Source organism: Phytophthora cinnamomi (assembly GCF_018691715.1).
Source record: "Phytophthora cinnamomi strain GKB4 chromosome Unknown Contig131, whole genome shotgun sequence".
NCBI lineage: Eukaryota > Oomycota > Peronosporomycetes > Peronosporales > Peronosporaceae > Phytophthora > Phytophthora cinnamomi.
The window spans coordinates 162,081-234,169 of NW_027151064.1; the positions used below are offsets into that span (position 1 = coordinate 162,081).

Below are 72,089 nucleotides of genomic sequence, written 5' to 3' on the forward strand. Positions count from 1 at the left end.
TTTGAAACCAACAAATATGCTGTTGTGAACGACGTGAAGCTCTCCACCCCGTTCACGATGTCAGAACTGATGGTGTTCTTGGGAATAATGTTCTACATGGCTGTCAATGATAAAGGCGAGTATGCCAACTACTGGGGTCAACAACCAGAGGACCTGATCTTTGGGGGGGGCACGACTTCGCTGGATGGGGTGATGGCATTGAGCCGCTTCAAGCTTTTTCGACGATGTTTGAGCTTTAACGCTGTTCCAACGACACTGCAGCAGGACGCAGCGGCGAGAATTCGCCCGCTTTTGAATTTGTTGAAAATTACTGGCGCACAGTACATCAACGTGGGGCGAGATGTCGCCGTTGATGAGGCAAGCGTCGCGTGTCGGGCGCGTCAAGGGCGCCATCTCATCGTGTACAATCCTATGAAACCCACAGGCAAGTATCATTTTCGCCTCTACATGCTTTGCTGCTCAACATCGTGGATAGCTTTAAACTATCAGCTTCACTGCAACCTGAGCGACATTGCTGATCGGATGCAAGGCGTTGTGGGGCAAGCAGAGGCGCAACAGCTACGCGAGGAACTGGACAAGGTGTCTAAGATTCGAAAGCATGTATTAGAAGTGGCGAGACCATTGTTTGGGTCTAACCGAGTGCTGAACATGGACAACTATTACACCAGTGTTCAACTACTACAAGAACTTCGTCTGAAGGGCCTCTACGGCCGAGGTACAATCCGGGGCAACAGTAAGCATTTTCCTACGCACACGATGCTGGACAAAAACGATGGTTGTGTACGCGGGGACCACCTCCAGGCAGTATCCCGAGACCACAGCATGCTGGCTGCTTCGTGGTGCGATGGCAATATCGTGAATATGGTGTCAAATGCTGATGCGTCAAAAACTACTACTGTCACGCGATTAATTGGAAAGGAATCCCGAGCATTCTCAGCGCCCGTGTGTGTTGCACAATACAATAAGAACATGCAAGGAGTGGACCGACTAGACCAGATCCGTGGGAGGTTTTCGATAGCAGATGGACACTCATTTAAACGTTGGCACAAGAAACTCGCATTGGCACTAATCGATGTTGCCAGATCTAATGCTTACTTGACTCGGCGATTAGCACGAACTCAGCCAACAGTTCGAGACCCCCACCGAGTGTTTATGATGGAGTTGATTGGAGAGCTCATCAGTGGGAAATGGGCCGACGCTCCCAGCAATGACCGCCTGTTGTATAGCGGTGCTGCTGAAGGGCGAGAGCAAAGCGTAACACCACATCATACACCGTCAAGCCAGCAATCGAACTTCAGTGAAGAACGGCGGTCAAATGCATGCTTTATGACGGCTTCAAAGCAGCTTTTTGCCGATAAGAACCGAAAGCGACGACGCTGCATCGTGTGCAGGTGGGAGGGTCGGTACCCGACGGAAGTGACAAATTACTGTTCAACGCATGCGGTGTGCCTGTGCAGCGTTGTGCATGTAGAAAACGCCAAGCCTTGGACGTGCCCGTATACGACTCTCACATGCTGGGAAAAATTTCATCAGTTTTACTTGCCCCAGGGACTTTTTACAGAGAAGGGTAACGTTAAAAGCCAGTCGGATATAGCAAAGCTGCGACCTAAGAAAAAAAAAGCTGTTGCCAGCAGTGCTCCTGCTAGGCCAGCCGTAGCTCGACAAATTACGCTGTAGGGGAACGTTTATGACGAAGTAGAGATGTCGCCCAGCCATGATGAACTTTCGCAGTGTTGCCATGGTATTGCTCGTGTTGTAGTCGGACTTGTGGATATTGAACGATGTCAGTCGAGCTCAGAATATGGTCCAGGAGCTGCTGGTGGGGCGGAGATGCTCGAGACGCGCGAAGGACGACGGGTCCCGGTCACGCAGCGACTTGCTTACGACGGCGAAGGACTCCGGCAGGTGGTGGATAAAGTGGAAGGTAAACTTCCAGGCGGCGTAGGCGTGCGCGATCTGCTGCGGGGTCAGCAGGCCGCCGGTGAGCATGGGCGTCAGCGACGTGCAAGGCAGCATGGCGTGCATGGACGCATCGTTCACGACGGCGGCGAGGCAGACCTCGAAGCTACCAGTGCCCTGCATCGGGGGTGTCCGGCATCTGTAAGTAGAAGCCGTAGATGACGTTGGGGACGAACTCGTCGTACTTGAAAAGCCCGTGCTGGTGGCACGCGCCGGCGATACTGGAGAAGTGCGAGTGTGTCGAGCTGCTGCGGTAGGCCATGGCCACACGGGCCATCTAGGAGCTGCCTGACTCGGTTCAGACCTCGGTGTGGAACGTGGGCGTCACCTGACTCATGGACTTGATGATGCACTCCTGGTAGATCTCTTTAAGGCGGCCGCCCGCGCTCGAGGAATACCTTGTTGGCGAACGTGTTGTTGTCGGTCTCGTTCTCGCTGGCCGTCGGGACGACGTAGTCGGGATCCTGCAGGAAGTACATGTGCATGGTAGGGCACGGTGACCGGGTCCAGAATGCCGCTGCTAAAGTAGCACTGCATGCAGTTGGTGCGCTTCTTGGCAGCTTCAATCTTCTCGAGGTTCTGGAAGTCCGTCGCCGATCACGCCGCTGGAGCCGTGGAGGTGGCGCTCGAGGGGGCGCTCCAGCATCTCGGTCTCGGTGATGCCGGCGTCGCCGCGCGCGGCTCAGCGGCTGGCCACGGTCGTGGCGCTGCCCATGACATTGCTGAGCACGGGCGGCCCTCGCCCTCCTGCTCGATCTTGACGTCCATGTGGTGGTTCTTGGCCTTGGACGTGAGCTTGGCGGCTAGCAGGCACATTTTTGATGGTAAAGTCGTTGAAGATGGTGGTGCACAGCGGCTTGTTGCGCGTCAATCGCTCAACTACTAAATGATTTGTCAAACGATTTTTGATGGTGCGTGAACGCTACATTGATGTGAATCTCAACTAATTTTGTTTTTGTAGTAAATGTAAACGGGATGCAGCGCTGATTTCCAACTAACGGCGCACTGCACGGCACGTACAAACTTCCAGCGAGAACAGAATGGCTTTGAGCACGATGAACGGTGCCTGAAACAAAACATTGATGTCGCAGCAATTATACGAGCCCTTGGTAAAGCGGTCAGCTCACGTGTCACAACCAGCTTTGCATCTTCCTCAAAAAGAAAAATATTGGCAAACACGATCGTGGCGTCGCGTGTTGGCGATTGAGATGCTATAGCGGCATCTCTTACATCTGTTGCCTTCACGAATACTTTCCTAAGCAGCGGAAGCTCCCGGACGTGCTGTTGGATGCGCGCCTCAGCATGCGCACAGAGATCAGCACGCATCTCGACACCCACACAGGCCCGCACGTCTGTTGTCAGTGCAATTTGCACGAGCACGTTGCCAATCCCAGCGCCAACATCGAGAAATACGTCGCTCGCATCAATCCGCCCCAACGCACGTATGAGGACTGATATACCTGGTGGTAGGACTTCGCCAGCATTGTCCTGCGCACGGCCAGCTGGTTGCCGCACATCAACCGCGCTGATGTCTCCAAAAATTAAATCAAGTGCTCTTGACGCTTCAGTTTGAGTCAGAAGACCAACAGGCGATTCATCCTGACGTGCTTCAACGGCTGCAGCAGGAGCAGCAGCAACAACTGCGACGCGTGCTGGGCGAGCAGCAGCAGCAGAAGTATCGACAGACGATCGAGGAGCTACAGCAGCTCCTCCTGCAGCAGCAACTGCGACGCGTGCGGGGAGAGCCACAGCAGTGACGGTCGGAGCAGCAGCAGCTTCGATTGGCGCTGGGTGAGCAGTAGTATGGACGGTTGTAGCAGCTTCAGCGGATCCTTGGTGAGCTTGAGTTGCGGTAGGTAGAGCTTGACGACCTCGAACGGGTAGTAGACCAGGTCCGTAGACTACAGTGTCTTCCCGGAAAAGGCGTCTCCCAAAAAAACACCGTGGAAAGTCCTTCAGACTCTTTCCATACGTCCTCTTGAGGCTGGCCAGGCGACACTTGAGCTGACGAACAGGGCGATTCGTCCTCATCTGGCGAGCAACATACTCCCAGGTAATACGAAGACCTTCACGCTCGAACAGGAATGCAATCTGTACTAGCGCCTTGTCCTCCGAATCCGAAAAGCTTGTACGCATTGGTGAGAAAGGTTGCGTGTATCAGGAAGTTTGTATTGACTAGCAGATATGCATGTGTCTTGCGTTTTCTATGGCATGAATGAGTGGTGGCAGCTTGCGCCAAGGAGGCCCCCCCCTCCGGTTTTTATCATCGACGTGACGACGTGGCAAGTCGAAAACCGTTGTTATGGGCAACTATTCAGTGATACCGGCGACGTGTCAAGATAAATTACGTACTTAGCGGCGATAAGCTTGAAATATAACAGCCGATCCTACAGCTGAATCGCTGCGATTGGTTGTAATTGGGAGTAACAAAACTAGGTGCTCTAGCAGTAAAAGGGCGCTCTACGCGCCCTTTTACTGGCAGTTTTCGCACCGTGTTCTGAAAACAGGCTTAAAAGGCGAAAAATGCACCCTTGAACCGCAAAAGGGTTAACGTTAACCAGAATGCAATTCATGACCATTTCATTTGCGAGGTACGGTATTGCGTTCTCGGACAGCCCGTGGGCATCGCCGATCGTCATTGCCCTCAAGCAAAATGGCCAGAACATTCGTTTTTGCAGCGATTACAAGACGGTCAACTCGGTAACAGCGATTCTGGAATACGCGATGCTACTCGTCAGCGACTTGTTCTCAGACCTGGCTGGATTCGTACCTGTGCTTCTGATCGCTCGATGCGGTCAGCGGATTCTGAGCCATCGTGATGACTCTACGAGCCCGCAATATTTCGGCGTTCGTGTGCCCCCTGGGGCACTTCGAGTGGCTACGTATGCTTTTCGGCCTCAAGAACGCGCCAATGATCTACCAGCGTATGGTCGACAACGCATTATGGGGATTTGTGTAGCCAGACGTCTAATGGAACGCCTTTGTAGCAAGATGAAAGCTGCCGAACGCACTGCGGAGTGTTGCCAACGACGTTTCGGAGAATGCTGGATTAGCGTCAGCTTTACCAAGCGTGTTTTCAAGCAAGAATGAGTCGACTTCATGCCCCATGAGGTGTCAAAAGACGTCGTTCGACCTCCCCCCCCCCACACGTCCCCAAGAAACGGATGCGATCACCAAGCTGTCATTTCTACGGACGAAGAAGTGTTTGCAGCCGTTCCTCAGTGCGCCACTTTATTACAGTCGCTTCAGCCAGAGCTCTGCACCTGCTTCTGCTTACACCTAGTACGCCAGCGTCGACGGCGAAGTGTGCTGCGACGGCCGCAGACCCAATGCGTTCAGCAACCACTCCGTGTCTTTCGCCACTTGTTCGATGGTCACAGTGCTTACGGGGCAAGCCAAACATGGCACAAGTCGGCTCAAACCGCTTGGCGGTTCAGTGTCGGCTCGAATAACTAGACCAAATCGCCCTTCATCATTTTGTCATAGATGCGACCGAGAACCTTATTCACCGCCGGCGTATCACCGTTGAATAGCGGTCTGATTGCTGGAGGTTTGCTCGGTCACTTGAGTCGTCAGGACCGGTGACCTTGAGTCGTCGGCAGCGTCTTCAAAGTCTTCCAAGTCATCGTACGCTGGCCCAGAGCCATCTACACCATCCGGTTCGTCCGCGAGGTTCCGCGTAACGGAGCGTGTGTCATCTTTAAGCGCAACCGCGAGGTTTCGTGACAACGAAAGCGTGCCCGCACTGCGTCCCGCAAACAGCGCTGCATCTTCCGGATTCTCGGGTGTCACTGCTGCTGGCGCAGGCACCTTCCCCTCCAGATAGTCGTCGTAGTCAGCCTCCATATCTTCTTCTTTGGCGTCGGATCCCGTCATCGAGTCGTCGAAGCTGACGGTCCGCTCAGCAATCGGGTCGAGGTGCGGCGTTGTGCTGTAGTGGGATCAGCAAAATCTGTGAGATGCTAGATCTAATTTTCCAACAGCGCCCGGACACCGACTAACGGAGGGAGTCCCACGATGATCCGTGATCTATGCTGAACTCCTCACCTTGTGTGCCCGTCGGTAGGACTGGATCTTACTCCTCTGGTAGTGCAAGTGTTGACGTAGGTAAGTCTTGGCGAGATGCGCACTTAAATAAAGTATATGTAAATGAATGCAAACTTAAAGCTAATAGTCATTGCAAACATGAAGTCTGTTCGTCAACCTACAAGACTGATCCGGACAGGGCCTAGTAGGAGATCTCAAAATCGGTTCGAACCCGTATGGAGAACTCACGATACCGTACCAGGTACGATGCCGGTGTGCCTTTCGCATATGTGCCCCCCCCCCCAGGTAACATTGTAGCGTCAGTTGATGTCTTCTTTCAAGTCCGAATGGTGTGACCCCTTTTTGCTACTGCAAGAACAGACAATTGTCGAGTGGTTGGATGTATTTTGTTTCCTCGGCTGCGTACCCGTATTGTTTTTGGGGCGACCGGAGCTACGGTATGATTCAGGACCTTCTGTCGACTCATCACCTATTGCCGACGCGATAGCTATAGGGATCATCCAGTAGGCAAATATGGTTTGTAGGAATCCGTAGCAATAATACGGTGCAACTGAAGTGAACATCGACAAATGTATATTCTGGAGTGTAGAACAGCCATGCACGCATGGGTATTGATACTCCGCCCAAAGACCACAGGTGAAATGATTCGCATGCAAGTTAACTACCCGATTCAAGCCCTTCGTGCGTTGAACGGTAAACTCGTCCTTTCTCAGAGGCACCACCATTTGTTTCAACCTGTGTCTTGTTTTCAGCTTAATCATAACCGAGTGGATGATATCCATTGCACCATGCAGGTCGTATTTCTGCTGAAACTCGAATGATCTTCGCATCACTGTTTGGTTGATACCAGCAACGACTTTAAGGTGAGACCCGCTCCTAAATTCATCGATCCTGCGGTTGACCGACTCAGCTGAATTCGACTTCACGATTCCGTATCTTGAAACAGGAAAGTGGGCTGAAATCCAAAACGATTCGTCAATATCTATTAAGTATTCGGATGTGTCCGTACTGATAACCCCGATGTCTTCAAAAATTGCGTCTACTTAGTTTATCAGTGTCTCGAGCTAGTTTACGAATTAGATCACCAAATCGGGTTTGCTTTATCGATAACGCTGCGGATAATTGTTCACCGCATGCCGAATACAGACAATCCAGGAACGCACGATGCACCGATGGCGTGACGCCCTTCTCATGATCGCTCATAAAGAAAAGGTCACGTAAGTCTTTTTGACAAGGTAGTGCCTTCAACAGGTGCTTCAAAAACCAAGTCCAGTCCCCACCACACTCCGCCGCATTCAATATTGCTACTCCAATGACTGCAATGTCGTGCGCACTGGCCATCGAAGAAGCAATGTTGAGAGTTTTCTTCCTGCACCACGCAAATGACTTGCATCTAGATCAATAGCTGGTATAAACGTCGTAAATGAGACAGAAACGTCTGACCTTGGTGTTGATGTTTCGCTCGAAATTGAAATCGTTCCGGGGTCATTTACTACGAACATGTCCAAGTAACTTTTAAGGAAGTGAGAGCTACGTTGTAGACTTAGAACTGATCCCTCCCGGAAATGTTCTAAGGCACACCGAGCCGCATGGTTAGCCCATAAGCTCTGCGCACCCAGTTGGCAACCAGCTACGGCCTGTTCCCGTCGCGGTTGCACGCCATGCAATCTTGATCAACTTCAACCAAGAATACCTACCGCTGACGTAGATCTGTGTGCGCAACATGTGTGGCAGCATGAGTCTTGTCGAGAAAGGTTATACGCACGACTTCTGTTTTCGATGAAAGAGATCCGCACAGCTGATAGGAACACTCGGAATGTGACGAACTGACTACTTTTAAGATGTCGCGTCGATTTGAGGGTTTACTGTGCGCAAATCCGTGAACAAAGCAGTAAGGTGCAACACAGGCCTTCAACTCCTCGATGATGCTGGAGAATACGATGTCAACGGCTAGCTTGATATCATCACCTGCGTCCTCTATGACTAGGCCTTCTTGACTAGGAGCAGTAAGCGTACGGTTCCTTGTCGTTACAGTGCTTCCACGCCGGTCTGTTTCCGCGGCCGTCGGAACAGGTTCCGGTGGACAAGTCCACTAGCTGTCACTATTACACGCACCTAAACATGCATCACATGTACGACAGCTAGTCGACCACCGTGTGGGCACACTTCTACCGGGGCCATCGGGGTTCTGCAGGATACTTGTGGGCATGGGGCGGGCGGGCTATTATACCGCGGGGCTACAAATACCTCTCTTTGCTCTTCCACACCACACCTTACGAGAACTATCCACCGGGCTGCCGATACCGGAGCATCCACCTCCTCGCGGGCTGCTGATACCGCTCGAGCACTCCTCTCACGCCTGCTCTTCGGAACCGCGTACTCATCTTCATCGTCATGTATTTAGTAGCATCGTCGAACGCTGCTCGCCATACCGGCGGCGCGACATCGCTGGTGACTGCGTGTCACCTGGCGAATTCTAGACTGACTCTACTCTACAGGCACTCAGTATCTAGCGTTACCTCGCGCACGCTACCGTAACCTTCTACGGACCCAGATTGCGCCCGCCAGCTGCCGAGCTCATCCGAGCCGGCGGCTGTCTGGGTGATACTCGTAAGTTCTTCGTCCTCGCTCTCCGTTACACTACGGCCATTTGTATCTGGTCCTTGATCGTCTGCTGCGCCGCATCTGTCCTCTTGAGCGTCTTCTTGATCGTCCTCGCTGCCCGTCACTCCTCCGCAAAGGAGAATAGCTAAACTATTTTCCCTTTGCTTACTGAGCGAAAATATGTTATGGAGTGCTGGATAGACATCGGTTGCGTGGCTGCAGGTTAGCTATTCTAATTTCTGGAGTGCCCCAACTCCACGTTTCGAAAGTCCTGACTGATTAGCATACGCCTGACCGAATAGCAAACTCCCAGTAAAATAGCACAACAAAGTACAAATTCCCTTTCTTCAGATGCTTACAACAACTAGTCGCTGAGTTGGACAAGTATCCAACACTTCCAGGTTTTCACGATGGAGGCCTCTAAACCAAGAGTTGTTCAATGCAAAAGGGTCCTGATAGGTGGAGGAGCAAGATCTTTGCAAGAAGAATAACAGTGTGTCGACAGAGGTCTCCAAGTACAACCGGAAGTTTACCAATTTTCTGGAGGCACAGACACTATCACCCGTCAACCCGGAGAAGGCACGAATCGGACCGTTCGCAAATATGTGCCCGACTAGTTCAAATCAGACGTAATGTATGCAACTCTATCACAGAAGTAATATAAAGACGCCAAGAGGGAGAAGTAAGAGCGCCAAGACCACCGGCAGCTATGTCCACGACAGCAACGAAAAACTCAAACCGTCGTTGTGGTGAAACTGCAGCTGTGGAGAACCAGAAAAACCGCGAAACGTGTCAGACGCTAAGCTTGATGTTCATACAACCAAATCATTTTGTTATTTGTCTACATGCGTTAATCAATACGATCCTAAGAATCATCCAGTGTCGTTTTTCTGAAATTGCTCACGAAACTTTACTTTTAACTTTATTTCATTTGTAATCTAACAAAATCGACGCCACCATTGGTTCTGCAGCGCAAGATCACCAATATTTTGTTGAGTTTTCTGCACGTGGTATGCTGCAACGCGCTGTATCCACAAAGCACTATTGCTATATTTTGGTTTCGCGTACATTAATCTAGTCGCTATATGTGAGTGATGTTTTTGAATTAATTGCTGTGCTACAAACCGTTGCAATACATCCTATATATGCAACGTTAGTGCTGCTATCATAGCCCATCGATCTTGGTTACCGAATACGAATAAGATGGATGTCAAGTAAAAATCGATTGATTAAATGTATCTGTGGTTTCTCAGGGCAGATATAAATCGGCAAGAATAAAACGGTGGAATGTCCAAGCGGCGCAGCCTTTTTATCTGAAAACAACTATTGAATCGAATATACAATCTACTAGGTTCTTTCCCTTTCACTTCAAGATACCGCCGAAGGTTACCGCACTCGCTGCTTCTGAGGCAACCACGGCAAGGCCGCCGCTGCAGGCCCCGATTATTAGCCGCTCGGGGGAAGTGTTCACTATCTGCGGCATCCCAGTACACTCCCCGATAGCTACATCCATTCTTCAATCCTGGTCCAGCGACATGGAGGAGGTAGCAGCCACAGAAACGACGACTTCAGTCGATACAAGTACCAGACCACCTCGCAAGAGGCAACAGCTAGTCGTGGCATCGCTGAAAAACGCAAAAAAAAACTCGCCATGAAACCTGCCCAAGCCAAGAAGAAGACAGCCACAAAGAACACCAAACCGTCCTATATCTCCCAGTCAACGAAAGTCACTGCAACCCGTGGGAAGCCCGCATTAGAGACCAAAAGTATGCGGTGGACGGTGCCGCTGACAGGTTTGCGCTGGAAACGCGATTCAAGGACCCCAGGATCTTGGAAAAAAAATCGCCAAGAAGACGTCCGACACGAAGAGGAATCGTGCCACGTGGGAAGCAACCGTGATTTTTTTTTCGAGCGCGCGCTGATTGAAGAAGATTGGGGCGAAGGTGACTAGGGATGCGATATCTATCTCCGTTTCTCAGTTCAAGAACAAATTAAATGCTGTCCGTAAGGCATACAGAGCGGTGAGGGCGAGAATGTTGGCAACTGGGAATCGTGCAATGGCGATATCCAGTGGCGATGAAGACGACACTAACGACGGCTTGCATGGGGAACGAAAGTACCCTGAAACACCGCCAAACTATTTGCTCGATAATCACGAAACTGTTGATGACTCTGGGCGTTTCCAGCTTACAAGTGACCTGTTGAATGTACGGCAAACATACCGCAGATATAGGAAGAGATCGGGAATGTGCTAGCGGCGTTATGGCCTCTGCTGTGTGACATCTTCTCGAGCCATCCTAAGCTTATGGGAGAGGCAATCATTGAATCTGGCCTCAACGCAAGCGACGGTGATGATCACGTAGAGGGTGTTTCAAGCGACTCGGAGATCGACAGAGGATAAAATTCTGATACCCCCAGTGAAGCGCGCGAAGAGGCAAAAACGGCCGCCAAGAAACAGAAACAGCATCAGGCCCAGCAGCAGCAAATGCATGTTAATTCCAAGCGACCCATTGAATTGCTGAACGACACGCTTCGTGATGGTTTCACTACTTTTGGGCGTGTCTTTGAAAACTGACATTCCAACCAATGTGATACGAATATGGCGTTGCTGATTGAAAACCTAACATCGGTCGTCAACACATCAAATGTGCAGCACTAGGAGTTATATCAAGCACTTTGCCTGGGTATGGCCAAATTCCAGCAGACTACAGCAACCGTCTTCACGGAAATAATGACACAACTAAAGGGGCGAAACGAAGCGTAGCACCGCGTCAAATCTGCTCGCACTCCATCAATTTATTCTTTGGTATCGTATCGGTAGAAGTTACTTGAGTTGGAGTCTCTCTTGCGTTCGGCTAGTTCGACCTCAACCCGGGTTCGGTCCCAGTATTGATTGTACGCGTTCATCACTTCCTTTGCTTGTTCGCGCTCGTCATTATTCTGTGTATAGTCAAATTCTTCCTCGTCACCGATATCAATCGGCAAATTGTGTAGAACAACGGCTACGTAAATCGTACGAGCATTCCTTGTATGCGAACGTCGATCGGTGACACCATGAATAACTTTGAAGTGAGCTTTCAGCTTGCCGAATACATATTCGACGAGTATCCCAAGTAGAGGATGGATGGTAGTTGTAGCTTTAAAGTAACAAAACACACACACACACACACAAGACTTAGCAAAGAATCGACAGAAGTACACGAAATATAATGTTACAGACCATCGTTGCTTGCGAGTCAAGCGCTTACCGCTGTTGCTGCTGGAAAATAGACGATATCATCCATCATCCCGTAGAAACGTTCTTCAAGTCTCTGAATGTATCGAAGTGCTGGTGTTGTTGCCATCTCCAACTGGTTTGCAGCTCCACCGATACCATCCCCATCTTGCCCACAGCCATTCACTTAGTAAGTCAGCAGCACTGGAAACCCGTAAGCGAAGGTATACTGCGTGTTTTTACCGGGAAGCCCGTACATGCGGTAGTGCAGCGGTTCCAGTAACGTTTGAAGCTTGTCAAAGGACTTGGGCGAACGTCGATCGGTCCGACGATATGCTTTCAATGAGCGAGTAGCCTTTAGACGCGGGAAGAAATCCGAGCGACCAACGACAACTTCGCCGCGAGGGCGTCGAAATGACCGTCCGTCAAGCTGGCTTAGCACGACGACTACCGCTACCAGAAAACACACACAGCAGCAGTAGCAACCCCTCTTCACCTACACTATCCTCGCTCAAGTAAGATGCGACAGCACTAGTAGAACCATGAGCCTGGTGTGCTGTTCAAACAATTACAGAGCGCTCAGATTTGGGAAAAGCAATGCACACTCTCATACGTACATCGGCTGGCGTCTAGTGCCACTGCGGGCTCCGTTTCAGCGTCCGCAGGTTCATCCAGTGCAGCTGCACTGTGGCAGACTGTCGATACGCCTTCACCATTCCCCACAGCGACGCCTGGGTGGCTCCTTGCCATCCTGCGCGTTCTGGCTCATGTGCCTCAGAGGTGGAACAATCTAGTGGATCTTTGCAATAAATCCGCCCCACTATAAAATAAATTGGTGGCTGACCAGCAGCGCACTCAGCTGGACGTCGATATGCATCTCGTCGTGAACATTACTCCACGGGAAGCTCGCAGGCAGCATTGTGGAGTTTTCGCGGCTGTAGCATTTTGTCGTTTTGCCATCGACAGGTTTTTAAAGGCGATCACGTTTTACAGGAACGATATCACGTATTTCTGTGTCGAACTCACGAAACCACTTTACAAACCAGGCGTGATGTTGCCATTACGAACCCTGCCCTTATAGCGCTGACTAGTGACGTTAAGAAAATTAGCAAACTCGTTTCTACGAACTTGCCCAAATAGTTATGGAACTTTTTCTTGCTTCACCCCGCACAACGGTGTCCTTCCGCGTTGACAGCGCCGACATCACACAGATGCTGGACATCCGCTCCTAGCGATTCATCTCAGACAGATCCGACCAACGACTCGGTCTCACGCGACTTTTCTTCCAGGAGGAGGCGCTCGTACGCGTCCGCCCGGATTAACCCAGCAACCTTCTGCTGTAGATCGGTCTCAATTAAATTGATATTTATGTCCTCTTCGCCTTCGCTGGCGCTCTCCACACTCTCGACGACCAATTGTTCGTCTTTGGCGTCCTCCGCTAAGCTGCTCCTCACCCCAGTCCTCATCCCCGCTGTTGTCTAGTTCGCTGCTCTAGTCCATTCAGATTTCCTTTTCGAGTTCACTACTGCGACTTTGTTGGTGTGACGATGATGCATCGCCAGTCTGCCTACCAACTTGCAACAACCTGCATCCAGCAACCTGAAACCAACACTAGCAGCGTCCGTTTCCCAACGGACTGACAGGCACACGCAAGCTCCCTCTGGAGCCAGGTAACAGCCGTAGCCCAGAGCTCCTTTCATTTGCTTCATTCAATCTATCAGTCTTCAATTTTCCTACTCTATATCAAGTCCTCCGCAAGACTCCGTTCTACAGATCACGTGACAATTTCGAAATTAGGAGTGAAAACTCTGTACGACCGTATTCGAGGCACTACCGTGTATACCCGACTAAGTGCGATTTAACTGCATGCCAAGACCCAAGTCTCCCCGCGCTACTGAAGATACATCGCCGAACCTGAGACCGCGCCAGCAACCAAGGACCGACGACAACGACATGGATCAATCCCCGACGCCAGGGCAGCCTGCTACTAATTCAACTCGCACACCGGCGCCGCAAGGCCCGAGTGCATCATCTTCAACGTCACCACCCCCGCAATTTCCCGGTGCGGCCATGCCACAGCCCGGGGTGGGCGCTAGTGACGCATTTCTGGGTCAGCTGCTGCACATGATGACCATGCAGCAACAGGCCATGCAGCTGCAACAACAGCAATTTCAATCATTCATGGTGCAACAAAGCAACTTTCAGCGCGAGATGTTTGAGCAACAGTCTCGTGCTACTCGCCAGAAGCACAAAACCGACCCTCAGAAGTTCTACGGGCGAGCTGGCGAGGACCTAGAACTATGGCTCTTTTCTATCGAAGAACACCTGAGCAGCTTTGCTGTCGAGCGCGACAGCTGCGACTCGCGATTTGTCGACATGGTCGTCCCGTTTCTGGGACCGGATGCCATGTCCTGGTACCGGGAGTTCAAGAACATCCTCGGTGACCAGCCTCGGACTTGGTTCCTCTTTAAACAGCAGATTCGTGTTCGCTTTCGTGAAAGCGATTTCGAGTTCAAACTACTCTCAAAATTGCACGATCTCCAGGTGACGGGCACGCAGCACGAATATACATCCAAATTCATGCTGCTGCTGTCCCAATCATCGCTGGAACTGCCAGAAATGGTTAAGCGCTGGCTGTACCAAGAGAATCTGCGCCCAGATACCTCGAGCCACATCTCCCAGAACATCCCGTTGACACTGCAAGAAACTATCGACCACGCGCAGCGCTTTGAAGACGCGCGCAAGCCCTCGAAGTTCCGCCAGAATCAACCCCAGAATCAGAATCAGAAGGGTTCGGGGTCAACTTCAACTTCGGCTTCAACTCGACTTGACGCTGCCGGTTCGACTAAGCCCAATTTCCGGAAGAGCAAACCCGCCTCGGGGGCTAGTCAGCCTAAAGTGACTGGTTTTGTACCCACTTGTCACCACTGCGGTGTGGAGGGCCACATCGCACCTGCCTGCCCAGATCGGCAGCAAGGTGGTGGTGGCAAGCCAAAAAACTAGGTGACTCGGTGGGCTGGCGCCCCACCGAGTCTGACGCTTCAGCCGCCCGCCATGCGACTGCAAGCCGTCAAGCCAAGGTTCGGTCTCATATCGCCTCTCAGAGCTTCAACTATGGCACTGACGAAGCGGTGTTCAGATCGACCTCCAACAAAATTTATGGCTACCTAGAGCAGCATGGCCGTGTCGGTAGCCATGCTGCATCTACATTTATTGATAGTGGTGCTTCGTTCAACGCGGTATCACCACGACTCGTTGAGTCTCTGCAGTTGCCTGTTCGAGACTACTCTAAACCCCTTATAATTCGCTTGGGGAGCGGCTCAACCACGATTATTCCAAGACGAGTCGTCACGCTCAAGTTTGCTTTGGACGGATTCCCTCCTTACAGCTCCAAAGCTTTTGTACTGGATATTCCTGAAGGAAAGGATATTCTCCTCCGTAAGCCGTGGCTAGTGGACACCAACCCCGATATTGATTGGAAGCTCAAAACTGTCCGACCACGCGACCAACTAACTATCTGCACTTGCTTTTCACCCGTGCGTCCCCGTACAGCCTGCGCGATGCATTGCAGGGCAACGTCGCGGCAGTACCCGACGTACCGACCAATCGGATGACGAAGCACTTCTCAACTATTACTATTTACATGGGCATCACTCGGATGTTGGAACTACGAGGCTAGTTCGACCTCGTCACCTACGTCGCCTCCTTCGTGAATGCGACAACGAGTTCTGCTTCTTTGTGAACCCCAGTGATGAACCCAGCAAGGCAGACCTGGCGTGGGAAAAGCTGAAAACGTCTCCTGCTTACCCGCTTGTGATCAAATTCCGCGATAAAGTTTTTCGCAGTCATCTTCCAGCCGTTCCCCCCACCCGCCAAGCTGGTACGGACGCCAAGATCGAGCTAGAAGACGACGTTCCTATTCACCGCAAACAATTCCCGGTTTCGGCCGAGCAACGTGAGGCTATCCGTGCGTGGACGGCTGAGATGCTGGACGCCAAGATGATCAGGCCCTCCACTTCACCGTACTGCGCCCCAACCTTCTGTGTCAAGAAGCGTACCGGGGAATGGCGAATAGTTCATGATTTCAGGGGGCTGAACACAAAAATTCGCGTTCCAGCGAATCCAATCCCACGGAAGGACGATATTCTGCGCGCGATGGCCAAGGGCAAGCTGTTTTCCGCAATGGACTTGCTGTGGCGATTTTTTCAAGTCAAGCTGGTCGAAGAATCGATACCCTTTACTGCATTCGCTACCCCAGACGGCCTCTTCGAGTACTTAGTGACTCCGATGGGCATTTCCAGCAGCCCGGCATCGTTTAACCGCCTCGTGCAAGCGGTATTCTCGGATCTCCAGTCCTGCTGCCAGACGTACTTCGACGTCCTTTTCGTGTTCACCTCCTCCGACTCGATCGATGACCACCTCGTCGCCTTGGAGAAAGTGCTAACAAGGTGCGCTGAGCAACATCTCTACATCAAGATCGAGTAGTGCACATTTTGTGCCACTGAGATCCCATGTCTCGGTGATTTTGTCGGAAAGGATGGCATTCGAATGGACCTCAGCAAAATTCAAGTGATAAAAGACTGGCCGACACCTCGCACGAAGCAAGAGCTGCAGTCTTTTCTCGGTACCTGCGTCTATGTGATGAAGTACTGCGATGGCTTCGGCGACCTGATGGCCCCGCTCACCGAACTGACAAAAGGCAAGAGCCGCCGCGACCCAATCACCTTCGGCGAGAAGGAGCAGCACGCATTTGATGAGCTCAAGCGTAAGCTGGCTTCCCCACCAGTCCTCGCGCACCCAGATTTCTCAAAACCATTTCACGTCAGTATGGACGCTTCAGACTTCGCAATGGGGGGGTACCTTTTCCAGTACGACGATTCCGGTCGCGAGCGGATCATCGCTTTCAATGGGCGTAAGCTTTCAAGGGCGGAACTCATTTATCCTACTCGCGAAAAGGAATTGTTAGCTGCGCTACACGCGATGCGAGTTTGGAAGGTCTATCTGATCGACCGACCATTCTTCATAAATACTGACCACCGCACGATCGAAGGCATCTTACAACAGCAGACGTGCTCTCAGAGACTTGCTAGATGGCTGAACGAGCTCGCACTTTTTCAACCTCAATTCAAGTGGGTCCCGGGTGCAATAAACGTGGTGGCTGACACAATCTCGCGCAATCCGAGCTGGAACGACGGTACCAGCCGAGCAGTTAGCCTTTCGGCTTTGTTAAAGTCGCTTACTGGCCCAGAACCAACCGACGAAGAAGCACTATTTGCCCACTCAACTTCAACACCGGTCGATATCTCGGCGGAATGCAGTCGCCTTTACCCTTCGGACAAATATTTTGGGCCAATTTGGAGTTCACTCACGACGAATTCAACTCGGCCGCGCAAATATCAGCGCTTCGAGCTCTTAGATGGTCTGCTTTTCTTTCGGATTCGACCTGGCGCGCCGGCTCGAGTGTGTGTTCCAGCCGACACTGCGCTGATAAATACCATCATACACGAAGAGCATGACACACCGACTCGCGGTCATCCTGGACAGGCCAAGACACAACTACTCGTCGCGTCTAAATACTATTGGCCTGGCATGGTGAAGTCTATCCGCTCCTATGTCGAGACATGCGAACTTTGTCAGCGGAACAAATACATTCGCGGCAAACCAACCGGGCATCTTCACCCTTTGGAGGTTCCCGAGCAGCGCTGGACCGACATCAGCATGGATTTCATGACGAATTTGCCCCAGACCGATACGGGTTTCGATGCAATTTTCGTTATTGTGGACCGACTTACGAAGAGGGCTCATTTCCTGCCTACCAAATCAAACGCGACAACTCGCGAGACGGCAAAGCTCTTTCGAGACTTTTACCAGCGGCTCCACGGATTACCCATGTCTATCGTCTCTGATCGTGACGCAAAATTTACTTCTAGCCTGTGGAAAAACATCATGGACCTTCAAAGTACCAGGCTGAACCTCAGTACAGCATTTAAACCCTCCACCGATGGGCAGTCGGAGGTCACCAATAAGGTGCTGTCTGAATATCTTCGCCACTTCGTGAACCCGCATCAGAGCAATTGGGACGAGCTACTACCTCTTGCTGAATTCGCCTACAACTCCCGCAACCACGAGTCTATCGGGATGTCACCATTCATGGCGGATTTAGGCTACGAACCTCGGTCGGTGGCAGACTGCGTCATCCCACGTCCAACCCCGAAGCAGCGGCAGGCAACTTCATTTCTCGAGCATCAACAGACAATTCTCGGTCAAGCTCGCGACGCTATTGCTGCGGCTCAGGCCAATTGGCAGCGTAACTACGACAAAAACCGACCTCACACCACCTACAGCGTTGGCGATGATGTACTACTAAACACTCGCAACCTCGAATTGGATCACGTCGGTACGGATGGTGCGCGAAAATTTGCCGCAAGATTCATCGGACCCTACCGCGTGACAAGCATCACGGGCCCCGATCGCTATAAACTCGATTTACCACCCGGGCTCCGACTTTTTCCCGAATTTCACGTCTCCATGCTTCGGCCATATCATCATGACGCCTCCGCCAGTAGGATCAACCGAGTTCAACCCGTGCTTACAGCTGATGGAGCCGTGGGTCACCTCGTTGCCGCGATCACCAAGCATCGGAGGCGCCACGGCCAGACGCAATACTTCGTACGATGGCAGGATTCTACGATCAGCCCTTCATGGGAACCGGTTCAAAATCTAAGTCAAGTCATCGGGCTTATTCGCCGCTACCTCGACACATTACCGAAAACTCGCGCTACTCGCGTCTAAGGGAGGAACTGTGACGATGATGCATCGCCAGTCTGCCTACCAACTTGCAACAACCTGCATCCAGCAACCTGAAACCAACACTAGCAGCGTCCGTTTCCCAACGGACTGACAGGCACACGCAAGCTCCCTCTGGAGCCAGGTAACAGCCGTAGCCCAGAGCTCCTTTCATTTGCTTCATTCAATCTATCAGTCTTCAATTTTCCTACTCTATATCAAGTCCTCCGCAAGACTCCGTTCTACAGATTACGTGACAGTTGGACTTCTTCAGTGTCTTGACCAAGCTGAATGGGGTATTCAACCGTAGCCACAGTAACAACCGCGCTAGGAGGCGGGGGGGGGGGGGGGGGGAGGGGCAATGTCACTGAGCTCGGGGGAAACTGCGTCGGGCCGGTGGAGTCAGTCCTCTACTGAGAGGGGCTCGAAGGTATGGGACTTAGTGGAATGGCTGCGGCGGTTGGCAGAAACAATTGTTTGAACGGTTAAGCTCGAGTTAGAGACTTTTAGAATTTTCAAAACACAAAACCACCGTCTCAAACTAAAAAATAGTTGTTCTACTTTGGATGCGAGTATCTCGACAATTCTAAACGGCGGGTTAGCACCTTTGCGTCAGCCAGATTTTCGAATATGAACGAACGGAATGCTTCATATTCGCTAGCCGTCGTAGGAAGATATGATTTAGTAGGTGTGCCTGAAAGCTAAGGAAAATACATCCACCGTCACCCACCAGCTAGGGGGCAACTGCACGCTAGCGTTGCATGGCGTATAGTATCGGGTAATTCAATGTAAAGTAAGGGCAAGATCGACCTGCCATTGAGTCTACAAGCAACCGTCTGAAAAAAATCGAGAGACATGAAGTGGGAAAAGTCAGGGAGCAATGAAATCGGGAGCACTGTTGCAGAAGTGTAGTGGATCTAACTTGACTCACTACTTTAGCTTACACGTCGCGCTACGTTTATGAGGGAGCGTAAGTACTTAGTAGTAACTTGAGTGATATATACTTGAGTACAGAATTATAATATAAATCAAATAAAGATTTCAAGTGACTTAGGTTAGGTAAAATGAGAACTGTATTGTTTGCAAATGATCTTCCTCCTAAATCTGCTAAAACTGTTTATCATCTATGAAAGGGATTGACAGCGGCTAGCTGGCAGAACACCGCTAATATGCACGTCTCTACTTGGTAGAAAGATGCTGCTTTCTACCAACAGGATCTTTGGGTATGCGTGGTAGGCCTCTCAACGTTGATTGGCTCAACGTTCGGTCAACGGACTTAACCGAAACGTTGTCGGTTGAGGTTGAGAGGTTGGTAAAGCGCTGTCAGCCTCACATTGCCTAGCCTAGAAAATCTGACAAACTCCGTCATCTACCTGCGGAACGCAATAGAAGCTCCAGCTGCGAATACCATGAACGAAGGCCCTCACAGTTCTCCTGTCATACCTGCGGCTATTCGTTCTGCGTCGACACTATCGTTCACTTCGCCGATTCCTTCTCGAGCTCGAAACCGAGCGCCAACTCCCAGAAGCCGGTCGTCCGCGAGGTCTTCTCGCCCACCTATTGCCGTCAGACGGTCGCCAAGATTGAGTACGCCAAGCCCCTCACAAGTTCATGCTGCGCCTCCCCTGCCCAGAGCGCCTGAACCGAGCAACCTGTTCAAAATGTGGCGCCCAAAGTACCCCGAAACGTGGGAGTTTATCCGCCTTGTTCCCGGTGACCAGTGGGTATCGCTACCGATCGATAAGCTCAACTCTAAAATGGCATCTTCAGCATACTGCACAAAATGCCACTCTCTCGTGAAGTATTCGCATGGCTCGACCAATTCAGTTAAGCTGCATATGCAGAAGTATCATATGGATGTGCTTCTAAGAGCTGAACAAGATCGCCAAGAGATCAGGGCTCGTACGGCGAAACGGCAGCTGCAGAATGCATTTGATTTGGTTCCAGAATCGACCAAGCGACAGCTTACGGCGGTGACAAAGGCTCAACAGAGCTATGCCAACGGACTACTTGCTAAGTGGGTGGCACAAAGCATGCGGCCGCTAGCCATCATTGAGGATCCCGGTCTCCTGGAATTTATTGTTTTTATTACGCAGGAACTGGGTGGTGTAGTTTTAGATGTACCGGGTGCTACACAGTTACGAGCTGATATTGAGCGAGTTGCGGCTGAGTTGAGAGCTTCATTAAAAGCTCGTATCCACACGAGTTGTCAGTACTTTTGCATTACAACGGACATTTGGACAAGTCGCCGGGCCCAACGTTATATGGCGCTAACCCTGCATTACCTCGAAGAAGACTTCACAATGTGTTGTTGGACGCTTGAAGTTGAGGTATTTCCCGGTATGCATACTGGTGTTGCTGTGGCGACCGGGTTGGAGAAAATGCTGGAACGGTGGGAGCTTAACTTGGCGATGTGCACATTATTGGTTCGCGACGGCGCTTCAAATGCCGTTCTCGCTAGCGATATATTAGGTGTAAATAACATCTCATGCATCGCCCACTCGCTGCATCTAGTTTTGCGAAGCGCCTTGGCGCGACAGAAAGGATCTATTGGTGAAACTATGGTGGCTACTTCCATTACGACAGCTGCCATCGATGTACCTGTTCATGGCGGAACTCTACAAGAAGATGAAATTGTTGCTGCCTCCGAGAAGCAACAAGAGGTGCTGAGTGAGATCGAAACAAATCTACGTAAGTCACTAAAGAACGACACAGCTGCAAAACGTGCGTTAGCCGACATTCGTGACGTTGTCCAGCGATTTCGCACCCTCGCAACGTATTTTCGCAAGTCGCCAAAAGCGACAAATCGCTTGGACGCTATACAGAGCGAGGAATGGAAAAGACCACCGCTGCATTTAATCACAGATTGTCCGACAAGATGGAATTCGTGTCGTGATATGCTGGAGCGACTTGTTGAGCTCGAAGCACCTCTAGATACCTTTTTTACTTATCTTGAGAAGCCAGAGGGGAAGGCGGAATTTAGGGATCTCAGTCAAGACAAGTACCCAGTGCCTAGGGATTGGTTTATGATTAAGTGTATGGTAGCGCTGCTGGACCCTATCGCTGCTGTTACGAAGGTTCTTGGAGGTAATTACTATCCTACATTAGCATTGGCCTTCCCGATGCTCCGCAGGATCAAAAAAGTGCTTAGTAGCTCAACTATCTTTGATAAGCAGGCGCGACTTGTGGGCCGCCATGACTTTCAAGCCGATACGCTTTCAAAAATGCACGTGGTTCGTAAAGCCATTCTTTCGCTTTTCATAGAGCGCTTTCAAGGACTGAAGTTTGAGCTGGTTTGGATCACGTTTCTGGATCCGCGTTTCTACAAAATGAATTTGGTACGACCTGATGAAGTTGAGGCAGCAAAAAACGCATTAGTTGACGCTGCTGCATTAGCAACCTTTGATTTTGCAGAACAACCACGTACACCGGCCCAGCATTCACGCAGAAGCTCTTTGCAGCGATCTCCAAGTGATGATACAACTGGTGTTTGGGACGACGTGTTGGGCTCTGATGACGAAGAAGAAAATTTGCCTTCTGGTGATGGTCTGTTGCTTCAAAATATTCGGCTCACGTGCGCTCAGGAATTTGTTTCTTATCTTGATGCTGCGAAGATTGTCCCCCGTAAGCAGGATCCCCTTGTATGGTGGTCTGTGAACGGTCAACAATACCCTTCTCTTAAGCTATTGGCACGAAAGTGGTTAGGATGCGTCGCTACATCAGTGCCATCAGAACGGGCGTTTTCCACGGCAGGCAACACAGTGACAGCGAAGCGCTGTCAAATGGATCCTAGCCTAGTGCGTGATATAGTTTTCATGGCTGAAAATGCTGACCGCAAAAAAAACGTTGTGTAAAACTAATTCATAAGGATTTAACTTGCTAATGATGATATCTTTGCTTGCGCTTTTAACGCCTCACACTGCGCACCGTCGGCCTTCATCGGCTGCGTACCGATCGTGTTCTATAGCAGGTTGTTGTCCGTCGTGGCCCAGCTGTCCGTGTCGGTGGCCGCGGCGCCGAAGGCTGGCTGCAGGCCCGTGGTCGTTGGTGTCTGCACGAGACGCGCGCGGCCGTCGTGTTCCAGCATCTCACACAGACTCACACCGACGCTGGCAGGTCACGCACTTCTAATGCGCGAGGCCCAGCAGTTGCTGCAGCACGATGCGCAAGTCCACCATCTGCGGCGCAACTGCCTTCCCTCCAATAATGAGTATAAAGTGTGCAATGAAAGTGTACAGACGTAGGCTTTAACCTCAACCTCTGATTCTTGACGTTTGGCTCAACCGCGAGGTTGAAATTAACGTTGGGGGGACTAATGTGTGGACCACTCATTGTGGTGGTCCACTTCAATGTATTCATTGGTGTGACTTACACAAAGGTGAGAAAGTATCTAAAACTTTTAACAGATATTTTATCTGTTAAAATCACAATTGCCTACAAGCCACTTGTGTGTGTGTAACCCCGTTATACCCCCCCCCCACACACACACACACACAAGGTTAGACGCGCCGGGTCCCCGCACGTCAACCTCTGAATTGACCATTCGTCAAATCTCCACGTTAGGAGAAGAAACCCGCGCTAATTCAATGATGAGCGCGCCCCAAGAGAAGAAGGACCCGAAGGCGGTGGAGAGTCATCTCTCCATCGATGACTACTTCGAGCGCCAGAAGGCGAAGTTTGGCGACGTCGTCGACTTCGACGACGACGATGAAGACATGGAGGACTAGAAGGACTCGTCCTCAAAGCCCAGGGACTCAGTGTCGAGAGAGTCGCTCGACCCCCACGCTAATAACATTCGCCCGCGTGAAGGGGACGAATCGGACGCTTCGAGTTCGAGGCGTTCGCGAACTGAGAGTGATACCCGGCTCGCTTTCGCTGGGGCTCTCAGTTCTCCGCGCGCTGCAGCTGCAGCGCGTGATTCCAAAGCTAAAGTCTCTCCGCGGATGCCGTCCGCGTCCGAGATCTCGGACCGGTATGGGAACTCGGTGCCTCCGAATGAGGTGCCGTTATACGTATGCAGCGCCATCAAAGATGACGCCGTGGCTGCCGAGCTGCACGTTGATGTGGAGACGCATCAAAGGCGCGATTATTACATCGGACTCTTCTATGAGCTCCGATGGTTTCAAAGCAAGAAGACATCTTCTCGCAGCAAAGTGCCCGAGTGGCAGGCACTTTGTCAAAGTTGGAATGCTTTTGTTGAGAACTTCAACAAGAAGACGAGTGCTTACCGTGATCGGATTAAGCAAGCGCGTGATCGCGTCGAGACGTACTCGAAGCGTGGAAAGTTGGAGCAACTCCACGTTGCTGCGGAGGAGGCTAATGTGCCGTGCGCTGTGCCCGAGGGCTTTCAGTGCGCGAAGTGCTTCCCTGGTGCGGTCCGCTTGAGCGACCGCGACCTGAACGGGTACACGTCGTTCCGTGTGCCCGAAAGTCTCAAAGAGCTCCGTGCTAAATTCTTCGCACGTGAGGGTTCGGGCGCTAGCTATGATCGCAGCGCTCGTACTACTTCCGCTGTACCAGCGCGTACTGCTCCTCGTACGCCCTCATCATTTCCGGAACGTCCTCCAGCAAGACGTTCCGCGGCTCCCATGTATCTCGATGGGGAGGAAATCCTCTCCAACGAATACGAATACGAGCCCCTTGAGGGTTCGTTTTCGGGATACTATCGTCAACAATCCGCTCAACAATCCAGCGGGTTGAGCCACGGGCGTCACGGATCGGCGGTGGCGGACGCCCCGGGTATGATCAGCCCCGGGTATGATCAGTACGCGCCTCTCCACGACCGGGTGGCCGCCGTGGAGCGTCTGCAGGGCGCTGAGTTCACCGCCCTGAAGCAGGAGCTGGCGAACCAGAAGGCCCAGGCCGCGGCGGTCTCGCCTCGAATATCCAGGTCGAGATGGGGATCCGGATGAAGGAGTTGCTCCAGCGCGCGGACGCGTTGGAGGAGAGGCTGCTCGTCGCCGAGGCCAAGACTTCCGCTTCTGCCTCGGCTCCTGCCGAGGCTTCGGGTCAGTTGAGCTAGATGGGTCGTGATGCAGGTACGGCTTCAGCCTTCCGATGTAGAAGGTCGGATGGAGGCGAATGCTCCACGGTATGTCTAACGTGTAAGCGTTGACGTGCCGTGCCAACACAGTGAACGGCCCGATGAACCGCGTAGCAAGCTTACTTGCTCCGAAGTTCGAAACTGCATGTTTAGGCAGGTTTTGTGTAGCTAACAAAACTAATGAACCAACTTTAAATTCATTTGTGTTGCCTCTGCCCGCATTGTCTGCGTTCAGCTTCTGTTGGTCAATAGAAGCTGCTATTGTGTCTTGGACAAACCGAATTACGGCTTGTCTTTTGGTGATGAAACTGATTGCATCCGAGCTGAAGTCATTCAGCTCGCTCTCAGCTAGAGGCCCGGCCTCTGCGTGGTTCTTTGCGGTGTCTGCGCCCTGCGCAGACCCGTGGTCTTTGGCCTTGTTGTTGGGGGAGTCTGCGCCCTGCGCAGACTCATGTGGTTTGTCCATTGTTGCAGCTGACACTGTGCAAGTGTCAGCGGTTTTCTGTGGCTCCTGTATTGCAGTCGTAGATCCTCCCCCACTTAAGGTGGGAGCCACCACTCCGAGTAAACTCGGCAGTCGTGGATGCCGCATGGCATTCACGTAGAACGGTGTATGCCCGGTCGAGGCATGCACTGAGTTATTGATGGCAAACTCTGCCATCGATAAGCACTCGCTCCAGTATTGGAACGAGTGAGCGTAGCTCTTCAACATATCGACGAGCACGCGATTGACGCGCTCGGTTTGACCGTCCGTCTGCGGGTGATCTGCAGTCGACATTGAAAGTTGGCTTCAAGAAGTGTAAACACATCTTGCCACAGGTTCGCTGTGAAGCGCCGGTCTCTGTCCGACACAATGTCGGTCGGCGTGCCATGGTGTTTGAACACCATGTCAACGAACAGAAGGGCTGTCTGCTTCGCAGTCACTTCTGCCGGCACCGCAGCAAGATGTACCATCTTGCTGAATCGGTCGACGAAGACCACAACACCGGTATTCCCTCCGCTGTCCGGGGGAAGACCAAAGATGAAGTCCAAAGACATGGACTTCCAACACTCCGACGGAGTCGGTAGTGATTGTAACGGAGCCTGCGCGAATGGCGCAGGCTTTACGCGTTGGCATACCTCGCAAGCACGGATGTACTTGCGCACCCACTTGTACTGGTGGTGCCAGTAGAAGTCACGCGTGAGAAGGACGTATGTCTTCTCACGTCCGAGATGTCCCGCAGACGGGGCATCGTGATACTCGTACATGATCCTGAGGCGCAGGTCATGGTGATTTGGCACGACAACGCGGTCCGCGTTGTCGTCGACTGCATTATAAAGAAGCAGTCCGTCGTGCACCCGATAGCGGTGTGCACGCGCACGAAGGTGCTTGGGCAACTTCTGACGAGCCTTGTCAGAAGGTGTTGTGCCATAGGCCAGCAAGAGCTTCGCGTCCGCGTCGTGCGCATACGCGGCCTTCACATCGTCCAACAGAGACGATGTGGGTTTGCTCGATCGCATGGCGTCAATGGCATTGACGTCAGCAGCTTCTGCGTAGTCCGGCCGACGTGATAACGCGTCGGCCACTACATTCAATCTTCCGGGTTTGTATTCGACCCGGAAGTTATACTCCGCAAAGAATGAGAGCCATCTCGCCATTCTTTGTGATATGTGTGGCGACTTCACTGCGGTGCGCAGTGATGCATGGTCGGTGTAGACCACAAATGGTCTACTCCCAAGCAAATACACTCGGAACTTTGCGAGTGCATACTTCATGGCAAGGAGTTCCTTGTCATGCACCGGATAGTTGCGCTCAGCTGGCTTCAGCTGACGCGATTGGTAGTAGACGACACGATCACGGACCTCGTGATCGTGGTGCATCAACGCGCATCCGATCGCGAAATCGGATGCGTCACACACTACGTGAAATGGGTGATCTTGGTCAGCCACTGCCAAGATCGGCGCCTCAGTCAAGCCCCGCTTGACTGCATCGAATGCCTTTTGGCAATCGGGTTTCCAATTCCACACAGCTTATTTCTTAAGAAGCTGTGACAGCGGGCAGATCTTGCCCGCGTAATCCTCCACGTACTTGCACAAGTACGTGGCCAAGCCAAGGAACTGCCTCAGTTTCTTTGCATTTGACGGCGTTGGCCATTCATTAATCACGCTGACCTTTTCCGGGTCAGGGCGAACACCATTTTTCCCTACGAGACACCCGAGGACGGGTATCTCGCTCGCCCCGAAGATACACTTCTTCAGGTTCGCGTAGAGCTTATGCTTTCGCATAAGCTCAAGTAGCTTCCAGAGATGCACCCTGTGCATCTCTACGTCGGTCTTCCCGTCCACAGCCTGGCTGTAGATGAACACATCATCGAAGTAGCTCGGCGCGAAGTCGCGCACCGAGCGCAACAAGTGCGTCACGCACCTGTTGAAGGTCGCAGGGGCATTCTTGCGCCCCTGAAGCATTACTAGCTATTCCCAGAGCATGCCGCTTGGCGTGCTCACCGCCGTGAAAGGGATGTCGCTCTCACGCATTCTGATCCGATAGAATCCGTCTGACAACTCGAGAGCACTGTCCCGGCCATCGAATCGATGATAACCTCTTTTCGCGGTATCGGCGTCTGCGCCGGTACCGTCGCATCGTTCCGCTTGTTATACGCATGAACGATGCGTCATCCGCCCTGTGGCTTTTTGACACAGAACGTCGGAGCACTGTGCGGGGACTTCGATTCCCGCACTTGTCCTGCTTTGCGACGACTTTCAAAGAAGTCGTCGATTGCTTTTACTTGCTCTCGCGGCAGTGGCCACTGCCGCGTGACACAGTACTTCGTGCCCGGCACGAGATCAATCTCGTGCTGAATGCCCTTATCCTGCGGAAGCTCCGCAGGAATCTGTTCCGGGAGTATGTCTTTGTACTCCCTAAACAATTCGTAATAGGGACTCGACTTCAGCGAGTCCCAACCTTGTTCCTTGAAGCGCTTTCGCTTCGGCTTCGCACTGAGAGTGTCTTCACTCTCAGTGGTACTTCCCATGACGAGCTGTCTCAGCTCTTCGCTCTCGCTCTCCGTTCTTTCGCTGTTCGAAAGAACGCAGACCTGCTCGATGCGTCCATCGTGCAAGTCGCTCGTGAAGCGCGTTCAGCTCATGACTAGAAACGAAGTCAACTCCGACGCCTTCGTCGGAGGATTAGCGAGCTCAATTTCACGACACTGGAATCCTGTATCGGCACGCATCAAGACGTTTAACGTCTCAACGCCCGGCGTCACCGCCTCTGTCTGCCCGGCAGACAGTTCTCGTAGCGTGTTGATCCCGGACCGAGACTTGCGCAGCTTTCGTCGCATGCGCCGTCTTCGTGTTGTGCGGAGCCCGGCTCCGCATGGGGGTTCTTCTGGTCCAGGCCCGGCCATGGACAGTTGTTCGCCGGCGGACCCTGTCCGCGGGCGCGCAGTATCAAGCCCGGCTCGACCGCATGTTTATTCGTCCAGCCCGGCTGCACGGAAATTGTTTCCTTTGCCGACAGCCCTGCTGCGGGCGCGCGATATCAAGCCCGGCTTGATCGCATGGCGCTTCGTCGTGCAGCCCGGCTGCACGACAGCATACAAATTGCGTCAGTATGGCACGTTTGCAGCCGTCCGCACTGTTTGCAGCGTCAACCACCGGAGTTGACACGCCTTTGTCACCTCGACACCAGTTATTGGCGGAGCCCCTCATCACCGAGGGTGCGTCGACTCCCGGCGTCGACGCGTCGTCGTCGACCTGACCTCTTCGGGTCTGAGACTGTCCCATGCGTACTTGAACGCGAGTGTTGGTTCCTCGAACCAGCACAGCTTTTTCTTCTGACGTCGGCAGCATTGCCGACGTTGGTGTGGTATCGGGAAATGAAGCCGAAGCCAAAACCCACAGGCGGGACGAGGGACGAAGAAGACTCGAGGCGCCAGCGCTAACTGGCAAGTCACAACCCATCGCCAGTCATTGGACTAAACTCCCCGATCACTGATTGGCCTAAATAGGCCGGTAACGACGGCTCGTCGACGGTCCCAAGTCAAGAGCGGGCGGTTGCAGCTCGCTAAGTACGGTGCGAGCCTACTGGCAAGATCCGAACCTGTGAGTCATCGGCGCCTGTCCCGAGTCGTCGGTGGCGTTTCAGCAGCCGTTTGAGTCGTCGGTAACGCCGCCACATCGCAGAGAAAGCGCCGAAGAATCGTGAGTTACGACTGGCGGTCCAAAAACGGACGCGTTTATACTTGATATTTGTATTGATCGATAGGAAACTTAAGAGAAGACAATATAAGCCTTCGGGCAACAATAACAGAACAGCTTTGGTGACTTGGTGGGTGTTGTTGGTGGGGAAAGTGTGCCAATATATGATTTAGCGCGTGTTCCTACACGACATTGGTCTCACTTGTGCGGGCCCTCGCACACTCCCGGGGCACTCCGGGACAGCAACATTAAGCGCTGCCTCTTTACGAGCAACCAGAGAAGAAGCGAAGAAGAAGAAGAAAAAGAAGACGAGAAGAAGAATGGCGAAAGGATCACGTTCAGCGGTACCAGTAACTACAATGAAGACTGGCGGAACGCATGGCGATGACTCGACTGCGGCCCTGATCATGCCGCACCTCGACCCGATTGCTGAGCGGACCGTCAGCTTCGACGACTCGATGACTGGATCCGACGCCAAGGACAAAGAAATGGATGAAGACTACGACGATAACCTGGAGGAGAAGGCGCCTGCGCCAGCGGTGGTGACACCCGAGACTCCGGAAGATGCAGTGCTGTCTGCGGGACGCAGTGCGGGCACGCGTTCGTTGTCGCGAAACCTCGCGGATGAACTGGATGATGTGGATGGCCCAGGGCCAGCGTATGACGACTTAGAAGACTTTGAAGACGCCGACGACGACTCGAGGTCGCCGGTCCTGACGTCTCAAGTGACCGAGCAAACCTCCGGTAACTGGCCGCCACTCAACGGTGACACGCCGGCGGCCAACAAGGTTCTCGGGCGACTTTACGTAGAGGTGAAGAAGAGCGACTGGGGTGAGCTATTCGAGCCAACGATGACTCGCCAAGCGGTTTGGGCCGATTTATGTCACGAGTTGACTCGCCCAGTGAGTTCCGTAACAATTGAACAAGTGGTGAAGGAAACCGAACGATTTCTGAAAGCATTGAGGCTTCGGCCTCTGGAGCACGCTTCGCCGTCGACTCTGGAGTGCTTGGTGCAGGCCGAAGCGGGCGCGGAGCTCTGGAAATGGAAGAAGCGACTCCGCACAGCCTTCGGCGTGAACTCGTTCACTCTGGACGACTCGCGGAAGACTCGTGCGACTCGCGAAGTGGTCGACCCGGCTAGCGTACCGCTACCGACGACTCCGAAGAGGGCAATCCGCGAAAACCCCAAGCCGAAAACCCACCGGAGGGGTGTTTAGCGCGTCAGGGGAGCGATCCCCGTACTTTCAAGACTCCCACAGGGTGACTCCACCAACTACGGGCTACTCAGACCACGCTGGACGCACCACCGATGACTCAAAATCGGACAGGGGCACGAAAAGCAGCTCAGGACGGAGCACGATCCGTCGCTGCGGGCCCACCGACGACTCGTCGGACGAAGAAGCGGACTTTACCGGCGATGGAGTAGCGCAGATGGGCGAATACCTGCGCCAAATCTGTGAGGTGACCGAATCCGAGTTGCTTAACGCGCCTCCGAGGATCGAGGTGGCAACGCATCGCCCACTGGGGCAGATCAAGGCGTTCTCGGGCACCAGGAACAAGAGCGAGAACTCGATGCAATAGCTTCGCGCCTTTGTCTACGAGATGAAAGGAACGCGAGCATCGCCCAACGAATGGTGTATGCCTTTCGAGCTGAGTCTTCGGGACGGCGCTCTACATTGGTACCGACAACTGCCCAAGAAGACCAAGCGAACGTGGAGCCTCGTAAGCGAAGCGTTCATCAAATAGTATTGCTCCCAGTTCAGCCAGTCAGCAGAGACTCGCTACTACTAAGCCAAGCGCGAAGACAAGGAACATGTTTGCGACTACCTAAACCGGCTCAATGGCTATGCCAGGAACGCCGGGATTCGGTTTGAGAGCAACAGCCGCAAAGCACGCGACCACGTCAAGCGGTTCCTCGAGACTTGCGGCGACCGACGACTCGAACGGCGCCTGTGCCACCTGCGCATCTCAGACATACACGAGTTGGATGAGATGATCCAAGAGATATTAAAGATTGACGAGCGCAATTCGTCCCGCGAGTCGTCGCTGCCTCACTCTCGAGCTCGGGATGCCTCCGGACGACGTGATGACAGACGTCGCGATGACTCGCGCCTCCACGAGCGCTCGTAAGACACACGCCGACGTGATGACCGCCGCCGCGACGACTCGCGAGATGCTTACAACCGCCGCGACCGACACGAACGGGATTATGAGCGTCGTCGCGAAGACTCACGCAATATGCCTCGCGTGAGCCTAGCTGAAGCATCTGTAGCCGACATCGTCGCCGAACTTCATGGACGGGACACGCGGGACACGCGGAGCGAGCTGCAGCAACAACGCCACAGATATGATGATGACAGCAACATCGAAGATGGAAGTGAACACGGCAGCGACGACTCACACCTTTGCGGCGAAGACTGGGGTGATAGCTATTCGTCAGACAGAAGCGACCACTACCTTGCGGCAGCCAATGACAACGAACGACGAGTCGCCGCTGAAGGCACGTACGCCCGGTCCGCCAACCGCCAACCCTGGGGTGACTCGGCTCCAGAACCGCGGTTACCCCGACGAGAAACATCGCCAGTATGGGCCGTGCGCAGCCTGCGGGGGCCTCTATCACTCGGCGCACTACTGCCGACGTCGGTGCAAGCTGTGCAAACTAGTGTACGACGCCGGAAAATGTGAAGTGTTCCAAGAAATCACCAAGATCATCAAGTCCAAGGTGGACAAGATAGACCTCACACCCGAGCTCCAAGAACTCCTGTGTTTCGGACCAATTAAACTAGGCAGCCCGCCAACTACGACTGGGTTGGTCCAAATCGGGCTGCCACAGTTAGCCGAGCCCGCAATTGAAGCCGAGTGCATCTTTGCATTTGTGGGCGAGTGCGAATGGACGAAGACTGAGCAAGATAACGACATGAAAGCGACGGAAATTGGAAAAGGAGAGAAGCGACTGCATCGGTGGAGGTGTATGGTGTGTAGAAGAAGATACGGAAGAGGTGGGAGATACCGCCGAAGACTGGCTGACAAGCGAAATACAAGAAGACTCGCGCCGACAACTCGTTCCAGAAGAGCGACTCTTAGCTGGAGAACGGATGGGATGGTGGTCGGCGCAGACATTTGACAAGCGCGTAATGATGCGGACACTGGTGAACGGAACCGTGAACGACTCGCGCACGAGGATATTGCTGGACATTGGGGCAAACGTCAGTGTCATCTCGGAGAAACTTGCCAAGCGACTGAAACTGCGCGAAGTAGTGGGGTATGGACGTTGCATGGATGTACAAGGGATCACCAAGGGCAAGATGATGACGACTCGCCGAGCGAAGGTGAAAGTCACCCTTGGATGGGAACGCGTTTATGTTTTTGAAGTCTGGATAATAGATCACTGCGCCGGGGTAGAAGTGGTGCTTGGCACCGACTTAATGATCCCGGCCGGTATCCGACTGGACCTCCTAAACGCGACGGCCAAGCTTCCCGACGAAGTAATGATCCCGCTGATCAAGACTCAATACATGATGGACGAGGCCGAAGGAAGCCACGTCGCGTACGGTCCGACGGAACCAATGCAAATACCGGGCCACGAATGGGACGAGTTCAAACTACAGCGACGACAACCCGAGCCGACGACTCACGTGCCTTAGATCCGCCGAACTGAGACATTCATCCCGACTGTCACCATGTTATACAAGGGACGTCCGGTCAGGATTCAACTTACCAACGCCACGGATAGGCTGGCGAGTTGTCCGGTGCACTTCCCCGTGATAGTCTGGGTTCCGATTGGGTCGCTGCCGAAGACTGAAGGCTACGTGCGGCTAGATTCCGCAAAGTACAAGGAGTGGCAGGTACTCGCATACGCTGCCGCACGGGACAAGACACTACTCAAGTGGGAAGCTGAACTCTACCAACAATGGTTGGCCAAGCAGCCTCCAGCGGTGGAACGAGTGAGTTACCCGACACCCAAAGGTATCCTGCAGCGACCTGACGAAGACTCGGCCGAGAAACCACCCGTCAACAGTGAACGTGACAGTGCCGACGACTCGTCGGTGACGGATGACTCAGAATGGATAGCGGAGGAACATCACCGACGACTCGACGGTACTGCCGGCGACTCGACGGGGGTGAAGACGACTGACGATGAAGCCATGACTCCAGCAGCACCTGGATCAGGACTGGAGACTGCTGAGTCGACGGTGCGCCGCGACGAAGACCAAGGACTAGAGTGCGGTCCGAAGAGACATCCACCGATGACTCAGACTGCACCCAGCCGAGAAGCCGGAGACATCTCAACGACTCTCGACCAGACGTTCATAGCAGTAATGCGCGTACTGGCCACGGAAGGTACCGTCGACAGAAGCGACGAGACGACTGAGCACCCGGCAGCGGACATCGAACTGGAGGACTACGCGCATGAATTAGCGTTCCTCCCCGATTTATCGGAAACGGCGCCGACAACACTCGACTACTCGGCGGTGAACGTCAAGAATCCCGAGTTGTCGGCTGACCAACAAGGGAGCCTAATCGAAGTACTCCGGCGCCATGAAAGTATCATGATTGCAAGCGGGAATGCACTCCCACCGCCAGCATATGGTGTTGTCTGCGACATAGATGTGCAGGGGCACGCGCCGATCAAACAACGGGCCCGACGGATCCCGTTCAAGCATCTCAAGAAATTGTACGAGCTACTCAAGGGACTGCTCAAGGCAGGTCTCATCGCGTTCTCGGACAGCCCGTGGGCCTCGCCAATCGTCATTGTCCTCAAGAAGAATGGCCAAGACATCCGCCTCTGCATCGACTACAAGATGGTCAACGCGGTAACGGCAATCCTGGAGTACGCCATGCCGCTCGTCGATGGCTTGCTCACAGACCTGGAGACTTACCTTTGGTTCTGCTCGCTCGACGCTGCCAGCGGATTTTGGGCCATCCTGATGACTCTACGTGCGCGCAAGATTTCGGCATTTGTGTGTCCTCTGGGGCACTTCGAGTGGCTACGAATGCCGTTCGGCCTCAAGAATGCACCGATGATCTACCAACGGATGATAGACAACCCGCTATGGGGATTTGTGCAACCAAAGGGCGGCTGGGACGCCTTGGCAGCAAAGATGAAGGCCGCCGAAGACTCGGCAGAGCACCGCCGACGACTCGAGTCGTCACCTCGCCTACCAGGCGCTACAGCGACGACTCGAACCAAGTTTGCAGCCGCCCGCGATGACTCGGAGACGACTGAACCCATTACTCGGCTCGTTAACAGCCCAGAAGCCGATATGTTTACGACTAACGAAGCTGACGAGTCGTCGCTGGTGCCTGTGTTTGACCGGCGATCCTTCGTGGACGATATCTGTTTCGGTGGCGAAGACTTCGACAGACGCTGGATCGGCTCCTCAGTCGTTTTGAAGAGTACCGGATCAGCGTCAGCTTTACCAAGAGTATTTTCGTGCAAGGACGCGTTGACTTCCTGTCCCGTGAAGTGTCAAAAGACGGCATTCGGCCCGATCCGAAGAAGCTGGACGCGATCACTAAGCTGTCTTTCCCACGAACGAAGATGGGAATGCAGTCTTTCCTAGGTGCGCTGAATTACTACAGCCGCTTCATTCAAGTCTTCGCTGTCTATGGCGCGGCGCTGTACCAGCTCAAAGAAGACGATTTCGCACCAGGGGGTGACCTCACAGTTGCCCGCCGGAGTTTCCAAGCTCTCCAAGACAAGGTTGCGGCAGCACCGATACTCCGCCACTTCGATCGCACCAAGGATGTACACGTCATGCTGTTCGCAAATGAGTGCGCATTGAGCTCCACGCTGCTACAGTTGCATGATGACAAGTTACACCCTGTTCGCTTCTGCGGACGTGTTTTGAAGGACGCAGAAATGAACTATCATGCGGCGGAGAAAGAGGTGCTAGCACTGTTGCTACTACTGAAGACTTGCTACACCTAATTGGCGGGACGAACAATACGGGTCTACACTCGCTTCTCCACATTGGAGTGGGTTACCAAGTCGAAGTCACTCTTTGGGAGAGCTGTACAATTCGCGGTATTGATCTCCCCGTGACACCTGATCGTCCAGCGAGTCAAGGAGAAGGACTGTGCCTTCACCCAGTTGCTCCAGTCGACGGTGACCAACTTCGTGGATCTCGATGACTCACTGGAACTGGTTACCCCGCCGACTAAGGGCTCACCGACGACTCGCATGGACCCAAATTTGCTTTATGCACGCCTACCGACGACTCATACAGGCTTCGTGGTCTCTTTCGATGGGTCAGCGAAGACTGAGAAGTACGGTGGTTACGGCAGTTGTTTATGGATCGTGTGGAGCCTTTCCGGAGTGGAAAATAGTTATTGCAGCGAACGCTTACCTCGCGAAAAGCACAGTCAACATCGCCGAGTACACCGGCATGAACAACGGCGTTTTCGCCGCGATCGAAAACGGCGCCGAAGACTGAGTGGTCGTGGGAGACTCGAGACTCGCGATCCAGCAATCCCTAGGGGTGATAGCTTGCCGGAAGGAATCACTGATGGCACAGCCGAATCAGCACAAGGCGATCACGGCACGATTGCGGTCAGTCAAATACCTGCACGTGGTACGCGAATACAATGCTGCCGCGGACTCGTTGGCAACAGAAGCCTTGGAGTCAAATGTTTCCAAGGTCATTCTGAGTGAAAACCGGAAAGCAGAGTTGGCTGGACTCAATCGGATACAAGAAGTGATCTACGAGTCGCCGCCGCAAGGATCAGAAGCACAATACCTGGTTTCAGGAAGCTCTCATCAAATTCTGAGCGGGGTCTCAACCGTGAAACGCAAGACATTTGCTGATTTCGTACGTCCAGAACCTGGAATGCTACTGGCGATGACTCGAGCGCAGACCAAGAGCAAGAAAAAACATGTTCGATTCACACACGACAAGCAGAATCCACCGTCGAAGACTCGACCTAACCGGAAACCTCCTGAGATTCAACGCCCAGAAACGACTCAAGCTCCACCACCAGCTCCTAACGCACAAGACATTGATCCTGTGGAAGTCCAAGAAGAGAGACGACGACGCATAGCTGCCGCACAAGACGAAGAATTACGATGGGCTAACCTGAAGACCTTGTTGCGAGGAGATGTCGAGAAACTTGGATACCGAGCCGCCAGAGATGCATGGAAAATTGCAGATAAGTTCGTGTTGTCGGAGGACAATTTGCTACACTACATGGGAACGAGTCGTCGGCGGGACGCTGAGTCGCAAGAGGAGATCTCGCTGCGTCTGGTGGTACCCACCACGATGATTCAAGAAGTACTCCAGAATTGTCATGACTCGCTGGAAGGTGGTCATCAGGGTGTGGTGAGAACCTACCAGCGAGTAAAGCGAGATTACTACTGGTTGGGACTCTACACCGACGTGGAGAAGCACGTGAGATCGTGCCCCGATTGCAGCACCAGCAAGAGCCGGCCCCAACTGAAAGGATACTCTCCTGGCAATGTGCTGGCGGAACGGCCTTTCCAGTTAGTGTCTATGGATTTTGTGATACCACTGCCGAAGACTCGGAGGGGCAACACAGCCCTGCTGCTCTTCCAATGTTCTTTTACGGGTTTCATCCTTGCGAAAGCCATGGCGGATACGAGCGCACTCAAGGTGGCACAAGCATTCGAAGAATGCATATACCGACGTTTCGGTGCGCCATCACTCATCCGCCATGACCGCGACCCACGGTTCATGAGCGAAGTGTTCCAAGCGTTTGCAGAAATGATGCAGTGAAGGTCCCGAGCAACGCTGAGTTACCGGCCGCAAGCCAACGGACAGCAAGAACGGTCAGTCAAAACTGTAATGCTATCCGTCAAGGTATACGCCGAAGACCCGCTCCAACAAGACTGGGACGAGATCGTGGAGCGCTTAGGCTTCGCCATCAACAACTAACAAGACACGACTCGGAAGGAAACACCATTCTACCTGGTGCACGGGTGGGATGCCCAGTCAACGCTGAAAGCCATGTCATCCTCGCTCCGACATGGCACGCTGTAGCAGTCAGACGCACTGGCGTGGCGCCGCGAAGTCAACAGACAACAGCAGATTGCGATGGAAATGGCCAGGGAATACCAAGCCACCGAGAAGACTCGCAGAGCCCGGGAACACAACGACAAACTCAGCAGGAAAGAGAAGCCGATACTGACGAAGACTCGGGATCACGAGTCGTCGGCGGCGGCACAAGACCAACCGTCTACGGGACAAGACACCCCCGTCCCAAGTCACCTGTCGCTCAAACCAAGTACGCATGTGCCGCCGACGACTCGCGAGTCGTCGGCGAGTGCCCCAAACCAGCCGTTTGTGGGACAGGGGGGACATGTCTCTCGGGACAGGGTGGATCCACCGAAGACTGGCGGAATCGAGGCGATTGCAGGCCGAAAATCAATGCTGCCTGTCCCGTTTGATGTCGGTAGCAGGGTCTGGTTGTACATGGAGAGAGTCAAGCTCGGCCTTACCAAGAAACTGGCACACCGGTGGCATGGACCCTTCCCGATCAAAAAGAGGATCGACGACTATGCCTTCGAACTCGAGTTACCGGACCGCAGTGGATACCGATTCTACCCAGTCGTCCATATCTCCCGACTGAAGCTGGTTGATGAGTTTGGAGATCGACCGAAGACTCGTCTCGCGCCCGGACTTGTCGACGACACGCGACTAGATTTTGACGAAGAACTGCTCCCTGAAGATAGTTGGGAGCCAGATCACATGGCAGGAGAAAATATGAAGTTGAAGCCATCCTCGACGACCGTGTGCCGTTGTCCACGGGAACTGAAAGAGCAGTACGCGAGTTTAGAGTCAAATGGATCGGCTACGATGAACCAACGTGGTAGCCAGCCGCTAACCTTTCTTGCGGAGGGCTCCTCTATGATTACCTGCGGCGAAAACGAAGTGAACAGCGCCTGCAGATGGTTCAAGTCGCCGACGAAGACTAGGTGGCTATGAGTCACCACAGTGATGACCTGTACTTGGGGCAACGCAGCCCAAGACTACAGACGAAAACAGCTACTGCGGCATTATCTTCTGCATTTAAAAATTAAAACGCTACCAAGACGGACAGCTAACTCAACGGCAACTCAGAAGCGGGATTAGAAATGAAAACCAAACGGATAGAAAACGCTACCAACGACTCGCTTGAATCCGACTTCAACTCAATCAGGATTGGAGGCAATAGCTGCCCGAGCCAAGACACCAAGCACGCTCGAGTCGTCGGAGCCACCAGCAGCACCCGGAGCTTGTCCTCACGGGACAGACGCAGCATTCGGTGAAGTCTCAGACGCAGCAGGAACACGAGCATCACCAAACTTGGCCACCCAATCCGAGCTCAATTCACCCGGCTGCAGCGACGAACTTGGAACAACTCGACGACCAACATCAGCACGCGAAGAACCGGCCGGGACAAAGAGCGGAGCCGATGGGTTGCACGGGACGAACGTGGTGTTGTAGGGGTGCTGCTCCGGCACATCGATCCAGCCGTTCCGCCAAGGCTCCGCATCATCCAGGGCCGCGACCTCGCTCAACCAGACGACAGTCTTGGGCTCCCAAGGCAAGTACTCCAGAGAATACCCGGGCATGGTCGGCTCGAGCATGAACTCGGGTTTCACCTCCGAGAAACCCGGATCCTGGCTGCTACCCCACTTCCAGATGTACGGGACCACCTTGACGCGGAGACGGTCGCTGCGTTTGTTGCGCTCGACCACGTACCTCGACCAGGCAGCTTTCAAAGAATCCAAGTCCTTCCTCGTCCGAGTCTTCCGCGCGGCAGTCCAGTCCATCATATCCAAGTCAGCAGCAACTGCGGAGAACGTAGTCTCCACGGCCTTCGGAAGGATCCAGTGATCGCGCTCCCAAAGCGAGAAACCAAGGTCGACGTTGTCCGAGTCGCCGCTCCCACGAAAATTGCTCCAGTACCCCATCACTCGAGTCATCCGAAGCCCGCTGGGACACCTTGGAGTCGGGATCGAACTCTGAAGTGTCAAAAAGACACGCTTGAGACGGGAGTCGCCGACGAAGCTTCTGCCACGGATGATCAGGTTTTTGTAATCCGCGAATGCCGCGATACCTTCAGGACTGGAAATAATTCGGAGGTCCCGGGGCACCGGCGCAGGCAACCGAGCATTCAGCATCTGGGTCCAGCACTTGAGAGCCCCAGGACGCGTAAAAGGCGGTTCGGTGGAAGGCACAGCCCACTTGGCCACTTGCTTGGAAAATCGGACGAGGGGTAACTGGCCCCGCGCCGGCGACGGCACCACGGGAAGACGCCGGGAGCTGGAATCTGACCCAGGGGTGGACGACAAAGTGGCGACGACTCGGCTGCTTCCGGAAGACGCAGACTGGCGTGGAACGGAAGGACGACGGCGTTGTCGGCGGTGACTCGTGTGAGTCTTCGGTGGAGCAGGAGGTGTCTTCCTAGGCTCCACGCTAACACCCGGGACAGCTACCGACGACTCGGAACCTGGGAGCTCCAAGAGAGAAGTGGATTGGGGGACGCCCTCCGATAACTCAATCACTGATCCGACGACCAAATTCTCCGCCTCCGAACCAGTGTCTGGAAACCATTCGAGAGTAGCGCCAGAGTTGACGTGAACTTGCTCGGAAGGAGGAGAAATAGTGCTCGACGAGACAGCATCTTCATCCGATGACTCCACCACACGAGAAGGCTTGCGGGAAGGAACAACAGGTGAGCTATCCAACGAAGACTCGGCAGCGGCCCCGGAGAAGACGGCGCGAGATGGCGGACCGGTAGATGGCTGAGAACGAGCCAATTGCCCCTTGGGTTTCCGCCTCGACTTGCGCTTGGACGACGAAGTCCCAGAAGCACTCGGGGCTTGCACTGCCAACGCGGACGGAGACACTGCAGCTGCAGGAACACTTCCGGAAGACTCGATAACCTCCACCTCCATTTCCGAGTGCCCACCATCTTGAGATGAAGTCCGAGAATCACCAGGCGCTGTCACCGAAGACTCACGGCTACCACCTCGTCGAGATGAAGACATGCGAGATCCACGAACAGCAGGAGCTAAGGCTTCGGCGGAGCGGCGAGGTCTCTTGCCCAGGCGACTGGAGGACGGACTGCGACGGAGTGACGAAGGACGAACCCGCTTTTGCGACGCCGAACGAGAAACAGAGCTTGACCGACCACGAGCACGATGAGAACCGGCTTCTCCTTGCGAGGAGCGCTTGCGTGAGCAACCAATCTGCGCAGTGCGTAAAGCCCGGTCCGCTTCGACATCGGCAGCACGAGTTCCAGGCGTTGTCTTATTCGCCTCAGCCGACCGCTCCTCCGACGACAACTCAACGTGAGAGTCCGATTCCAGGAAGGCAGCGCGGGCCACGTCAACGGCAATAGCATCCTCGGTGCGAGACGGATCCGCATTAGCCAGCATGTCCTTGTGGACCCGCCGAGTCTCGTGGCTAATGTCCAGCAGATTCCAGTTCAACTCGCCAGTCGACAAACCTGTAAAGTATGAGTCATCGCCAGAATCAGAACACAAGCCAAGCACATGCAGCAACTCAACAACCAGTACGAACCTTCGGAGATCAGCACAAGGACGTCTGGATCCATGCCTTCAAACTTGACATGCACCCGGAGAGTCCGGTTGGCGCGCGTGAGCCGCTTCACCTGCTCTTGAAGGTCTTCATTTCGGCGCTGGAGGCGAGTCGACGACGAGTCATCGCCGGCATCCAAGCGAGCCAGAAGATCGTGAATACCCTTGCTCTGTGCGGTCGAAGACGCCACGGCAGCCTTGAACGCCGTCTGCTCGCGAGTGAGCTGGAGAGCCAGACGCTTGCACTCGTCGTCAGCAGCTCGCACGCGGTTCTCCATGCGGGCGGCTGTCTCGGTGTGCGCATCCACGGCTCCACGAAGACCCTCCATCTCCTGGAGGTAGTGAGCCTCCAGGACCCGCAGACGCTTGACCTCTTTCTTGGAGTGCTCGAGTTCCGCGCGCGCTTGCTTGAGGAACACCATGGTGTTCTCGTGCTTGAACGACTCCTTCATCGCCGAGTTTTCGGCGGCAGCACGCGCAGCTTCAGCGGAGTGCAACTGACCTCGCATCACGGCCAAATCCAGATTGACGTCATCGTGGACCCCCATGTTGGGCTGAGCCGCCGCCACCACGTCTTCCAGCGAGCGAGCAGCAGCCAAGCGAGAGCCCACGTGGCGGTCCCCACGAATATTGGGACCCTGGTGCAGAGTGACATTGAGACGACCGATGAGATCCAACCGAGGACCCAACACCGCGATCACGCGCTCCGACGCCTCAGCACTGGCTTCCATGACGATTTGTTCAAGAGCTTCACGCGATACCGTGACCAGCGAGTCGTCGGTGGTGGAACAGCCAGGTTCAACACCCGAAGTAGAACGCCGAGCAATTAGCTGCGACGACTGGGTCAAAGCCGAGTCGCCGACAGCACTACCAACGGGCACATCAACCAGAGGAGTGTCCTCAATGACAAGAAACGAAGGCAATAACCGTGAAGGTAAGCAAGAGCAGCTCAAGATCAAGGTGCCAGTCAACGAGACGTACCGAAGGAGCAGCAGGAGAGGTGGTCAGTGACGCGGACGACTCAGCGGAAGCTTCCAGCGAAGCTTGGCTCGGCGTATCGCCGCCAGCGAGTGAACTCAACCCCGGAGAGGATAGGACAACCTGGGAACAGACGCACAAGGCCACCAAGCATCAGCATCTCACGTGAAGGTGACAGGAAGCGAGAAGACGGCAGAAAACTCACCGTGGCCGAACTGGCTGTTGACTCAGCAATGCTCTCATCCTCGGACACCGCCGACTGCGAGGGAGCAGGAGCAGCAGGCGAACTACCAGCACCAAGCGAGCTTCCTCGACCTGGCGAAGACTGACCAAGATACCAAGGTCTCGGTTAGCAGTGAAGACGGCGAGAGAACAATACAAGACGGCTTACCTGGAGCGAAGACCGAGACACACCGAGAGCCCTGAGGGCCGAGTTCACGGCGGACTGGACAGCGCGCGAAGAACCAACCATGACACCGGAGCACCCCGACGCTCACCAGCACGCGGCTCGAGTCGCGGTGGGGGCAGTTGAGGTATCGAGAAATGAAGCCGAAGCCAAAACCCACAGGCGGGACGAGGGACGAAGAAGACTCGAGGCGCCAGCGCTAACTGGCAAGTCACAACCCATCGCCAGTCATTGGACTAAACTCCCCGATCACGGATTGGCCTAAATAGGCCGGTAACGATGCAAATCACTGAAGCCGTGACAGTGGTACAGTGTATCTTACCGACATCTTTCAGGATCGGTATGGCATACGTCATCACTACAGCCCCCCATGTTAGCCAATTGTTGGTCCATTTCCCCTAATCGCTGGCACGGCATAAAACGTTTCTACCTGATTATTTATATCCAATAAGAAAATTTGATATGCAGTACTGTAGTGATATGAGGTGGAGGGGGGGGGATGCCTCCCTTCACGATTAATTGAGCACCTGCACCTAACAACCACTCGACAGGAAGTACTGAGATGAAATCAACAGGAACAAAATGCCTCAGTTCATGGCTTGACAGCTTAGTTTGTATCGTATAATGAAATCAAGTCTAAACCGAGTGTTCACGAACAAGTTGACTCTTTCATGAGCCACCCCTATTAACTATGCAATACAAATCTAAGCTATTCAATTGTAAAATGTCACAAAATTCGCCCTTTAACAAAGTCACGGTACTGTTGTTCGCATGTCTCATGGGACATGTAATCAACTGTGACTTTCTGGTTGCATAGTGTGATAAGCGACACCTTGACATTTGTATATAACATGATTACATGATGATTACGCCAAGGATTTGTCATAAAATACGGTGAATTCGCAGCTGAAGTCCACAAAAAGGGCAAAAATGCGCCCTTTTAGCGGGGATACTCGTACCTTGTTTTGTGAAACACCTTAATGGGCGAAAAATGCGCCCTCTCATTGCGAAATGGTAAACATATACTTAGTGCATTACTTTCTCATGCTTACTCTTGATGGAGTAATTTGCAACTTCGTCGTTCAGTACGTCATGCGGGAAAAGTCAGAGAGCAATGAAATCGGGAGGGGGGACAAGTCTGGCAGTATTCCGGAATCATATTCTGTGCCAAATGACAGAAGCTGACACTCAAAACATGTCTGGCACTCAGAGCAGTAATGCCTTAGTCACGGTGCTGCGCTCAAGGCAACAACAAAAGCAACAAAAGCACATCGAAGTGTTTTCCACCGGTGGAAATGACCGCGACAAGAGGACCACACACATAATGCAAGAGAAGTACCAGGGTCCCGAAGCACGTGAGCACCATGCGCCTGCTGCATGAAGAGCACCAGGGGCCAGCCGTGCAAGTGTGCGTTTTGGTGAAGCCGAAATCCGAGCGAGACAAGGCCTAAAACACTGTGTGATGGTATGATATTACATCACTAGACCCCGGCTTCGCCATCTTGTCGAACCGCTCTGGTATCTGCTCCAGAGCTGTGTTGCCTCGATAGTAGTCATCAGGTCATGCAAGCAAGGGCTCAGAGGAAGTTAGGCTCAGCTTCACTTGGAATCCACATCTGTGCAACGGGTAGAATGGAATTCATTCCAGTGAGAAAAATCGCGTTCAACAGTGGCGTACGGAACTTGTTCGTGTTGTATGTGCAGTACATCACCATGGTGTCCATGAAGTGCTGTGCCAGCATTGTCGTATCGGGGTGCGCCCACATCAATTATCGCAGTCATATGGATCAGGCTCGTATGTACAGTGGGAGTTATTCATGGCAAGCAAACTGAATACGGTCTCATTACTTGTCTGCGTGGACAAACGCTGTGTACGCGCCTTCTATGTTTGCTGGGTATATCGCGTGGAATGGCCATAGTGCCTTGTTGGACCACGGTAGACAAAATCTTGGCAGCACGAACACCGGGCTTGGCCTGAAGAACGACCAAATCGGGTACTGCATCTAGCCGTTTGGCATCACCTGCGCGATGCCGAACATGAACGCGGATGGCGTACGAAGGAGGATGATTTTGTGTATGGTTGCCATCCCTGGTGTGTGAGATCTTCCACTTCCCAGCGGGGTTGAGTGTGCCGAGTGCTTTAATGCTGATGGACATGCCGCATTTGTCTCGCTTCGACGCAGCCAACTGTTGCTGACAGTACGTATCCTTAAGGTATCAAGTGTTTTTGTTTGTTTGTTTGTTTTCCGGCTTCAGCAGGTTCTGCACTGTCCTGCTTGAGTTCGCCCGGCGCTGGTATAATATATGCGATCGGAGGCTTTAGCTCAGGCGGCGATATTAGTGCTGTCACATCACTCAGGTTCTGATCTAACGACGATATCTGTGAGGATGTCTGTGAGAATGTGTGGGGGTGGTGTGTTGATTACGGCGGCGGCGGTGGGGTGGCGGTGGGGTAAATCGGACGAATCCTAGTTTTACGATTGGGGTGTCCGATGGAGAATTGGTGCAGTCTCAATGCGTGGTTCGATCTTCCTCGTAGGCTTATCAGTATCTATTTTGATGAGCCCAGCGAACATATTCTGGGCGTATATTACACGGCACTAACGCCATGCGCTCGGCGTTTCTTGTAATAGGGTTACATGCACAAGTGGCTTGTAGCCACTTGTGATTTTAACAGATAAAATATCTGTTAAAAGTTTTAGATACTTCCTCATTTTGGTGTAAGCCACACCAATTGATACATTAAAGTGGTCCACCACAATAAGTGGTCCACACCTGCCCAAAGATCCTATTGGTAGAAAGCAGCATCTTTCTACCAATTAGAGACGTGCATATTGGCGGGCCAGCCGCTGTCAACCCCTTGTACAGATGATAAACAGTTTTAGCATATTTAGGAGGAAGATCAATTTAGAAACAACACAGGCCTCATTTTACCTAACCTAAGTCACTTGGAGTCTTTATTTGATTTATATTATACTTGTGTACTCAAGTATAATTAATTCAAATTATTAATAAACTCCTACGCTTCCTCATGCACGTAGCGCGACGTGCAAGCTAAAGTAGTGAGCCAAAGTAGGCCCACTACACCTGGTAGCACTTTGTAGTCCGTCCAACGACCGACTACGTGACGTTCGTACAGGGTGTACGAACGCGGAGCCGAGAACCCCTTGAGCACGGAGGTGCCCATGGAGAGCTCCGATACGCCTGCAACGCATGTTGCAAGCGCGGACTGCCCCCACCTGTCTGACCCAGAGTGGGAGGCCCTCCAACGACTGTCAACAGTCATTGGAGAAGCGGCGATAGCTACGATGCTGCGTACGCTATCGCCGACAGAGCAACATGGTGTTGCTCTGGGGTTTATCATGAAGGAGCAGCGCGATGCTGCTTCCTCAGCGACGGCGTCGTCGGGGACGACACCGCGTGCTCAATCATTAAAATTGAGCGTGAGCAATTACGTAGGAAGAGAGGGCGAGCCTCTCCTCCGATGGCTTGTCGAACTCAATACAGCCATTGCGGCTCGATCTATCGTCGACCTGTTGTCAAAGGTTGCGTTCGCCATGTCATGTCTTGGCGGACGAGCGAGGAGTTGGGCGTACGGACGACGACTCTCCGATCCTACGTGCTTTAGCACGTACGAGATATTCAAAGAGGAGCTCAAACAAGCGTTTGAGCCCCCGCAAAACGAATTCCGGTCGAGGACGGAATTCATCGACCTTCAGCAGTGTAAGCATGACGTCCATGCTTACGCGCAGCGTGCACGGTACTTGGTCTCCAACATTGTGACCAACCCGATAGACGAGGCGACTAAAGTCGTCACGTTCATGAAGGGACTTAGAGATGGGCCTGCGAAGACCTATCTCTTCCGAGAGTACCCGAGTACTCTCGAAGCTGCGATTACTCTCGCAATACAAGAAGCGTTTAGCCTGCGGCAGGCTAAACTGCATGCAAACGTGCCGAGGTCGCAACCGCACCCGGTAGCGAGGCCGGGAGGTCCAGAACCAATGGACCTCTCGAATGCAACAACTGCTGGTTACCAGCAGCAGGGAGGTAACGTGCGATGCTTCCGTTGCGGAAGGATCGGTCACTTTGCACGGGAGTGCACAGCTCCCATGCCCCCTGGAGGTGGCCGTCGTGGCGATGCTAGGCATCGCCGCGGACCAACAAAAAACGCGAACATCCAGTAGGCGCGGGGCGCCCTACTGGTAATGCGGTCGCGCGTGCCGACACCGGGCACGCGACACTGAGGACTGCAGCCCCCAGTGAGACCAGATCTCGCTGCAAGAAGCAAGATGACAGGCCGAACCTGGTCATCTTGAAGATTTACTCGAAGAGAGCGAGTGACTCTCTTCGAGCTTTGGTAGATTCGGGCGCGTCGAACAACTTTGTTAGACTACGGAGCTTACCGAGTCTTGACTTCGAGGAGGTAAATGTACCTCGAAGTCCTCTGGAAGTTCGATTGGCAACAGGTGCCATCGTGAAGACCGAGAAACGCGTCGTGAACGTGCGCTTCTTGTACAAACAACGGGTGTTTGTCGAACACTTTATCGTCTTGGACCTGGACGATAAGTTCGACGTTGTTATGGGCATGCCGTGGCTTGTACGGCATGATCCGGTAATTGACTGGAAGAAGCGCACGCTCGTGCGTTTCGGTCGCGGCAGCGGAACAGAGAGCGATGGCCCTGTTACCGCAGCGCACGCACCAGCAGGTGCGTGCGGCTCACCAGTCGAGGCAGCGCTTAATGTTGCTGTCCCGGAGTGCCCCGGGAGTGCGCGAGGGCCCGCACAAGTGAGACCAATGTCGTGTAGGAACACGCGCTAAATCATATATTGGCACACTTTCCCCACCAACAACACCCACCAAGTCACCGAAGACCCAATGGGCTTGTAAGGGTTAGAACCTGAAGGCCCAGCAACTTTCCCTTGCACCGGGTTGGTGTTTCCTCTGTGCACCGATCTTCCGCTAGTCGACCGACGGAAGACTCAGCGTCACTAGCCACGAGCAAAGGCTAGCACGCTCTCACACACAAAATATACCTCGCAGTCCTTCAGAAGGAAGGGTCCCGGCCTGTTGCAGCGTGATACGAGGGTACCGGAGCTATGCTCCGGCGGGAAGAAATAAATGGAGTGCGCTCTCACTCCTCCAGTTCCTTGCGACGGCCCATCGCTACCAATACACCGGCCACTAACTCTTGGCCCTGCCAGGGATGAACACACGCTACACTAGTAGATGTGCCCACCGACAGTCATAATCCTACCTACCAGGTTTACCTTGAGCTGCAGGTCGTTCACTGCAGGCACCGGTGTCGCCCTTGCGTGGTTGGGAGGAAAAGCTGTTCTGTTATTGTTGCCCGAATGGCTTGTCTGTGTTTCCTTAAGTTTCCTATCGATCAATACAAATATCAAGTATAAACGCGTCCGTTTTTGGACCGCCAGTCGTAACTCACGATTCTTCGGCGCTTTCTCTGCGATGTGGCGGCGTTACCGACGACTGAAACGGCCGCTGAAACGCCACCGACGACTCGGGACAGGCGCCGATGACTCACAGGTTCGGATCTTGCCAGTAGGCTCGCATCGTACTTAGCGAGCTGCAACCGCCCGCTCTTGACTTGGGACCGTCGACGAGTGAGAATGCGAGCACACCACCAGAGGCGTGGAGTCGCTTTCGCGCCCTTATCTAGTGGAATGAATTACAGTAGGTAATGGCGCGGAAGCGCCCTCCAAAACTTTCTAGTATGGGCGCCACCAGTACGAGCTGTGCACGGACATCGCACCAACACGGACGACGCGCGACCAGGAACACAGCGCTGGCATGAACGTAAAACCACGAGGAACGTAGCATTTTTGCAAAGAGTGTCCAAACAGGAACGTCGCACAAGGCTAGCGCCACCCAAGCACGAAGACCATCTACCGTAAATTCTGCCCAGACACGAATAACAGAACAGCCGCATAAATCACTAGTTCCAGACACGCACAGGAACGCTGGCACCGTGATCTTGTACAAGTTAGAGCACAAGACCAACGTGACCGCTGCGCTACCACGCCGCGATAACACACAGATTCTAGGGATTTGTCTTGATTTTATTATGTAAACACAATGTGTGTCTTTGTTTACGTTTCAGTTTACAAATTCTAATGTCGGTATGTGAATGCGTTTCAGTATCTCAATGAGATAGATAAACGATCGTCGAACTGGACCTCACAACGGAATCACGCGTGGGCAGGAAACACACTGGAGAGCACCGACACGGGCGTAAGAGGTGGGGGTATAGCTGGGCGCCGAGCGCTACACGCAGGTGCCCGTATGCAGTCCACTCACGCTCCGCTGGAAAGATCAGCGCTATCAGCAATCGCGGTGTCGATCAACAGCAGTGCTCTTCGTTTACTGCCGAATGGCGCCGCCCCACCTCCTCCAATAGCATCAAACCAAGTCAAAGCTCGCGCTGAGAAGCAAACTGTCAGTACAGCTGTAGAAGACGGACGTGCTGACGGACACGCTGTTACCGCTGGTGTAGTGGCCGTTATAGCTGTGCCAAGCCGACTATAAGACGCAAGTGGGGAACACCTCGCAGCTCGAATAACAAACCAACGCCTACAACAGACGCATATCAACCAAATCGAAGGCGAAGTGCTGCTACACCGCGACGTAGCGTAACCAATGTCATGAGCCAGGTAAGCACGCCGACAGTACTGCGACGTAGCGTAACCAATGTCATGGGCCAGGTAAGCCCGCCGACAGTACCGAAACGCGTGGATCAAGGCTCAAACACAGAACATCGATCCCAACAGGCCAGGCTAATTGCAGTATTACAACGCAGTGATATTTACGTGACCACTACGCTTGCTGCAAGCGTTGGTGTCACGCCAGCTGCTGCAAGTACTGACTCCGAGCCCGAAATCTCCCCACAGCCACTGGCTCCCTCATCGCGCAGCCCTACCCGGCCTCCTCTGATTCCAGACCTGTACATTGCCACACTTGTGACATTTCGCCAACGATTGAAGGTTGGACTACACGGAATTATCACACGTATGTGGGCGTTGGGACCGCTTATCTCGCTGGACGCGTGTGTCGGATCATGAAGAGTACTCTGTTCCAGATCCAGTGGCTAGTCTCACAATAGCATAATCATGTTGAGAGTATAAATCTGATCATGGTGCGGCGTAGCAATGCCAATTACCTGTCCATACACGGCAGCTAGGCAGCTGTAGGATGGAGCAATCTGTGTGCAATTGGTGAAGAGGAAACCATTGATTTTGATGATGATGTTGCAGCTCTGAAAGAGTGCATGGAGGAATTCAATCCATCGATCGATATTCATACTTCTGTTGCTGAGGTTGTAGCTATCAACAGTATGCGCTTCGATCCAACAGCACAATGTGAGGAACCACCAGGTTTATTTCAACACGCAGATGGTTCTACTACGATGCGGCTTCGGCCAGAGTTCAAGCATTTGTTCGAATACTCTGCTTCGACCAGTTGTTTTGCTTACATACCGGTCACTTTGCGGCAGCAAGTTGTTCGAGAAACAAATAGTTATGCTAGGGTGTATGGTATCCAACTCAAGATACGTTTTTCGTTGGAGGAGATCATAGCATTAATCTGTGTTATTATACATGTTGCTAGTCGATAAAGAGGAGTACCGCAACTACTGGGTGCAACAAGCAGCACGTGAAAGAAGCCATTTTAGGATGAAACAGAGTACATATTGACACTGCAATGCCTCTACGACGCTTGCAAAAGCTCCGTCAAGCATTCAGGTTCCAACGCGTGGAGGATAACGCTACAAACACAGACCAAGCCGCCAGGGTCCGGCCACTGCTGAATTTGCTGAAGTCGACAAGGTCACAGTACGTTGACGTGGGGCGGAATGTGGTATTGGATGAAGCTAGCATCGAATGTCGCTCAAAGTGCGGTAATCCATTTGTAACAGGATTGACACGATGTTGTTGGCAAAGCTAGTGCAGCACGAGCAAGCAAGTTGGCGTCACTAGCGGTAGCTGCGTATATCCTTGATGAGTCCTATAGGACTCCAGTAGCTTAGGTGACTTCACTTCGAAATCTACGTTCGATCAAGTAACATATGCACCCATGTGCGGCGCCGGACGGTGCCGGGCGACAGAACGTAGACGGCGACGGTGGCGGAGGACAGCACGTAGGTGACGGACGGGGACGTGCAGGGGGTGGCGAAGGCGAACGACGGCAGGTCACTGATGGGCAGCACGGGGGCGGTCCCGGAAGTGATGGGAGTGGCGACAGCAACGGCGAGTGTCTGCGTCTGGGTGATCGCGACAGCGAAGAGTGGCACGACGAATGTCGAGTCGACATTGAAGAACTGAAGCGAGCGCGAGAGGGACAGCAGTACCAAACTTGCGGGCTGGAAGCAAAGGAGGCGGGAGTAGTGTCGAATTCGCGGGATGGAGCGCAAGGAGACGGAAGTCTTCATGAGAACGAGTACCGCGACGGGAGCCGCGGGCCGAGGCTGTCGTTAGACGTTTGAGGTTTTGAGGGGCGAAGACATAAGCCTTCACGAGAACGAGTACCGCGGCGAGAGTCGCGAGGCAGACGTTGTCATTAGACGATGGCGGATTTTGAGGGATGGGGCGCGAGCTCTTTTGAGAACGAGTACCGTGACGAAAGTCGCGAGCCTGAGGCTGTCGTTAGACGGTTGAGGTTTTGAGGGAGGAATTGACGGAAGCGCGGAAGTAACCGGCGTGCTGGTGATCTGTGTGCAAAACGAGAACGAGGAACGAACGACGAAGTTGGTGTTAGCGTTAGCTGCCATTAGTTAGTTGTTGCGTAGGAGTTTTTATTAAAGTCACTAATAAAATTCGGTCGGACGCAGGGGCGAACGATCGGGCGTGGTGATAGAATATCTCCGTCGGTCAGTATGTATTAGGACGTCTCGGAGGAAGAAGAGGGCCCGCAGCGTCAGCTATAACAGCCAAGCGAGATAACTGGCCTGCTTCACATTGATCGCGTACAAACCCATGAAGCCAGGGGACAAGTACCATTTTCGTATCTACATGTTATGCTGTTCTACCACGTGGATCTCATTGCGTTTTCGACTACATTGTCAGAGTGACATGACGGATCGACTAGATGGAGTAACGACACCGGTATAAGCGCAAGCACTGAGTGATGAACTTGCAAGTTCGTAATCGATTGGGAAGTGTGTTGGAAGCGGTTCGGCCATTGTATGGCACATCAATTCTGACAACTACTATACCTCTGTACAACTTCTCGACGCTCTCCGCCTGAAGGGTCTCTGCGCCCGAGGAATTGTGCGGGAAACCAGTGACCATTTCCTGAAACATGCAGAAGAAAGGTGGACCTTGTGGAACATCTCGCCAAGGCGCGTCGGTGGACCGTAATACTGTACCAGCTTATTGGTATGATAGCTCGATCGTGACTGTGGTTTCAATTGCTGGTGTCTCTACTCAGACAACTGTGACACGACAAGTGCGCTCTGAAAAAGTAATCTTCCACGCGCCTACTTGTATCAAAGAGCACAACAAGAGTATGCAATGGGTTGACCGGCTTGATCAAACACGAGGGAGATTCTCGCTGTCCGACGGACATTCGTCCAAAACTTGGTACAAAAACAGGGTCTTCCGCTTATTGACGTGGCGCGGGCTAATGCATCCTGCACACGCTGTTGGCACTCAACCGTGACGATGATCGCGACTCTCACAAGACTTTGTCGCTCAACTTAGCTCTGAGCTGATTTCAGGAAAGAAGTGGAAAGAGGCACCCAGTAAACGGTGGATGTTCTACACCGACGGAGGGGGGGGCGGTGACATAAGAGGTGTCTCCATCAAGTGCCGTGTGGGTGGCGCGATCTCGTGACAGTGACAGATATGCTGGTAGTCCTCAGAAGAGGTGCTCCGCTGTTGCATCGACGCAGATGTACTCAGAGAAGCACAGAAAGCGCAGATAGTGCGTGGTTTGTCGGTCGGAGGACAGGTATGCCACTGAGGTTACGAACTTTTGCGTTATGCACGGTGTTTGTCGGTGTCAACACGTTTCGGCTACTACAGAGCCATTCACATGCATGAATCCGACATGGACGTGCTGGGAGAAGTGCCACCAATTCTACCTCCCACGCAAACTATTATCAGCGAAGGGAAAGGTGCGCACAAAGTGTGAACTGTACAAACTGAAGCCACAAGCGCAAGCAAACCAAGGCACCGAGACTAAAGACGCCGAACATAACATCGCTCCTTTGGAAGGGAGAGACGACTCCGGAGCACGCCCAAGTGTTATCCGTATGATCGCATTGTAGCGTTGTACTTGGGGTTTTCTGGTACATGCATCTACTTCAACATTGATTCTTCAACATGTGCAAGTGTTTTGGTTTAACTATACTAATTCGCTTCGAGGTGCTTCCTCATGCAACTAGAAGTGAGTATTCAAATGTCAAAATCCGATATGTGTGTATTCATCATAATTTTATTATTGAAGAAATAATAATTCAAGAAATGTTTGATCTGTAGATGAACACCTTTTGCGTATCCGCTTTCCAACTGCAGGGGAGGCCCACCTCCTTGAATAACTCAAACAACAAGCAGAAGCCTGAGAAGCAAGGCTCGCGGTGTCTGGGACACATTTACACAGTGCTGGCAAAGAATTGGACGTCGGACAAATAGCCGAGATGCTCCTTGACGATCTCGATCACATGAGGCTCGAACAAAACGTTGTTCCAGTTCACAATAGTAGCTTGTTCATACGGCAAGCACCGTGACAACATGGCCTCTGCAAAATCTCCGCAGATCATTAGGATTCTTGGGCGTAATCGTCGACCATGCGCATTCTCTCTGACCATTTGCAAACCGCGTTGGTATACGTCTTCACGTAGCTCAATACCAATAGCCCTGTAGACTGTTGTCGCCAATGCTACATGTACCACAACGTTCCCCAGTCCTGCTCCAATAGATCTCGTTCATCGATAGACCCCAGTAGATCATCGAGTAGTTTGGCGATGCCCTGCAGTGATATTTTAGCGGCATTGCGATGCGAAGCATTGCAATCCCGTGTCATCACAATACGCTGAACGTTCTCGAAAATGGCATGTATGATCATCTCGACACTTGCGCTGTTGGTGGTTGCATCCTGGCCACTGATAAAGACGTCAATAGAGCTTGTAGCAGCGGGACTTGAGCACGGCGAGCATTCAGCGATAGGAACCGACGACAGTGGTGAACTTGCAACAACCACTGGTCGCGGAGAAGTTGCAGCAACAGCTGCCAGTCTTGATGAAGTTGTAGGAGCTGACGGACGCGGTAAACTTTCAGCATCTGCTGGACGCGTAGGACTTGGTACAGGCGTCGTCCCTGCTGGACTTGTAGCTGGTATTACCTCCCTGGGCTTGAGGCAGGCGCCGGTGGTGTCCAACTTGCAGAAGGAGCTGGCGGTGGAGGAATTGCAGCAGGCACCGGCCGTGGAGAACTTGCAGAGGTCGTGCCTGAGCAACATCTCGTAGCCGTCAAGTAACCGCAAGTGGGCGGCCACGTGGGTGGCGGACTCGCGCGAAGAAACTTGGGGAGTGGCGTGTCAAATCGCGGCCTCATGACCGCAAGAGCGTCTGCAGGCGCTAGCACAGCGCTAGTGCCGTATGCCCCGTGCCCTGCATCTTGCTGGCGGCATCCTGCAACGGTACACGTCCACTAGCATCCGCGTATTGGCGCGCGAGCTTGACTAGCTGCTTGTCGTCGTCGAACGTGAACGGGGTTCACATGACTGGCAGATTGTGATTGAGGCGTGTAACTTAACTTCAGTATAAAAATTATTCACGGCCACTCGTTGGTAAGGGGAACATAGGTAATGCAGTTTGGAAACCTGAGCTCCACGTCGACGCGTCACGTAATATACTTTCATTTGCTTACGCAATCACTATAGCTTTCGTACTTACCTGAGTATTATGCAATTATGTGTGCTACATAGTGGACATAAACGCTGAATTTCCGTGATGTATGCCACATTAGAATGGTTGTGGATAAGGTCGAAGCACTACGATTGGTAGTTACAAAAGTTGGTAGGATTTGAGTTGAACTTCTGTCAACAGCGGCAAAATGCCCCCCTTGAAGGCCTGTTTGCCACCTCTTTTTGATCTAGCCTTCAAACAGCGCAAAATGCCCCTGTTGACCACGACATGGTTATTAGCAGGGCTTTGGAGTGGTAGTAGTAATAGTAGTAAATGTTACTTGAAGTACCAAATATTATTTTGATAAAATTAATATTTACTACTACTACAATATTATACCTTAAATATTCTTACGGGGAAAATATATGGATCGATATCAAAGTACATTAAGTTGCTATCGCAGTTTCTCTAACAACCGTACACACTCGCGCTCGTCCTCTATGATTGCTTCCTCACTCATAGCTTGGAACGCCTTGACAGCGAAGTCTTCTGAGTTAGCAATAATGTACTCCACCGGGACTCGTCGCGTACAAGCCTCTAGCAAAGCCCCCTTTGTTAGACCGTCAGCGTAGGGTCGAATGCTAACCCACCATGTCTCGTCGATATCCATACCACTGAAGATACCTTCGCCCTCCGAGAAAATCTTTGTCACTATCACAACCCGCTCACTCTCGACAATTCGCCTCACGACGATGCGCTTCAAGATCGACACTGTGGAGCCGCAGTTCAGCGTCTTCCTCATACGGAACTTCAGGACGATAGTGTTTTCCGGGTCCGAAGAATCCTTGTACTCTTGGCGATCAATTTGTCTGTGCGGCAGTCCACACAGCGTCCACAGCTTGGTACAACCGTCTTCGAAGCTGAATGGCTGCAGCCACTTGGTCACATATTGAGTGTACTTGACACCACCGTTCGGGTGATGCAGGCGAAGCGAACTTGCCGAGCCAATTGCTAAAGATCCCACTTCGCATTCCTCAAAGACCATATCGATACGGGTATAACTGTCTTTGACGTCCTGAAGGAAAATGTCGTACACCGCAGCGTCCGACGATTTCAAACGAAGCCACCTCCTGTCATCCAATCTATCGCACTGTTCGGAGCTAGTACCTGCAATCACAGATGCCGGCCAACTCGGACACTCGCGTAGAGTCAAACCAAGGCTCTCGAGGTACGTGGCTTGCGAGTTCAGGATGGTCAAAAGGCGAGCCTTGTCCTTCTCCGCGTGAAGCCGTCTCTCTTTTTGCTGCTCAGCGACTTGTTTCCAGAACGACTTGGAGAGCACCAAATCTGTTCGCGCGGTGGTGTTGGTGCCTTGCCTCGCCTCGAGGATTTCCTTCACTTGCTTGCTCAGATCGATCTCCAGTTGGCGCAGCTCCTCGCGTTCACCTTTGACGCGCAGGCGGTACTTTCGTCGCCGCACATCAACACCATCGTTGCGACGTTTGCTCTTCTTGGAGGGTGAGCTGTCGTACTCGCCGCTGCTGCTATTTCGACTCTGAGTTCTGCTCTCTTCGGTGAGTGGTGTCGAGGCTTCGACTGGGACAGGGTGAAGGGCTTCCCTCCCAGGAACGGATTCGTCGGTTAGGGGAAGCCGCTCCAGGCCTCCATCTTGGATCGATGTCCGAGGTGTCAGTCCGTCTGTCAGCATCTCTGCTTCGAGAAAGGATGAAACCTCATCCAGGAACTCTAGGTGCAGCGCCATGGTGAGTCTGAATAACTCGGCGAACTTCGAAGTGGCACGTGAGATCGCAGCCGCGTACTGTACCAACTACAGTCCTTGCGTGAGCGTTTCACGCAATCGTCGATGGCCTAACAGCTGGGATAACGAAGTGCGAAAGACAGACTCCGATTTTTTGCAGCATCACTCATGGGCATGTACCAGTACCTGTATTACTGTACCAGAACATGCCGAATATGGAAAGCGTTCTACTGTACGTACAGCGTGTACACGTATTGAAGACTACTTTGAGCGTTCGAACTCTATGCACAGCGTTGCTTTGTTCTCATCGACATACTTAGGCCTGATTCCTCACCGCGTTCGCTACAGTATTCATACAAACAATCTAGTAGCCTGGGTGCCGAGGCTCGGGCTTACCATTACGTCCGACTGCAAAATAAAAATACACGAGCTTCGCTTTATTTGCAAACCGCTATGCAAAGCCCCGCGAAATAACGAACAGGGCCAAGCACTACATGCAAATGGTGTCCATGTAGTAATAAGATGCCTTCATCAAGAATATTGGAGGAACAACTACGTGTGAATCGCATGATGCGATCAACAATGCAGACTGCCGTCAAGCCTTGCCTATCATCGTGCACACTCGCACTCATCTTCTGACTGCCTCTTCAACCATAGCTTGGAACGCCTCGACAACGAAGTCTTAGCGTTAGCGGTAATGTACTTCACTGACTCATCGCATACACGCCTCTAATAAAGCCCCCAGTGTTAAGTCATCACCAAAGAGTCGAATGCTAACTCACCAGGTCTCATCGATATTCGCCCCTATCCAGTCGATACTAGCAAATCATTGGGTGACAAAGCGTTTTAAGATCAACGCTGTCGACCCACAGCTCAGCATTTTCGTCAGCCGGTATTTCACAGCACCAGGTCGGCTCGGCGGTCAACTTTTCTGTGTAGTAACCTTAGCTCGGAAATTTCCCACATTTTGAGCAAGTGCCTCGAAGCTCAACGGAAGCAACACCGTGTTGACATATTGAGTGTACTCGACACCACCGTACAGATTGTGTAGCTGGAGAAAGATTGCCGTTCCGATCCAAAGAGACCCAACCCGCATTCCTCAAATACCTCACCCTGGCATAGTTATCCTGAACTTCCTGGAGGAAAATCTCATACGTAGCAGCATCCGATGACTTGAGACGCAGCCACCCCCGGTCGTCCAGCTCTGCACCGTTGCCGTCCACAGTAACGACAAATGTCATCCACGTCGCACACTCGCGTAGAGTCAAACCAAGGCTCTCGAGGTACGCCACCTGCGAGTTCACAATCATTAAAAGTCGAGGCTTTTCATTCTCCGCGTGAAGCTGTCGTTCTTTTTGCTCCTCAGCGACTTGTTTCCAGAGCGACTTGGAGAGCACCAAATCGGTTTGCGGAGAGGTGTTGGCGCCTTGGCTCACCTCAATGATTTCCTTAATCTGCTTGCTCAAGTCGATCTCCAGTTGGCGCAGCTCCTCGCGCTCGCCTTTGACGCGCAGGCGGTACTTTTGGCGACGCACATACACCGAGTCACCTTGGTGCGTGTTTGGGAAGCCCCTGCTGTCGACATTTTCGGCTGGATTTCGGATAGTGAGCTGAGCCGCTAATAAGGGCAGATTGGGTGTCTTTTTAGGGAGGGCACTTCCACCGGTAGAGTTAAAAGTGAGGCATAAATTGCAGATTTTCAAGTGCGACAAATTGGGTGATTGTAAGTATACTCTCCCCGATATGCACTAAAACGAGGGAAAAAGCGAAGAAGGCAAAACAAACTCCACGCAAGTATTCACTCATTCTGTTGCTTAAGTCCACTGGTGTTACTTAGAGACTGAAGTCAAATTTTGGACAAAATATTCCAAGATATACTTGTAATGGACTCTGAAAAATGTTATTTTCGTGATGCTAAACTTCGATTTAGTTAATTCTGAGACCACCACTGGATTCCTTGCGTAATTTTACCCTATAATCAAAAAATAAATATTTTTGAGATCTCGACTCGAAAATGGAGGTAATTTTTTGGCTGGCCTCGTTCCTGCTTCAATTTGGCTGTGGAATAGCTCAAACCAAAACAAAGATAGCCCTCTTCCCAGTGGCGTGCCTAAATCGCCGCCGAGAATGACAAAACGAATGTATCCTTGGCCGATTCAGATTTCCTTGGTCACTCCACTGTCATCAAGTGTGACAAGATTTTTGTGTTGATCTGTGGTGGGTTTCGCACAAGAACACCAACTGGGGGAGCTGGCACTCCCTAAAGCTTCTTGCCTGGTGTATTTGCTGGCAAAACTTAAACTGACTCTTACTATTGCTATGTACGCTACTGCCAGATCGGGCAACAAACCTACGATCGTCGTGCCATCAACTCGATGGTTGGCCGTGGCAACTGGCCACTGCCAATCTGAAGATCAGCCTCCCGCTCACTGCACGGGCTGGATGAGGCTATCCAACCTCAAACCCACTACAGTCCCCACTCTCAAAGCCTCATTCAGCCCCGCGAATAAGCCCTAGCTCTAGCTGCATTGGTACCCACCAACACGGTTGTGTCACCTCGTCCACAGTCGCGCAACATTGATATCCGTCAACGCTGCCAAACGAGTTAGACCACTTGGCCTCGCCCACAGTTTGTTTGGCAAAATATAACCGCAGAAATTCTACCCGAGTTTTTCGCTAATCAAAATTTTCGCTAGCCAAACTGTCCTGTCGCATGACACTTCAACTTGACCTTGTTGAAGTTTTGCATAATTTAGCTAAACGACGCATATGGCCGCCCAGCGATCACACACTGTACTAATAGCCACTGAAACAATAATCTAGGCATTTATTTGCCGCCACATTGCGGCCGGCGGTGGAATCGAGCCAAGTAATCGGAAAGCTGCATATCTTGTGCAGCCAGGATATATCTTTCCACTAGTACTCCAACGTCACGTGCCATAGAGGTGAAGGGCTCCCAGGAGTCCTCGATCTCCTCAAAACCACGCCAATTCACAAAAAGTTCGTAATCATTGCGCACCGATTTCCACCGGTGCTGCTTGATTTTGTTCCAAGATAACACCTTGGCTTGCAACATGTTCTAGCAATTCTTCAATCACTTGTAGGTCACTATTGAAAAAAAAAAACTTCAGCCGTGACGCGTGCACATCACTCGATTTGCCCGTCACTAAATTTCTTACCACAAAGTGCCGAGGATGGGCCTCCGTAACCACGTACGGTCCCACCCAAGTAACTAGACGTTTGTTGACATGTTTCTCATCTACTCGAGAACGTAGAACAAAATCTCCGACCGAGAAATTCACCAGATTTTCTCCGCGTTCCTTCCTTTTGTTCAGCAAAGTTTGTTTTCCTCTGGCATTAACGACAGCTTGATGCATGTTTTGAACGCTAGCACGTAGTTGAGCAAGCGAGCGCTCGATTTTTTCAGAGCTACCACCCTCAATTAACTCGTCTTGTCCCTTTCCGTTCACGGGCAAATGGTGACGGTGGCGGTAAACCCGTAAATAATTCCAAGGGGGATTTGTACGCTAGTGAGGGTACAGGTGTATGGTTCAAGCTAGACTCACTACTGAGACCAGCGACACCCAGTCGCGATAATCTAATTTATATTCCAAAATCATAGCTCGAAAAACTTGTAAAATATATCTGTTTATCCGTTCAATTGACCCGTTAATCCACGGACAATATGCCACTGAAAAATCATGATCACACATTAATTTTCTTCGCAGGATGTCAATCACGTCACTCTTAAAATGCCTACCTTGATCACTAATCCATAGTTTAGGTACCCCGAAACGTGAGTGCCATTGTAGGATAGCCTCCGCAACCACCGCACTAGTCGGTGATTCACAAATAACCAATTCACAAAAATGGCTTGCATCATCTTTCAACGCTAAGAGATACTGACTCTCTCCAAAAGATTCACCGAGATACAAAAAGTCAAAATGAAACGCTTCATTTCGCGTCTTGCTTCTGTATGTTTCACACCAGTGCCTCAGAATAATTTTTCCTCCTTTTACGTACATACACAATAAGCACTTGGTAAGAAAACGGTCAACATGTAATCGCAACCGATCAATTGAGAACACGTTAGCCAATTGAGTCATCATCGCGTGTCGCCAGCGATGTCCTTGAGTCCGCAATGCGATATAATCATCAACCGACGCAGTAATGATTGTTCCTCTGTAGGAATCCATAGTAAGTTACCCTTAAATAACAAACCGTCGTCACGCTCTGTCAGCCAAGACGGCAAAGCCTGCGACACCTGCCGCTTCTGGGCGCGAGCCCCTTCCTCAAGTGTTGGCCACACGAAATTGTCATCGTCAAGAGGGCACAGCATGACCTGCTGCTGTTGTTGTTTGCGTCGGGTAACTACACGTCTGATTTGAATCGACCCCGAGGGCTGACAAGCCCATCGACTTAGCATAACGGCCCATACATTAGCTGTTCCAGCAATACGATTGATAGTATATCGAAACTCACTTAGCTTCATTGCCCATCGTAACACCTTTCCTCTAATATACTTCTTTACGCTTCCCCAGGCGCGAAAACGTGAATTAGATTCCTATGATCGCAGAACATTCGAAATCCTCTTGGTCGCATTAGTAAATATGAGAGCTTCTCACATGCTGTTACGAGAGGAAACGCCTCTTTTTCGATCACGCTCCAGTTTAATTGTGCTCCTGTAAAAGTCACACTTAAACAGGACAAAAGTCTGTGAGACTCCTCACTAACGTCCTTATTAGGATCCCAAGTCTCAACTTCAGTCACTATAATGTTCCATCCTTTGTCAGAGGCATCAGTCAATAAAACCATATCTCCATCGGGGCTGGGATGGTGCAGCGTGGCTGATGTAGCCAACAAATCTCGGACTCTGTCAAAATCTTCCCGCAACTGTGGGCTAAATTCTATCGGGACAGCCGCAGCGGCTCGTTTCGACCTTCTTTTGTTTTTAGCGCGCTGTCTAAGCACTCCTGTAATGGCTTCCCAGCCTCTGCATAGCCTATTATACTCTCGCGTAGCCAATTGGCTGCACACAGAAACTGCTGTAGATCTGCAGTTGTCTCTGGGAACGGCATCTCACGTAGAGATTTAATTCTCTCAGGATCATGCGTTACACCATTACCGTCGATAACCTTCCCACACCACTTTACACTCTTCTGATATAAACTTGACTTCTTCACACTGAGCTTCAAGCCAAACTCATTAATCAAACAGAAAAGTATTTGCAGCTTCTCGAGGTACTCATCACTATTACTAGCATAAAGTAGGAGATCATCTACCCACACTAGTAAACTCTTGTTCAACAATTCCTTAAAACAAGTTTCCATGGTACGTTGGAAGTGAATGGCAGCATCGCTGCACCCTTGTGGTACGCGTGTAGGAGTGTATACTTTGCTATCGGTCATATATGACAAAAATTCTTGGCAGTCCTTCGCCAATGGGAGCTGCCAGAATCCCTTCAAAAAATCAAATAGTCCAAAATGTGTCATGCCACGCACATGTTCCGTGACAATGCGTAGAATAGGCATTACCCTGGCTGCGGCCTCTGTTTCCACATTCACCGCGCGATAATCGCTTGTCTGCTTGTATTCCTCTGTGCCTGGCTTGCGTACAGGTAATGCCGGGCTGGCCCAGCGACTCTGTGGGTTCTCATAAACCCACCCCATGCGCTCTAGCGCAGCATTAAAATCTCGCAAAAACTCTCTAATATGTGGTGGATAATGACGCGCCTTGCACATCTGAGGTTTAGCACCGTCCCTCTGCTCAATGAGAGGCGGGGGTACCTTGGCGGGTGGGTCTCCGCCAAGTCTCAGCGGCCAGATGTCATACATCAATGCAATCTTAAGTAGTTCCTCACGTCGCTCACTCGGAAACCCATTATCGATCGCCTTATCTTATTATTTTTCCTGCTGGGGTTGTTTGTGATTTTTTTCTCCACTACCAATACCTGGTGGTGGGCTGGTCTTCATGTCGTAAATTTCTTTTGCCCGCAGTTTTTTCTTCGGTCGTTCCTGTCCTCGCGCATTTTCACTTTTCTCGACAGTGCGGATCTGATTCCGCTGCCGCTTTCGCCGCTGATAGTCCCTCTCGTGCTCGAGGGCTTTCTCCAGAATAATCTTAAAAAGAACTTTTCGTCAGAACGCGCGGTGCGATTTTGGTACGCTAGGATAGCTTCGATCTCTTCACGCAATGCCTGCGGCTCGATCGAAGCAACGAACAATTTGCACTTCAACTTCACACCTTCTTGATCATTGTGTAACAAGTCTTATAACGCTAGTTTGCCAGCGGGTCGTCGCTCGTAGTGCTGATTGCTGTGTCTGTGCCAAGTTTCGGGGATGTGACGATCTTGACAGTTCAACTTCAATACTCGCTAGCCAACAGGAGCTCAACTTGAGTCCTGTGCCGGGACGCGTCCGTCCCTACTTTTTATTTACACTCGTTCGTGACTCAATCAACTACGTTCAATTCGTCAACTCGCTCGTCTGCCTGAGTCCGCCTCACGTCGTCGTCAGCCTCACCTGCTGCAGTCGTGCGTTACAGGACTGTTGGATGGCTACGACACACTGGCCGTCACCAACCTCACCCGCACTCGTACAACCGGACTGTTGGGTAACTTCGACTCTGGTCAGTACCCAGTCGCGCTCGCTCGTCAACCAGGCTGTTGGCAGTCCACGGACAAGCCGTCTCCCACCGCACCTCACACTCGTTCAGACTGGTCTGTTGGCAGTCCACGACACAACGCCGCTTACCACCTCACCCCACACTCGTTTAGCTCCGTCGCCACTAACCCGCTGTTTACTGCAGGTCAGCTCGTGCTCACGGCGAGTCGCAACCTGCTCACGCCGCGGCAAATTCTTAAGTGCTCGCCCCTCGGCAAATTCTTAAGTGCTCACGCCGCGGCAAATTCGCAAGTGCTCACGCCGCGGCAAATTCGCAAGTGCTCACGCCGCGGCAAATTCTTAACTGCTCTCGGCCGCTGCTCGCTTGCTGCTGCCTGGTGCCTCCTGTCAATCGCTGTGCTCGGCGCCGTTTGGCTTCCAGGATCGCGGCTCCTCATGACAATCTAGGCGACCGTTAGCGCCAGGATCGCGATTGTGCGGCCCTCGTGCATCGTCTTCGCCTACTTCATCAACCTCTTGTTGTGCATGTTGTTGTACATGAACATCAAGATGATTGCCTCCCTCGACGAAGTACTCGTCCGTCCTCTCACTCGTCTCGTCATCTACAGTGCGAGGCACACCGTACCTGTTACACGCCTTCCTCCCCTTCAGAGTCTTCCACGACTCTGCCGGAAGCGAAGAGCTGCTCGTACTCCGCCATCGATACCCATCGTCGCTCATCATCAGTTCTGTTGCGTGTAGCTGATCGTGGTCGCAACTCATACTCGAGAATGTAGTGCCCGGCTTCATTACGTCGTCGTCTCCGTCGTAGTTCCACCAACTGGTCACTCGTGTCCCTCCATGTATTTTCACCTTCCACTGCTCGTCTAGTTCGTTTCGAGCCGCTAACACCCGTTGTCGCTTGGACAGACGCCGTCGTTGCTCTAGTAGTCGCGCCTGCCGTCGGTTCATCGTCTTCGTCGTCGAGGCGGTTTTCATGGTCAAGTTTGGCCTCGAGATCAGGCGCCACCCGCCGTAGTAGGTCTACAGGGTAGTGATAGGAAATCAAGAATGAAACGTGTGCTATAAATTGCTCCGCCTCACCATTCTTATCTTCACGCTCCAGTAGGAAATTTTCAAAACCTGCCGGCTCAACTATCCGTAAGGGACCTATCCATTGATGCACGAACTTCGTAGCATTTGGGCCTCTAGGTGGTCGGAACATCCACACTCGGTCACCAGGTCGAAATTCACGCTTCTTCTTCACCTTACGATCGTAATACTTTGCTTGTCTAGATTGCTCTCGTTCACGGGCTCGTTCAGCACACTCATAACTGCTCTGCAAAGCTGCTAACATTCGCTTGTGGTGCTCTGTTAGTTTTCCTGCTTCCGTCACGCTGGTCGCTCGCAACAGTTCGTTCGGTGCTCTCAATCTCCGACCCATCATCAGCTCATTAGAAGACAGACCAACTGTAGAATGCCGACCGGAATTGTAGGAAGAGACTGCGAAGTCAATCCAGGTATCCCAGTCGTTCTGCTTATCATTCTGCATGTATATTGAGACCATATCTTTCCAAGTCCTGTGAACCTCTCTACCAGCCCAATCATCTGCGGTCGGTAAGGTACCGGGTTAATTTGTTCCGATTGCAACATCATTACTAGTTCATCGATCACTTTGCCGGTCAATTCTGGCGCTCCGTCAGTAAGAATCTCGCGAAATGGCCCGAATTTCAGAACAATCTCTTTCATCAGGAATGCAGCTACATGTGGAGCCGTATGTTGCTTCACCACAGTAGCAATAGCATATCTAGTTATATACTCCACGGCAGCAATTACATAACGTTCACCTCCATCACTCATCGGAAGTGGTCCTGCCACTTCTAACGCCCATCGGTCTGCTACGTCTCCTCCACGAATACTTCTCAGTGGTGGTATAACTTCTCGTGGTTTGGTTTTTCTGCTGCCGCATTCTTGACAGCCTCTGAACCATTGACTAACTTCTCTCTGAAGGTGTGGCCACCAATACAATTGCGCAATCCTCGCGTACGTATGGGGAGCCCGAAGGTGACCCGCCCAAACTGAATCATGGTGCTCTTGAAGACTGGAGCCCACAACTGCGGAGGTAAAATTACTCGTCTTCCGTTCCCCGTCTCGATCAATGCTAATCCGTGCTGCGCAGACACTCGCATGCCGTGATGCTTGCCGTTCTCAACTAACCGCTGCACGAGTCCACTTCGTTTTTGAGCCACCGCGATCTCGTCGTCGGTAAGCTGCAGTGTCGTGTTGCTTGTTGCTGGCTTCACCACTGACTGTTCACCGTTTCTCTGTTCAGCATAGTGTTGTGCAAGGTCGTTAGATCCCTGCCGTGCCTCATCAGCTTGTGTCTTGGAGCTTGCTTCAGATCCTTCTTGCGTCGCCCTCGTCTTCGTCGGTGTCGTAGTTCGCGATGCCGAAGGCATTAATGTCGCCTCCGTCGTTACCGTTGCACGGTCGGCTATCTGTGCTTCACGTCTCCTCGCCGACACCGATCTTGTCGTTGTTGGATCTCGTATGGTCGTTCGCGTCTTCGTGGTCGTTGCTCTCGTATTGGGTGTTGCTACTGCAGGAGATGTTTCCGTCACCGCCCTCGACGTTGATGTCGCGTTCGTTGGTGATGTACGTGATGTCGATGTTACTCGTGGCGTCTGCTTCGTCGTGGTTGTCGGTGTGTACATCTCACTGTCGATTACGGCTGAAGCTGTGGCTTCATGCCGTTCACAACTCACTTCATCTCGTCGTTGCTGCACGCTCATACGTGGTGCTAGGGTCGTCATCTCCATCACCGTCGGTTCATTCATGGTCGTCGCAGTCCAGCCGTCATCCCAGCTCACTCGTTTCGTGCTTCCCTCGGTAGGTTGTGGTGCCATGCTCATGCCAAGCACCTCCGGTTTACGCCGAGCATTGTCACGACTCCTTTGCTGACGCTGACACTTCTTGGACTGTGTAGGTGACGTCGCGTGTCTCTTACTGGTTGTGCTGGTGGTCGTCGTTGTCGTCGATGTCGTTGGTGTCGTCGGTCTCGTCGGTGTCGTCAATGTTGCGCTTTCATCTCGTTGTCTGGATGCATCCAGGCGTCGCTTCGCCGCTCGCGTGAGTGGTCCCGATGTGGTTTCAGTATCACCCAGAGCGATCGTCGTTGGCGCAGACACGCGTTGCTTCTTTCCGTGCGCTTTTGGCGCCTGATTGCCTGTGGTTCTCGTGCTCTGAGGCAGTTGTGGTTCTGGCACTGCGACACTCGACTCATGTTCGTCCTCAGACTCGGTTCTCGTCGTGGTAGTGTCGTGCCATGTATTCCGCAAACTATCTTCAACACTTGTCGTGGTGGCAGTCGACTCAACTTCTGCCATCTGTTGATCTCCATGATTTGTGCTCCTCATCCACTCTTCTCCAGACCTTATCGCATTCTCGGCGATGGTCGGCTGCTTCGTAGGCTCATCAACATAGAGCTCAGACTCGTGATCATGATCAGGGCCATCTGGCATCGTCGTCAAACTACTGGACGTCGGTGGTAGCGTGTCGACAGGAGCTACCGGCGTCTGTAACTCATCGCCTTCGTGATCCACAGCAGACTTCATTGCACTGTCATTTCGCTCTGCGGCTGCAGTTACTTGTCGCCTCCATCGTCGACGTCTACCCACAGCTGTCAGGACTACGGCTGGTGCTCTTGACAGAGCATCTGCCACTACATTGGTACATCCTGGACGATATTCAACATCAAACCCATACTCCTGAAGTGTTAAGGCCCAGCGGTGTAATTTACCAGTTAGGTTTGGACTCTGCATGAGCCATCGCAGCGCGGAATGGTCCGTGACTATCGTAAAGCGTCGACCATACAGATAAGGACGGAAGAGTTTTATAGCCCAAACAACTGCTAAACACTCCAGTTCCGTAATTCCGTAGTTGCTCTCTGTCGCCGAGTTCACTTTGCTCGCATACGCAATAGGTCGCAACCCTTCTCCTTGGTCCTGCATCAAACATGCTCCTAGGCCAATCTTACTTGCATCCGTGACAACACGAAAAGGTAATCGGAAGTCAGGATAAACCAGCAACGGCTTCGTCGTTAAAATTTCTTTGATCGCATTGAATGCAGCTTCCTGCTCGTTGCTCCATTTCCACTCAGCACTCTTACGCAGCAATTCGTCAGAGGCTCCATGATGGATCCAAAGCCCTTCACAAATCTACGATAATAACCAGCTAGATGTGTAAATCGCTTCACTTCTGTAGCATTCGCAGGTCTCGGGAAGTTACGTACGGCTGTCACCAATCTCTGCAATGGACGGACCCCTTCACAACTCAGTTCATGACCCAAATATTCCATGGATCTGGCTGCAAACGAACACTTCGCAAGTTTCAAAGTGAGACCAGCGGTCTCGAGTCGTTGTAGGACACTAGCCAACTCCACTACGTGCTTTTCAATACTCCCACGCGTAAACACCACGATGTCATCCAAATATACGAGGCATGTTTTCCAAGTTAGGCCACGTAATACAGAATTCATAAGGCGCTGAAAAGCGATGGTGCATTTGTAAGGCCGAAAGGCATGCGAGTAAAACGATATAGACCACACTTCGTAGTGAACGCGGTTTTATCCCGATCGCCTGGCGCAACCGTAATCTGTCAATAACCTGTACGCAAATCTAGTGTAGTGAACCACAGTGCTCCACCCAACGCATCCAACGTTTCATCGATTCTGGGCAGCGGATACACGTCCTTTTGGGTGACATTGTTCAGGGCACGATAGTCTACACAAAAGCGAACTTCGCCATCTTTCTTCCTGACCAGAACCACGGGGAAACCCCAGGCCCCGTCTCCCACTTCGATAACTCCTGCCTTCAACATCTTCTCAACGTTATCGTCAATGATCTTATCCTCTGTCTGGGCGTGGCGTCGTCGCTTCATCATTATCGGTGCCGTGTTGCCAGTATCAATATGGTGCTGCACATATAAAGCAGTTGCTGGAGGGCAGTCATCGGTGGCAGTCAGTTTGCGATACACTCGCAGTAGTTTGATGATCATAGCGCGTGCGCTTGGCTCTTCTACGTACAACTCGTCCTCGTGATCTAGTGGCGTCTTGGTGTCACCCAAGTAATCAAGCCACTCATGTAGACGATTAGAATCCAAGTCATCACTCACACTTAAAACGGTTGTTGCATTATCAATAGGAATCCACGTGCCCAACTCCTTTTTACTCGGTAGCTTCATTGGTTTATCATGGGCATTGACAGCAGGGACCCACGCGCTTCCATCTTTCACAGTAGTCACGGTAGTCGCCACCATAATTGCTCCCGTGTATTTAGTTGGCACAAACACTCCTCTCCCGCCGTCTGGAGCTGGAACCGCCACTGCTATAGGCGTCACTGTACGACCTTCAAGCTCCGTTTTGTGAATCATTCTTACTGCTGCCATTCGTACACTACTCTCGCTGTTGCAAGTGACGAACGGTATTACAACAGATCGGTCACCCTCTCTGTAGCCCACTTCACTCTTGTGAAAATCCATGATGGCCCCATGCGTCTTCATGAAATCCACCCCCACCAGAAAATCGTTCGTACAGCCAGACACAATGCATGCGTCTATCTCAATAAGTTCATTAAAGACACTACGGAACGCTGATCACGTCAAGTTGAAACCTCCACAAACTCGACGGGTACTCTACGACTGACTCTGTCGCCATATCGCATCCACTCAGTACCCGCTACTGTGTATCTGGCACAACTATCCAACTTGATGCACTTCCGCTCATTAGACACCAGAACAGTGGCAGTAGGTAAACCATCATCGGCTTCCACACATTCCACCACATCACTACCAATAGCCGAGGCTTCATCATCACGGTCACGGCGCCGCTGAACCAGGCTCACTCGTATCTTCTCATTGCAGGCCCGCTCCGGATCCCTACGCCGCTGCTTTCGCCGTTCTTCCATCTCTTGTAGGGCTTGATCAGTTTTCTGCCGCCGCTCTTCTAGCTCCATCGCGACGCAACACTGTCGTTCCGATTCTTCAGCTTGCGCACGTTCGCGTCGTTTCGCGAGGGTTCGTCTCACTTGCTCCAGCTTCGCCTGCTTCCGTGCCTTCCGTCGTGCTAGCCGTATTAGTGCGATCGGCTCGTCACCCGCAGTCGTCCCCGCGCCTTCCCCAGTTGCTCGTACTTCTCGTCGTTGCGTCACCATCTCACACGATGGCTCGGCCACGTCCTTCGCATGGACATACAGTGCTGCTGCCATTGCTGGACGCACCATTGCCACGGAGATCGCTGCTTTCATATCGTCTCGCTGTGCCGCATCCGTCCGCATTTGCTGCATCAACGTTCCCACCCCCGACTTCTTCGCGACCTCAGTCTCCGACTGACCCACATTCTCCGGGATCTATCCGTTGTTCTCCATCGTTACCGCCACCTCGTTCTCGTCTTTGCTCACATCTGATTCTCTCCGCCGGTCATATCTGTTTCGCTGGGGACCTCTACCGCTACCCGGACGCCGTACTCCCCCTACCACGTCCGTGCTTAGTTTTCCGCTGTGTGTGGTTTAGGCAGCCGCGTCCTCAGGTACTCATCATTACGAGCCTTGGCATCAGCGTCTGTACAGTCTCGTGCCAGATGATCAAGTTGCCCACACGCATAACATTTGGGCTTCATGGTGCACGCCACTGCCCAATGACCTGATCGCCCGCATTTATGGCAAGTGTTGTCGTTGATGGTTTGTTGGCTCGCGTCACCAACAACGTCGACGCGTCCGGATCGTCTGTTAGTCTCCTTACTCTCGATCGCTTTCGTCTGTCTCACTGCCACCTTCGTCTTCTTCGGCCGTGGTGCCGTATCTGGCTCCTCATCACTCGAAGCTCTCACGTCACGAGGTCTCTTGGCTTTCGCCACTGGCATTTTGCTGGTAGCCTTACCACCGGTCGGATCAGGTACGATTGCACGCTTCCGTTCAGACTTGCGAGGCTCATGCCAATACTTGCCATTCCATGTATACCCAGGTGGTGATTCCCACGTACCGGAGTACTTATTATAGATGCCCTGCGGGTTTGTGAAGAGAGCAACAGCCTGCATGTCACCTTGCGCTGCTGCAGCTGTTTCTACGCCACCCGAGAGTAATGTAGCTACCCCCGTACCGCTAGTTATACCAGGAATCACATTGGTTTGCCCCATGGTGCCGTCCATCGGTATGATGTATCGACTTGGTGCTGTGGCCCATGCCTGTCCGATATTCATCATCCCCTGCGCTACGTTGTCCATAGGATCGTCAATTTCCGTTGCCTTATCGACTGCCTCTTCCAGGGTCGTAGGCTTGGGCGCCTGCTTCACAAGTTTCCGCGTAGTCTTATCCAAACAGCGGTAAAATTGAGCTAGGAGTACACGTTCTCGTACTCGGTTTCGGCCAACGACATCTCGTAATCCAGCTGCGAAATCAGCATAAGTTTTGCCTGGCATCATTCTCCTCATGCTGACCCTCCACTCCGCCGTAGACTTATCTGATTTTTCACCGTAGCGCCTGAGGAGAGCCTTCTTTAGATTCGCCCAGGTGCGTTTGTGATCAGGCAAGCGGCGGTCCATACCGACCCACCACTTGGCTGCATTTTCCATCAACTTATTTCCTAAGATGAAATAGAGCGATTCATCAGTCCACTTGCCTCGTCCAGACTCCTCTGCACCTTTCAAAGCTAGGTCGACCCGGTCAATCCATGTGGAAACAGAGATCTTAGGCGATGGGGTGAAAGCCGGCAGTTCCAAATCTTTTACGCTCTTCTTCCTTGCTCTGCGATCTCGTCGGTGATGTCGCCGACGTTGCTCATCTCGGTGTGATGGTCGTCGTCCCCGTGCGCTCTCGCCATCACCGCTGCTTGAACTCTCGTCGCCGCTGCTCTCGCTGCTGGGGTCATCACCACCATCGTCACGATCGGTTCGTCGTCGATGTGCACGTCGTGCACTCGTGCTGGAGTCGTCGGAGCTGCTTGACTCACTGCTGCTTGGTGGATCAGGAGGAGGTGCCGTTTGTCGTCGTACTTGTGTGTCGCGGCGATCTCTGCCTGTTCGTGCTGTCCCCGTGCTAGTGTTCTGTCGCATTGCTGCTTCATTCTCGTCGCGTGACTGGCCACCGCCACTACTTCGTGTGTTGCTCGTGACTGATTGTAAGTTCGCCACCATCGTGGTGAGTTGCTGCAGCACCGTTATCATGGCCGTCATCGCCTTTGGGTCTTGCGTTGCTGGTGCTGTTGAAGCATCCGATACGCTACGTGGTTCCACTGAAGTTGGACTCGTTCGCGAATCTCGCGTTGCCGGATTTGCTCGTGTTGGCGGTGGTATTGGTCTCGACGCTAACAGAGTTGTCGCCTCAGCTTCGTCATCACCACGCTGGTTCACTGGAGGCGGTAAAAGCACTACTCGCCGGCCAGAAAGCTCATTCTCGCTCGTGGATTCCCCGTCATCGTGCGATGTCGTTGCGCTTCTGGTTCTGGATCTTCTCGTCATCTTCGCCTTGCCCGACGTCGGTCGTCTCTCCGCTGGTGCCATGATAGTCGTAGTCGTAATTTGGGTAGTCGTAATCCGTAATCCACTCCCAGCTCCTGCAAATGACCACAATGTAACAAGTCTTATAACGCTAGTTTGCCAGCGGGTCGTCGCTCGTAGTGCTGATTGCTGTGTCTGTGCCAAGTTTCGGGGATGTGACGATCTTGACAGTTCAACTTCAATACTCGCTGGCCAACAGGAGCTCAACTTGAGTCCTGTGCCGGGACGCGTCCGTCCCTACTTTTTATTTACACTCGTTCGTGACTCAATCAACTACGTTCAATTCGTCAACTCGCTCGTCTGCCTGAGTCCGCCTCACGTCGTCGTCAGCCTCACCTGCTGCAGTCGTGCGTTACAGGACTGTTGGATGGCTACGACACACTAGCCGTCACCAACCTCACCCGCACTCGTACAACCGGACTGTTGGGTAACTTCGACTCTGGTCAGTACCCAGTCGCGCTCGCTCGTCAACCAGGCTGTTGGCAGTCCACGGGCAAGCCGTCTCCCACCGCACCTCACACTCGTTCAAACTGGTCTGCTGGCAGTCCACGACACAACGCCGCTTACCACCTCACCCCACACTCGTTCAGACTGGTCTGTTGGCAGTCCACGACACAACGCCGCTTACCGCCTCACCCCACACTCGTTTAGCTCCGTCGCCACTAACCCGCTGTTTACTGCAGGTCAGCTCGTGCTCACGGCGAGTCGCAACCTGCTCACGCCGCGGCAAATTCTTAAGTGCTCTCGGCCGCTGCTCGCTTGCTGCTGCCTGGTGCCTCCTGCCAATCGCTGTGCTCGGCGCCGTTTGGCTTCCAGGATCGCGGCTCCTCATGACAATATAGGCGACCGGTAGCGCCAGGATCGCGATTGTGCGGCCCTCGTGCATCGTCTTCGCCTACTTCATCAACCTCTTGTTGTGCATGTTGTTGTACATGTACATCAAGATGATTGCCTCCCTCGACGAAGTACTCGTCCGTCCTCTCACTCGTCTCGTCATCTACAGTGCGAGGCACACCGTACCTGTTACAATTGAAGAACTGAGACCAACCGTTTTCCTCTATCACCTGCCTGCCTGACCTGAAAAACTGCACAACTCGCTCACGTACATCACTCTCCTGATGGTTCATTTGAACAGCAGCCTTGAACTCCACCGCCACGTTGGGAACCGTGTTCTTCTTCACCGCCGAAAGGATCGAGTCAATTTTTCCCAGTAGGAGCTCGTTAGTCAGCTCGGCCTTGTCAATTCCCCACTCTAAGTCGCATAGAACCTCGAGCAGGCTTGGCTCGAAAGAGCTGCGGATGTCAGTAGTCATGCCATAATCTTCTCGGGGTCGTGACAGCAGCGCACGGCCACTTCCTCCTCGTACTCCTTACGTCGCCGCTTCCACTCCACCATCGCTGCGTGCGAGGTGTTCTGAATCATGGGTGCGGCGGGCGGAACCAACAGAGACACGGCAGCCGACGCCTTTGCCTTGACCTTGGTATCCATGCTTGCCCAGTTACTAAAGTTAACTTTGTGGTGGGTTTCGCACAAGAACACCAACTGGGGGAGCTGGCACTC

At 52.5% G+C, this 72,089-nt stretch overlaps 2 protein-coding genes across 2 annotated transcripts; both read right to left on the reverse strand.

The window, feature by feature from the left end:
• Positions 1-54,073: 54,073 nt before the first annotated feature.
• On the reverse strand, positions 54,074-55,381 carry IUM83_17619 (uncharacterized protein; the record flags this gene model as incomplete). The annotated part of the gene is made up of 1 exon (XM_067942581.1): positions 54,074-55,381. One exon carries the CDS (start codon positions 55,379-55,381, stop codon positions 54,074-54,076), a length of 1,308 nt encoding a protein of 435 aa, XP_067779965.1.
• Positions 55,382-56,300: 919 nt separating this feature from the next.
• IUM83_17620 (uncharacterized protein) lies at positions 56,301-56,892 on the reverse strand (the record flags this gene model as incomplete). Its single annotated transcript, XM_067942582.1, has 2 exons — positions 56,301-56,429; positions 56,491-56,892. The coding sequence occupies 2 exons, from the start codon at positions 56,890-56,892 to the stop codon at positions 56,301-56,303; spliced, it is 531 nt and encodes a 176-aa protein (XP_067779918.1).
• Between the last annotated feature and the right edge of the window lie 15,197 nt (positions 56,893-72,089).